Source organism: Vanellus vanellus (assembly GCF_965231255.1).
Source record: "Vanellus vanellus genome assembly, chromosome: 4".
Taxonomy (NCBI): domain Eukaryota; kingdom Metazoa; phylum Chordata; class Aves; order Charadriiformes; family Charadriidae; genus Vanellus; species Vanellus vanellus.
In genome coordinates, this window is record NC_138909.1 from 39,646,643 (window position 1) to 39,718,731 (window position 72,089).

The following is a 72,089-nucleotide window of genomic DNA, read 5'->3' on the forward strand; positions in this document are numbered from 1 at the left end:
AATAACTTTTCCTAATATAATTTATTTTTTTCCTTCAGCTTTTTAAATATAATTAACCTGTAAGAACATTTGTTTTCTTAAAAGCAGCACAGCCCAAATAGTGCTCCTAATAGCGATATTAGCAAAGATGCTTTTATTACGTGTTCACGTATTTTTATTATTTATTTGTTAATTTTTAAAATATATTGACATACTGCATTTCCACTCAAGGCTGATTTTCCTTGCTACAAGACCACTTTGAACTCCTCTAGCCTATGTGGGGTGAAATCAACTTACCAGCCACTTCTTTTCTTTTTTTACAATATTATTTATTGTTGTTGAGTATTCTTTATCAGAAAAGAAGTATTTGTATATCATGACTGTTATTTGAAGCTTATATTTCTTTATGCTTATTTACAGGCTTTCAAGATATTTTCTGATATCAAGGCTGTATTTTGATTTAAAAAATGGCAATTTCAAATAATAGGCAAACTAGATTACTTGAGGTTATAACATATCACTTGAACTATTTAAATTATGGGTTCAGCTTGCAGGCATCCTTCTTTGTGCTTTGTGTTGTCAGATTCACTGTCTTACTTTCCAACACAACAATTTTGTTGTAAACAAACCTACACATTTGAAGATACTACTGTTTGAGTATTATCAGATTGAAGCAGGAGAAAAAAGGAGAGTAAGTATTTGTTTTCAGTGGAAACTGTGCATTTTCCCCAATTAATTGAAAAGTGAGCACATTACCCCCAGAAATTAGTTCTAAGTCTCAAACAAAACCAACCCAAAGACAAATTTTTCAAGTCAAAATTTCTCAGGTATCTGGCTCAAACACTGTGCTTGAGTTCTGCTGTTTATGGCTGATTTCAATGTTACACCTCAATGTTCTAACAAAACAAAGGACAAAACACGCGTGGATTACTGGTAGGAAGGTGTCTTTTAAATGCACTTGTTTGTAATTTAGTTAAGTTTACAGTAGTTGCTGCTTATTGACTATCGACCAGAACTGATGTCATCCTGTTTTATCACTGCAGGAACTTAATAAGTGTTAAACTAATATCGGGGCATTTGGTTGCCTGCCTTTAGAAAGAGTTGGCACCAAGCTGCCATCCACCACACCCCCCCAGTCTTTGAACCATAAATTTGAGGAGAAATTTAGAACTTCCTTGAATTCAACTGAGGACAGTTTGAGTGAATGTTTTGAGTTTTATATGAGTAAAGAATTTCACAGAATGGAAAAACTACATTATAGCTTTTGCAAATGAAAGATCAAGTAATAAAATAACGGAGTCTGGATTAAAGCAAAAGAGAAAGTAATTTATAAGAAAAGGACAGTGATATAAGGGATAATAGCAGTTAGGTGAGAAACTAGAAGACTAATCGAAAACGCAGAAATTGAAAACAGCAAGAGATAAGAGAACTGGAAATGCACAAGTAGGCGATCAAGGACTTCAGATGAAAAGGTAAGACTACCTTGGGGGAATGCTGACAAGTAACAAACTCACCTGCTGTACGCATCTCAAAACCTTTCCTGGAGGAAGGTATCCTGTTAATTATGCGATCTGTATTTATTAAGATAATTGAAATAGTGAAGCCTGAAGGGATGATGTGCGGGTTCCTTGTTGATACCTCACAGTTGCTCTTCCCGTTATGCAATGCTGGGGAACCGGCCCTGCAGAGTGTTCCTGATGTGGGAGTTCAGCAGAAATCCCTGTCTGCAGATATTAATGTTACCGAATACCCACTTCATTATTTCACTACTGAGCCAAGTGATAAAATTCCACCTTCCTACTGAAGGGACCGATGCTACAGATCAGCTCCTGAGAGAAAAGGCTGCATGGAAACAGAAGGAATCAGTCCCTGTGTCATCTGAAGCTTTTCCCCTTGTTCTCCAGTGCAATACTAAAGTTAGTCAGAGTGAGAACACTGAAGGCCCTAAGGACAGCGTGGAGATGCCAGGAGGGAACTCATAGTTCCTCTTCCCAGGACACAGAGCAGCCATCTGGACGGTAGCTGTGCTCGTCTGTACTCAGGGAAACTATATGCACCTCAGGCTCTGAAGAGCCATGAGGGTTGACTGATTACAGAGCATTTTCAGAGACTAAATACTGTACTTAAAGTGCCATGACGATTAATAAAAACACAACTGAGAATATGGACTCAGTTGGGCATGGGAAGCCATGGTTTTCAAAGCACTTGCTGATTTTGTAGTAGCTGGCTTGAAAGTCCAGCTGTGATACTCAACTATTATGCATTACAGTTATTTGAAAGGGAATACACTAAACATGAAAAGAAAATGCTAATGAGCTGTTTTGCTCATCCTTACGTTTTGCTGTACCATACTGGCAGCCTTCTCAAGGATTATGGTGGTATGTCTTTCAGAATACTAAATACTACTTTATTTGCTATGTGGGTCAGAGACAAAGTCCCCATGAATATAAAGAGTGTGCTTGATACAGAAGGGTCATTGTAGCTCTTTTGTATCAAGAAAGATAAAAAGATACAAATTTATTGGGGAATTAATTTAATTTGATAGAAAGTAAAGCAATTATCTCCAGTTTTAAAACTATTTACTCACCACTTTCTTAAACATTGCATGAACCAGAAAAGAAATTTGACCAATTTTCCTTACCTTTTAGATAACCATAGGAAGCAAAATCTAATGCTGCCTCTAATGATCAAGTGTAACTACATATCCACAGAAAAAAAAAGAAGGTTTTGAGGGGCTTTTAAAAATAGTTGTGGTTTGATTGGTTTGATTCAGGATGATAGTTTAAACAACCTTAAACAGCTGTCTGAACATACTAGCATAGTTACTGACTCCTGGAAATCCTGGCAGTTGAGTCAGAAAGAGAATAGCCACCTGTGATGAGGTTGTACTAGCAAAGAAAAACTATATCTTCTTTCCTCACTCTTCTTCCCGCTCTTCTGAGTACACTAGTTCCAGTGAATTATCTCTGCTCACACCACTGCAGTGAGGGGTGAATCCAGTTCGCGCAGTGAATAAAAGAAGACGTTGCATGCTCCCTAGCAAAGTGCTGGCTTTACTTTTTAAGTTCTGCTTTCCTTAATGGAGAATGATCAGCAGTGAGAATTGAGAAAAGCTTCATTTTAGCATTAGCTAAAGTAATGAAAAATCGCCATTCTTTACTCAGTGGTACAACATTCCTGTAAATTTCAAAGGAAATTGGAATGAAAGCATAGTAAGTGGTCATTGAGTGTATGAATGCATTTGAAATATCAGTGGCGAGTGTTTTATTTCTACAAAAAGCTGTTAAAATGTTATAGTAATGTATTTTTGAATATTTGAAAAAGATGAGAGTAGTTATTATTTGCCATTAGTTTGAATGTATTGTTCAGTACATACAGTTTTCATGTTATATCTGTGGAAATACAGTGAGATAGTATATAAACTGACTTCCACCATATTTTTGTTTGCTGATGGAGATATGCTGTCAGTTTTTGAAGCTAAATTGGGAAATCAAGCCAGCAGTTTCCTTCGTATATTAGCCTTATATTTATTTTCACTATTAATAATGTGCTTTTCATACATATATTCTATTTTCTTTTGAAATTATACCTTAAAATTGAGATACTATCATTTAGAAGAATATAGAAAAGAAATTAGCAAGAGTTTCATTGGAGCGGATAAAGTCAGCAATAACAATCGGATTTTTGTAAGGCATTGGTAATACAGAAATACCAATTCTCTTAATATAATCCTAAATTTTCCACAGCTTTCCTTTGAACTGTTGTGAACTTTCATTCTGAACTTTCAAACTTCAAGCCAGAGGTCACTCCACGCTTCCCAGCAATATAGGTAACATTGAATTTTGCAGATACTGGCATGGAGTTAATTTTCTTCATGGCAGCATGTATGGTGCTGTGTTTTAAATCTGTGACTAAAGTAGTGTTGATAACACACCAATGCTTTAGCTGTTACTGAGCAGTGCTTGCACAGCATAAAGGCCTTTTCTTTTTCCCACTCTACCTCCCTTGAAGGCAGTAGGCTGGGACTGGGAAAGAAGCTGGGAGTAGACATGGGCAGGAGAGCTGACCCAAGTTGGCCAAAGGGATGTGCCATAACATATGACATTGTGCTCAGCCATAAAAGCTCAAGGAAAGGAGGCAGAAGGGCGAATGTTTGTGGTTATGGCTTTCATCTTCCCAAGTAACTATTACACATGCTGAGGTCTTGCTTTCGAGGAACTGGCTGGACATCTGCCTGCCAAAGTCAAATAGTGAATAAATTCCTTAATTTGCTCTGTGCACACAGCTTTGCTTCACTTATTAAACCGTCTTTGTCCTGACCCATTATTTTTCCTCACTTTTGCCCTTCTGAGTCTCTCCCCATTCAGCTGTGGAGTGAGTGAGGTGGGTGGGGGCTTATCTGTTGACTGGGGTCAACGCCACGTATGCCATTAGTCTGACTGTAATGGGGGGAAGTAGAAAAGCAAGGTTGCCTATTTAGTCAGTAAGAATCTTTGAGCAGTTTTTTGTGACATCAGTTATGGGGCACTGGAAGAAGTTAGTAAGGCTTTATTTGGGCTGCAAGAGGGAAAAAAAGGGAGTTTGAAGGGTTTTACCAGTGAGTTTCTGATGTTAGTGATGGGTATTAAATAAGGACAGTGGAGGCTGAGAGAAACTAGGGTGGGGGGCTGGGATCTTAGGGGAGCCAGAGTTTGAAGATGAGACTGTGGAAGAAGACACAAGAGTTTGGCTCTGCCACTTACTGCAAGCTTTCTTTTGAGTCCATCAGTAACGTCAACAGCAACAGAGACCTCTGCAAGATAGAGGCAACAAGTGACAGTCTGGAGGACTTCACCTCCTGAAGGAACACCTCCTCTAGCATGGGCAAAACAGGTACTGTCAACCAAGGTAGTTATTTACTTTGCATATGGCTAATACTAACCCTACTCTAGATGATTTCAGTTCATCCCATTTGTGAAAATATTTTCTTCTTTAATATTAGGCTCTAAGAATTAGGTAAGCAGAAGAGAGAAATAAAACTTGGCTTTTGCCTCCTCCCCTCCCTGAATACTGAGAAATGATTTATCAGAAGTAAAGGTACGTAAACTTACTGGGGCTTCCAGGTAGATTTTGTGTTTGTTTTTCTTTTTTTTTTTTTTTTAATTACAGATATCCTGCTTTGCACAGATGCATATTGAAAACAGAGAGAAGGAAGTGTAGTGATGAAAAAAAGGCCACTACCCAAAGCTCAAACAAAGAAAACACTCTAAACCATGAAAAATTCAAGAATTTCTATAGGTTAGGCAAATTGAGACTTGAATGTAGATAACCCACAGATAAAAGGTCTGAAACAAGCTATGAGGTCTTTCACCATAATCATTTTCATTTTTAAAATGGGGGAAAAATCCTGAAAGCTTTGGTTTCATCTATATAAATTTTTGATAATACTATCTTTTTTCTAAAGTAATGTTATGTTATGAATTTATATAACTAACTACAGCATTTTTTAGCAGCAAGTACCATTTGCAACAAAAAAAAAGGTAATGATCCACATTTCTAGCAAGATGCTAATGGGGAACACTACCAAGGAAAGGAAGAAAAAGATTAAAGGATGTTAGAGGTAGGCAGGCAGCCTCTTGCAAGGGTAACATGCACTGAATTTACTAGTTCTCAGTTCAACTTTTGTGGATATTACTTCTGGTTTCGCCTTTTTGTCCTATTCCCTTGGTGATACCTTTTACGGTAGGCAGACATGCATACTCACAATGCATTGAAATCAGCTTGCAACCTGCCTTCCAAAATACATACTCTACTGTATGTTTCAGACAGTAGGCACCACATTTTTTTGTACAGCCTAGGGAAACTACCAGTAAATCCAAATGTGGCTTGACATAAAATAAATTTAAGTCTCATGAAAATTTAGGCCTGCACTACTCTGAATGTCATCGCTATACACAGAGCACATTCTTGGCCAGATACACAGCAATGATCCAGGTTGCCTAGTTTAGTTGCTTCATACATAAATCATGGGTGGTTGGCTCTGGCACAGTCATTAGAAGCATCCAATTTAAGGTCTCTCCACGCAGTTCAAGCTTGGATGGATCTAAAACTGTCCTGACCATATTGGCCAGACATGTGGTCTTTCTTGATAGTTACAGAGCTATTAGCAAAGAGCTCAACCTAACGACTTTGCCTTTTGTTGGAACTTCCTTAATCAGAAAGACCACTCGTCATAAATCACAGCAAGAGGATACATGGATTAATGCAAAGCAAGCAAATGGTTCTCTGGAAGGACCTACCGCTTTATTTTATGATTTAACTCTAATTCTGCACTGAAGTAGCTTTGTTTGGGAGAGATTTGATCCTACTTTCCTGCATGTAGTATTTTATACTTGTCTTTAGTCTGTATTGAATTTTATCTTATTGATTTCAGTCTGTTTCTCCGGTCTATCAAGAACATTGCGAATTCTGATCCTGTCCTCCAAAGTGCTCGCAAACATTCCCATTGGATTTTATAAGGAAACACTTTATTCCATAATGAAAAGCACTAATGGAGATATTGACCACTATCTTGTCCAGTACTGACCACTGCAAAACTCCCCTAATGCAGCCTGAGAGTAAGTAATGAATCAATACAGTCAGCATCAAAAAAGTAGTGGTTCCTAAGGTAGCTTTCCCCACTGTTGACCAAGTCAGTTCTCAGACTGTGAAAAGAAAAAAGAAAAACATTACACTTGCTTGACTTGATTTCTTCCTAACAAATTTACACTGGACATTTCTTAACACCTTGTTATTCTATCCAATCAAATTCTGCTCTTTTAAAATTGATTCAGCAATTAAGCTCACACTTTGTTTATAGCACCTCTTTAGTCCAAGTAACTTCACAGGAAATGACGATATGTTCAAGTCATTTTTCCATCAGGCATTTATTTCTGGAAATTGCAACTGGGTATGTTACGTTAATTATTCCACAATTTTTAAGACTTAGAAGCAACACAAGGTATTAGCACAACTACACATTTTTAGACTTGTGTATTAAGCATGTACTATATCCTTTGTTTGACTACATTAATTTTCATTGGTTAGAGCACAAATTTTTTTCTTCATTAAAAAAAAAAGGCAAGAGAGACACAGGGGGGAGTTTATTTCTAAGTACCTGAAACTGTAGCCTACTGAATTCCTCTCATAGAAACAGCCTTCACTGACACATCTCTAGCCTGTTACTTGGCAACCTTGACACATTAGGTATTAGCTGCCATCGATGACACTTTCTCACCTAAAAAAAAAGAAGAAAGAAAAAAGGCAGAAGCTTTAAAAAGGATAAACCAAAGCTGGGCTCTGTCTTTCCAAACTAGAGAAACGTTTTCTTTCTTGACAGCTCATTCTGTCAAAGTCTACACTATTAACAATTATTCAAAACAGGAATATACCTCTGACATCAAGTCTATAAATAGAGAACCAACTACCAGCAGACCCAATAGAGCTTTATACTTCATGCTGTTATTAATGTCCAGTACGTTCTTTTTGCTGTTGTCTTTTTCTATGCCTTCTATTTCTTTAGAAGGACAAAAGAAAAAAAGAAATCTCCAAAGGCTGTCTTTATCATATTGGTATGAAAAGTAGACCATATGTTCAAATTCAAATGAGTATCATAACATCTAAGAGACAGAGCTATATCTTTTATGCAATGAAGCTGAATTCTTAATGACAATAATGAGGATTTTCTGCGTACACAAGGGCCAGAAAGATACTGAAGTGTTTTATTCATTTAAATGAGCAAATATGCAGGTTATTGTATCTTTGATCTGTCCCAAGGACGGATCAAATACCAGTTGTCTTTTTAAGTGCAATATATGTCTCTGCAAAAGATGTGAGAGATTCAGTCTCTAAACCATAAGAGAGGGTAAAAACTTCACTATAAATCTAATCATCAGATGAGGCACACCTGATTGAAGAAGACATCTGAAGAGAGGCAAATCAGCAGCTTTAGTTTAACATAAAACATTTGTTTATTACACTCAGAAACAAAATACATTATGGAAACCTCTTGCTTTAATTTGCTAAGAACCCTTCACTTTTGTTATAGCTTTCAGTCTCATCACAAAATGTTTCACATATGCATTTGCTTGACGCTCACACAAACTATATATGCCACTTTCTTTTCCCTATCTCTCACTTTTGCTGACTTTTTCAGTAAAAGCAGATGAATTAAACTTCGCAGAATGTACACAAGACAGGACCTTTCGTTCAATCTCAGTTATGCTGTTTAAATAGCTGGTGTAGCTAGAACTGTTACTAACTTCTATGGTGATTCAAATAAATTATACTACCATTTGAAGGCACCTAAGGACTTCAACACGTGCTGAAGCTCTAATTTATGTCATCTGTTGCCAGTCAATTTACAACTTCTCTCCATCCTAAGGACCTCAAAGGTGGGCTTACCTCTGGTTTGGTTTGTTGTTTTTTTCCTGGCACTACAGAGATTTAGGCAACCTCTCATTCAACCTTCAGGAGCTGGACTACAGGAAGGTATTTAATAATTTAAATCTTCACGTTTGTTTTTCCTTATCCTATCAAGTCTCTAATGATGCCTCCACCGAATATATACTGTATGGGCCTAGAAGAAGATGAGGCTTTATTTCCAAATAGTTTAACGTGAAGATCCGGGATTGTCTTAAATTCTGGTTCATCTTCCTTTCAGGTTAAACTGCAGTGTGACTGTGAAGTGTGGGAGGTTGCATAGTGATAAAGAAACACAAGTACGGTCCGAGGGACTAAGGTGGTGTAGAGAGAGTCCATAATTACTGCCGCTTTCCTCACCCCCTCGCTGGTGTGGCTCTGTGACCTGCTGTAGCTTAGAGAATCCCACTGGCATTTCTGGTGGTGTTATGAATCTCCCTGAATCTTATAATTGAATTGTGAAATGGCAGCTGGTCTGGAGAGAAGAAGTATGAGTGCAAAAAGAAATATACTAAAAGGTATAGGAAGAGGGTATGATGCAAATTTTCAACTAATAGTGGTATTGTGTGCAGAAACAATTAGCAGTTGTGAGACTTAGAAGAAGTATAATGGCAGAAGAAAATGTAGAATACTGAAAAAAATCAAAATAGAAACTTTTATGCACTAAATCGATGCCCAATATGACCCAGAAAAGGAAACTGCTGTGGAGAGGGAGAACAAAGGTGTATAATTTGTGCATATTCAAACCCATATACATGGGAAATGATTAAACAGAAAGATCGAGAGCTAGCACAAGTACAAAACTTTTCACAGCAATATTTCAAGACCAGGAAGGGGTGTTGTGTTCAAATGATACAACATAATCATTTTTGCCTGTGGCAAAGTACTTCAATTTGCCAGGATCTGTCCCCTTACTTCATTATCTGCTGAGCCAGACAAGACAACTGGTTTACTTTGACCTGCCACCCATTGTAGCATTGAAAAATTACAGACAAAATCTACCACCGTGAAAGCTTTGATGGATGAAAAAATGCATGATACAGTAATGTTAGCAGTGCTAACAGATGGTACAATACTGCTACCATATGTGATACGGAAGCATAAAGCAATGCCGAAGGAATAGCTGCCTACTGGAATAATTGTGATGTGTCAAAACCAAGGATGGATGTCTACAGATTTAATGAAGGAATGGCTGAACATCATTTGGATCAGGAGACCAGGTGTGCTGTTAAGAAAAAGAAGAATGCTTGTCCTAGATGCATTCAAAGGTCACCTAACGCCTGCTGTGAAGAATATTGTCAAGAAAATGAATATTGATCTTGGGGTTATATCAAGAGGAATGACATCAAAACTCTCTCTGTAGTAGTGAACATGCCCTTTAAAGACCATTTGAAGTCTTCATACTCAGAATGACTATTGGCAGGGATCATGCTGTAGCTTCTACTGGAAAAATATAGAGTGAAAAACTGCTCTGTTGTTATATTAAGAGATCACCAGTTCAGATAAATCCAGAACTTGTAGCTAATGTTTTTAATAGATACTGTATTTTAGATTCCATGGGTGGAACAGAAGATGATATGAGTACAAAGAAAAACATGAAAACAGTGAAGATGCTAAAAGTGAAGAGAAGACTGAAGATGGTAAAAAGAATGACAGAAATGTCAGAGTGTAAAAACTGGAAAGCAATAGTAGTAAAGCATATGAGACGAATACAGGTTAACTTCAGGCAAACTGTTAGAGAGAATATTTTTTTATTGACTATAGGTATGAAAATAAGAATAATATAGGTATGCAATAAGAAAATTAATTTGATGGTAGCTTAAATTCAGTGATCGCCTCCTTTCTGGTTGTCACAGTACTCTTACTTTTTGTTGGTGAGACAAATTAAGATGCATATACTCTTTGTCTCTTGTACCACTCCTGTGCAGTTGCGGTACTGTGACTTGTGCTGATACAATACACTGAACTGAATCACTACAATGAACTGGGTTATAAAACCCACAGACAGAAACCCAAAATTTTTTTGATGTTGACTTTACAAGCGGTTATATCACAATAGTTGTGGCAGCCCTGGGACATGATGGAAAGAATGGGCAGCTTGAATCAAAGTAAAGCCCAAAAAAGTTGGTTAAAATTCAAGGACTACCTCCTCCAAGCTCAGAAGCGATGCATCCCTACAAAGAGGAAGGGAGGCAGAAAAGCCAGGAGGCATGCATGGATGAACAAGGAGCTCCTGGACATGACCAAAAGGAAAAAGGAGGCCTATAGGGAGTGGAAACAGGGGCGGGTAGCCTGGGAGGTATACAGAGGAACAGTTCGAGCAGCCAGGGATCGGGTTAGACAAGCTAAAGCCCAGATAGAACTAAATCTGGCCAGAGACATCAAGACAAACAAAAAATCCTTCTTTAAGTTTGTCAGCGAGAAAAGAAAGACTAGGGAAACTATGGGCCATCTCCGGAAGGAAATGCAAGAACTGGTTACCTGGACAGAGACAGAGCTGAGGTACTCAATGACTTTTTTTGCCTCAGTCTTCACTGGCGAGGACTGCAGCCACACTGCCGATGACGCAGAATGCAAAGATGAGGATTGGGAAAATGGAGAACCGCCCACTGTAGGTAAAGATCAAGTGCGAGACCACCTGAGGAACCTGAAGGTGCACAAGTCCATGGGACCTGATGAGATACATCCATGGGTCCTGAGGGAACTGGCAGATCAAGTCGCTAAGTCACTAGCCATCATATTTGAGAAGTCATGGCGGTCTGGCGAGGTTCCTGCTGACTGGAAAAGGAGAAACATAACCCCTATTTTCAAAAAGGGAAATAAGGAAGAGCCAGGGAACTGTAGGCCAGTCAGTCTCACCTCTGTGCCTGGCAAGATCATGGAGCAGATCCTCCTGGAAACTCTGCTGAAGCACGTAGAAAACAAGGAGGTGATAGGTGACAGCCAGCATGGCTTCACCAAGGGCAAGTCATGCCTGACAAATTTGGTGGCCTTCTACAAAGGGGTTACAGCAGCAGTGGACAAGGGAAGATCAACTGATGCCATCTACTTGGACTTGCGCAAAGTATTTGACACTGTCCCACACTATATCCTGGTCTCTAAATTGAAGAGACATGGATTTGACAAATGGACCACTCGGTGGATTAAGAACTGGCTGCACGGTTGCACTCAAAGAGTTGAGATCAACGGCTCGATGTCCAAGTGGAGAGCAGTGACAAGTGGCGTTCCTCAGGGGTCAGTACTGGGACCTGTACTGTTCAACGTCTTTGTCAGCAACATGGACAATGGCGTCGAGTGCACCCTCAGCAAGTTTGCTGATGACACCAAGCTATTTGGCGAGGTAGACGTGCTGGAGGGGAGGGATGCCATCCAGAGCGACCTGGACTGGCTGGAGAGGTGGGACCAAGCCAACCTCATGCAGTTCAACAAGGCCAAGTGCAAGGTCCTACATGTGGGACAGGGCAATCCCAAGCTCAAATACAGGCTCGGCGGGGAATGGCTGGAGAGCAGCCTTGAGGAGAAGGACCTGGGGGTGCTGATTGACGAGAAGCTCAACATGAGCCAGCAATGTGCAATCACAGCCCAGAAGGCCAACCGTATCCTGGGCTGCATCAGAAGAAGTGTGGCCAGCAGGTCAAAGGAGGTGATTCTGCCCCTCTACTCCACTCTTGTGAGACCCCCACCTGGAGTACTGCATCCAGCTCTGAAGTCCTCAACATAAGAAGGACATGGACCTGCTGGAGCGTGTCCAGAGGAGAGCCACGAGGATGATCCGAGGGCTGGAGCACCTCTCCTATGAGGAGAGGCTGAAAGAGTTGGGGCTGTTCAGCCTGGAGAAGAGAAGGCTCCAGGGAGATCTTACTGAGGCCTTCCAGTACCCAAAGGGGGCCTACAGGAGAGCTGGGGAAGGACTTTTTACTAGGGCATGTAGCGATAGGATGAGGGGGAACGGCTTTGAACTGGAAGAGGGCAGGTTCAGATTAAACATTAGGAAGAAGTTTTTCACTGGGAGGGTGGTAAGGCACTGGAACAGGTTGCCCAGAGAGGTTGTTGAGGCCCCATCCCTGGAGGTGTTCAAGGCCAGGCTGGACATGGCCTTGGGCAACCTGGTATAGCGGGAGGTGTCCCTGTCTATGGCAGGGGGGTTGGAACTCAATGATCTTCAAGGTCCTTTCCAACCTAAACCATTCTATGATTCTGTGATTCTAAAAGACCTGGTGACCCAGCTTTAACACTACAGAAATATTACATACCCATGTTCTTATTCATTACTGCTTTTTTATTTATTTATCATATTCTAATCATGGTTTCAAGTTACACATAAAACCCCATGTCTTTCACAGTCAATTGCAAAACACTTAATGAGAGATCATTCTCTCCAACTTTGAAATCATTGAAGGCATCATCATTCAACCTAGAATGCAAGAGTGACACTGATGCATGACTGGAGTTACTCTTCATGAGAACAGAACAGCAGAGATATCAGACTCAAAGTAAACGGTAGAAAGACTTAAGACAGGTGAAGTAGGGGAAGTAAGTCAAACAGAGTAAATGTGTTCTAAATACCTTGTTAAATACCTTATTTAGGATTTTAGTTTTCATTTCACTACATTCCAAATCTTTTTTTTTTTTTTTCCCCTAAGAAGCAGTGAGATTCATTCAGCCCAGGAGATCTCATCAGCCCAGAAATGCAGATCTGGCAGAATTCATCACTGAACCTCAATAAATGGAATCTGTCAGTTCCTGCAGTACTGAGCCATAGCAATAGTTCAGCCACATCATGATGCCCCATAGGCTATCTACTTGAGAAGCAGGATAAACCATTCCTTTACCAACCGCTAAGTTTAGGTTTGTGCTGGTAGGAGTGAGCAACTTTTGCTTCATTTTTCTGGTAGGTAAGAACCAATAGCCTGAAATACAAGCTCAATTAAGGGTTAAGTTAAAGAACAGTAGGAGCTAATAGGGTAGTTTTAGTCTCTATTCTTGAAAGGACCACAGTACTCCATCTGAACGCTGGTATTTATTTGGGCACAATACTTATACTAATTCTGTTGGGGGGGAATTAAAAAGATTCTACATAATTTTTAACAATTTTGTTTTGGGTTATTTTGTGACCTGACGTATCGTTTTAGAACTGGAAAATTAAAAAAAAAAAAAAATTACCCTTACAAATGTTGCTTCCTAGTAAGACTCTAACCAGTTTAAATATGAATCAAAATAATCATTCTTAAATCCCTAGTTTGACATGAAATTTGCCTTGACCAGACGGATGACAGCTATGATGTTCTTTGCACATTCCTTTTACTTTAACAAAAGTGTTCACAGGAAATAATCAAATTAATCTATGTTCTTCCAAAGCACACCATCTATCGAAGTTTTATACTGATATAATGGAAATAGTTCACTACAATATCTGTTTTTATGGGAAAGATTTATTCCCCCCCTAGGCAAAATGATTCATGAATGGACTAGAAATGCACTTTTGCTTTTTTGCAAAAATGGTCACAATGCTGGTTTGATCTGAAAAGCTTTGAATTTAGGCTCATAGGCTAGAACTCTGAGCATTTTACACTTACTCATCTTGCTTGAAATTCAAACTAGAGCAGTCGTCTTTCCATTTTGCAATAACTGTTGCTTGTATTTGGGTCCCTGAGACAGATGATCTTATATATGTTTTTGTTCTCATCTTTCTATTTTCAAACCAATTTTTTTAAGTCAGGAATATGACAAGAAAATGAAACATTTTTTTACGTTATGGGTCTGATCCAACTCTAAGGAAAATTTGTCATCTTATATTAAATGGATTAGTTGCTATACAGTGCAATTAATGCCAAAGTTCTAAGAAAGCAACTAGGTGAGGGAAGATGAGGGATTCAAGCTATTGGGACAGGTAGGATTTAATGTAAAACTTTGACATTATCAGTCACTAGAAATTAATTATCACCTACTAATTAGGACAAAGTATGGCAATTCAAATGAACCAGCTCTTTAGTAAACTAGTCAACTGAAATACTCACCCCAGAAAGCCTTATTCCGTCCTCCTTCAAAAAAGAAAGAGTGGATCGGGATGAGAACAGGGTGATCCAAAGCTATATGAACAGCCTGGAAAAAAGGAACATAGGGAAATTACGAAAGAGATCTTCGAGATAATGAGACTTTTGGTGTGAAGAGGGTGGATATAGATAAAATCTTCGCAACTCTGCCAAGATGACACTTATAAGATTCCTACTGCTAGTCAGTAGGAGCCAGGTTAAAAACAGGAAAAGATGTCTTTTTTTTGCAACACATTTTTGCTAAAGTATGTTTTCAATTTAAGAAGTTTAGAGGGGCTCGGGGAAACTGGAAAAGATTGAAAGGGTAAGCCACTGTGGGTTGCCAAATAGACGTACCATGCTTGGGCTGAGGAATCCTTCCAGACAAAAATAGTTTGAGGTTCAGAGGATATTGCAGGGGATGGTTACAAATGGTTGTCCTCTTCCTAGCCTTCCCTAGACATCTGCTTACATTCATTGTTGGAGAAATAATGTTGGGTTAGCTTGACTCTTGGTCTCAGCCAGTGAAACCATTCTCATATTCTTATGCCTGATCGAAGCCTACCAACGTCATTAACTGTGATGGACTATGGACCATGTGGATCAAATGGTGCACTGGCAAAAAGGTGCATCCATCTTTCAGTGGATGGACATTCTTAAGCTTGTGCTCAATTGTACACCTAAGTATTCTCATCAAACTGCTTATGGAACCATAGAACTACGCTTAACATACACCAAGTTGTCAGCAAGGTTTCCTTGCTATGTGATAAGGACTATGCAACTGCCATAGTTTTTCACTGAGATGTGAAATATGACTAGAGCCACAGGGAATCAGAACCATCATCACTTCTGGTATATTTGTCACCATGCAATCACTATTTTCTGTCTTATTCCCCAATTATTACAAGAAACACCTGGATTCACATCCTTTGTTGTTGTACCTGACAGCACTTATCAGATCACAGCTAGTAATAAAGGAGTGGCCTGCCAGGCTGGAAAGGTCCAGGCTTCCGCTAACCTGACAGTGGACTGCAGGCAGTACCTATCATTAGCAAACAGAAATTTTGTTTTCCAAAGCCCTTTCCTTCCTGCCCAGCCCCACTGATTTATGAAAGCACACAGGCAGCTGGGAAAACTGTCAGTTAAACCCTAAGATTAGTTTCATACTTAAAGATGCGCTGAAGTGCTTTTCTGGACCCGGGCCAGATGCTCAGCGTCTTCCAGGATCAAGTTCGTATTTATGCGTGCTTCATAAGTGAAGAAAATCATAAAATTGAATGGTTTTGTTCCCATAAAAAGGGAAATATAAAGCACTCAGTGCAAAGTAACCAGGCGTTAATTACTCATAGAACATTTTTTCCTTTGTTAATTAAGCAAAAATTTCATCTGGGTGGGGCATTTCTTGGCAGCTGATGTTCAGGCGAGAGTCGTGAGTTTTAATTGCCACTTAAATCTAGGGCATCTCATTGAACAAACAGGTGGAGCATATCCACTTTGAATGTATGCAAACAGCTTTATTTATCATAGATATGAGAATGAGTTTTCTGATTGATTGGTTCCTTTCATCCCAAGCAGGTTGTGGCCAATTGCTGCAACTGCAGATTTTCTACATTGAATGTAACAGTTTACACAGAAAACCAAATCAAAGAGAACACTTACAGTTTTAAAATCTGTACTAATGTGAAAGAAAACAACCAAGCAAGCATATTCCGTTTATAACTCCTGGAAATGGGAGTTATTAATTGAAATATGTGGCTGAACAGGAAAAGAATCTATTTAAGTCTGACGAGAATGACTAGCTCTAAACAAGCAGCCATTTCTAGGCTGACACTTTGTATGATATAAGGGTTAGCTAGGAACCAGCTATTAAAGTACACTAAATCAGTTACAAAGCTATATTCTGTGAGCTAGAAAACAACTCAGTGTTTTTTGTTTTTTGTTTTTTTTGTTTGTTTGTTTGTTTTGTTTTTTAAGATACAGAGAAAGGGAGAATGCATTTGTGAAATGCATTTAATTTTATTCTAATAATAAGTGGTTAGCAATGAAGAAAGCTTTCTTTCCTCTGAATCACCTGCCAATACAAAGAATATCTCGTGTATACAGCTCTCAGAGACAACATATTGGTTCATTGCATTTTCAGAGGTTTAGACAAGGTGGTAGGAGATAATATGTAATTTATTTCACCTATTTGGGTGTGTAATGGCAAGGCTGGAAAGCACTTTGGAGCTAAGTAAGTAGCTGTAAACTGGATGTAAGTTTTCATCCTTCTAGGATTAGCTTATACTTCTGATTCTCAGTTATTAAAGCCCTCGATTCCATTATCGGTGTGTTAAGATGTGAAAAGACGTAAGCTGACCCCTACCTGACTGTTATGGTGTTGTCATGCTTTGTGACATGTTACTTTAACTCATGTCACCTAAACCAGTGAAAAAATTTCAGATTAGCCTACAAAGGACTGTGTCTGATGTTCATTTATTTTTTTTTCTGACTAAAGTAAAACAAATCTGTAAAAAATTTTACTACTGTTTACATTTTTTTTTTCTTCTGCATAAAGATTTTTTTTTTTCCTATATGCAGTATTTCATCAAGAATAATCTTAGGGCTACAAATGGGAGGACACAATGGTTGCTCATATTACACAAGAATACTAAAGGGATGCTATTTTTTGAAAAGAAAGTGGTATTCAACCTATAACCTTCATGTCTTTTTGAGCAGCTAAATCTGCACCGGGTTTGTTTTGAAGACAATGTTGGCCATAAGAACCAATGTCTGAACTAACGTCTAAACCACAGAGAGAAGAAAAGGAATAACTTTAAGAGGAAGGACCGAGTTGTGGCTAAAAGCAGGCCAGAGTGTGGTAGAAAACTCAGGTACTACAACCCAGACGGCCAAGTCAAAAACATGGTTAGAGGTCAGATAGATGGTCAGGCAAATAGGGAGTCACAGCACTGAGGATGCCCTTGGAAGATCAAGTAAAAAGTAAGCAGGGGGATGTAAACTGATTTTGAGTATAAATAATCCCTAGAAGGGCATGAAGCATGGAGAACAAATGATACAGGAAGATCTGAACCAAAGGACTGTTCTCCAGGAAGTCTATAGCTTCCAAAGAGTCCTTGCCATCAACTTAGGAAATTTAGCTTGGAATGAGGTGGATTTCCATGTGTGAAAAGGAAAAGTCAATGATGGGTGCTTTGCAGACAATAAAAGTACTTTTATACATGTAATACGCACATACCAAAAAACAGATGCTGATCTGGTCTACTTATTTTAAGTAAAAACTGGCTATAAACTGTCACTGTGGTAGGCAGAACATAACTTAATACAGCCTGAAAAAAACATTCTAATTTACATCTGCTTAGAATATAATCACACTTTGTAAGCATAGACCAGGAAACACAATAATAGAAACACAATAATAGAACTGGAGCCATATTTTAGAAGGATGGTCAAAGTGGTCTTGACTTACCAGAAGAAAATGTATTCTTATTTACAGCATACTGTGTCTTTGAGATGAGCTTTAAAATTACCTTCCCTTCTTTCTTCAACCTCCCCAAAGAGTGAATCAAATTAGTTTTGTAGTATATTTTTAGTAGGATTTGTTTCTCAGTAAGGCCTTTTTCATCAGAGCCTATATTTGAAGGTGACTATGACAGTTTTCAATGAGGAGGGATAAAAACAGATCAAGAAGAGCTATTCTTAGGACACAGTGACAAATTTTTTTAAAAGGAAGAATGAGTTAAACAAATCTGGATATTAATTTTATACAAAAAGAAAGTTGAAATCTTAAAAGCCATTTAAACAGCTGCAAGCTTGAAAATCTGATTCACGTATTTCACTTTAAAGCACCTGCATCCATTAAGGTGATTGCTGATTTTTCATTAAAAAAAAAAAAAACTGTCGTGGTTTGGCCTCAGCCAGCATCAAAGAACCGCTCGCTCGGCTCCCACAGCCGTGGGAAAAAAAAAAAAAAATCGGCAGAAAAAGGCAAAACTCGTGGGCTGAAATAGCGCATTTTAACAGAACAGCCAAAGGGAAGAAGAAAGAAAAACAGTAACACCGACAAAGGAGTATAAGAACGCGCCTACAGTAGCGCAGCGCAGCGCAGCGCAGCGCAGCGCAGCGCAGCGCAGCGCAGCGCAGCGCAGCGCAGCGCAGCGCAGCGCAGCGCAGCGCAGCGCAGCGCACCCCCGAGTGGCGACTGCCCCCTCTCCCCGGCTAGCGCCTCTTATAGCCGGGCATGGGCCACGTGGCATGGAATACCTGCCTCCCTGCCGCTCCTTGGGGAAATTAACCCCATCCTTGCCGGAACCAGGACAAAACCCAACAACACTGAGCTCTTTAAAACTATTAGTACTCTTAGGGACATAAATCTCTCCTCCAGAAAACTGAATATTTATTTCATTATTTATCAAAAAATAAAGGAGTAGTAATAAGAATTAGTTGGGTCTTCAAGTCATTAATTTTAGCTTAAAAAAATTTTAAAACATTATATAGGCTACAATAATAAGTTAAGAGTCTCTGTTGGTGTTCTATGTGAATGCACAGCATGAGAAAAAATTCAAAATGAGTAAAAATATGGCATGATTAAAGCCAGCTATTACTGAAGGCCAAGAAATGGTATTTTAAACGATAGATAAGCTTAGAGATGGTTTTACTGATACCATCTTTGAAGAATGGTTTCCAAAGAACGAGATTCGGATAAAGATGGCCCCTTAGTGTTGCAAGGCCATTTGACAAAAATTACTTGCGGAGTCTAAAGCTAGGCTACTTAAAATAACATCACTTTCATAAAGGAGAGCTGAATTATCTTGTGTCTTCACACTAATGGACTAGGCCTGATATAAGACAAACCTTCCAAAGCTTAAAAGGAAGTGGCAAAAATTGCTGGGTAGAAAAGTTAGTGGTGGAAATACAGGACAGAAAAATTAAATTCTGCAAAAAGTATTTCACCTCACAGTAAGATTTTATACACCTTATTTCTTTTAGAGGACTTGGCCTAAGGTGTTAGCTTATGTTATCTGTCTAAAAATTGTCTCATCTAGGACCTTGTTCCCCTAGAACACAGGAGAAAAATGAGTTGGTGGGAAACATAACACCAGTATGAGCTAAAATTTACTTTAAGACAGGAAAGATGCCATCTTAGTCTTTCCTCATTCCTAACTTCTGAAGGTGCTACAAGTTGTTACAACTTCTGTCACGTTATAAAATGGAACCTAAAATTGCCATTGTTCAAATTCCTTTTGGTTACCTGTTTCAGATTAAATGCTCTGGCTGAGCAGTTGAGACGATTAGAAGTGGCTTTGTAAAATAACATTTAACACAATTTGATTTACAATCAACAACAACAGCTAATAAGATTTCAAATTTGATGACTTGATCAAATATTCACATGTGTTATTTCAAGTCAGTCTAACCACTGTTTTCACCCCTTGTACTTTAAAGTCTTGTTTTTATCACAGATTCTTTATAGAGAGTGTATGTGTCAGCTGTAATCATCTGTGACATGCAAAGTGAAGGTGGCAGAGCTGTACCCAGATAAAGCCACAGAACTCCCTTTTGGCTGGCTTGCATGGGTGGCTTCTTGCCTCTCTGCAGAGAAGTCTTTCACTCAAAGTCACCCCTGTGCCCACATGATATTACACTGCAACTTGCATCATCTGTATGTACGCATCACAGAATAAGACTATTTTTGAATTTGGCTCAGTGCTCAGTATTCAAGTTCTTTTCATCAAAAATAACTACTTTTTCCTGTTATGAACACTTCTGGTAATGGGCTTTTTGAGGATTTTTTAGCTTACTCTGTTTAATTGTGACAGCATAGCAGCCTTATAATGGGGAAAATTTAAGTTGGCGATGACTTTTTTTTAATGCTATAGCTTAATGTTCAAGTCTCTACTAGGTTTCAAGCATCTATTGTCTCTTTCTATTGCATTAGTATACTATCCTTCTCTCCAGAATTTATCCTTCTTTAAAGCTTGCCCTTATACTTCCCCTTACAAGAGCATTAGGTATTTGCAGGTCTACTTACCTTCTCGTATTTTAGCCACTTCTCAGGAGTTGTTTATCTCTATTGACTATCTAGGTAACTAGCTTAAGACAACGTGCCTAAATTTTAGACAGTTAACTTTTCTTAACCTCTTCTTCTCAAAAGCTCAAAGCTTTCCGTTTTCCTTTTTCTTTCTTTTTCCAACCATCTGTACTCTTTTTCCACTTCTTTTAAAGATTCATTTCTCTGCAAGCTCTTTTTGCTGCACTGTTCTTGATAATTGATTATCTCAAAAAGGGGCTTTATTTCCTGCTGTTTTCCTGCCACATATTTGGCATATGTTACCTTTTGCTTTTGCAGCACTGCATTTAACATCTGTCTAAAGGAATATAACCAAGAGCTACAAGACAAAGAGCACTAAGATTCGTGAGAATGTTTTTCCTTATAATAGTATTACAGTGGAGTTGGATGGATATTACTTTTAATGATAAATTATTTTGAGAGGAATTTTTATTACCTCATTTGTTTAGAACTTTCACCTGAATTTTATATATGAAGAACTCTTAGAATAACCTAGCTCTTTCTATAATAGAAACCCGCTAAAAGATTAAACTGATAGTATTTGTTGAGGAATGAGGTGAGGACACATTTGAACCATACCAATATTAACATACACATCTCTATATGTTGATTTAATTAAATGTTCAGGGGTTTGTTTAGTTATAGTACTAGGAATTTTTAGGCAAATAAAAGAATATTAAAACCTATTATTTTTATTATTTTTTATTATTACTGTTCCAAGAATCTGTTTCTGATTATGCTTATTCTTACTATTACTACAAATATATGCTTCATAAATCATGTTAAAAAAGACAAAATATGTACAATAAGACTAAAAATCTGTCAAAACAAGAACAAAAGTCACTAAACCTTTAGAAATGAAACCATTTCTAAGGCTCTGTAAAGCAATTTCCTTTTACTGCTTGATAATTGTCAGTTCCATGTTTCTTTTTATACTATAACAGAGGGGTTATGGAAATTACAATGCCTATAAATATAACAACAAAGATTAGTTATATTATCAGTAGTCTACAGCATCACCCATTTGTAACGTTGTTCAACTGTGATATATAAGAATGAAAATAAAATTTTAAAGCAATTAAAAAGTCATTATTTTCTGTGGAATTTCACCTAATATGTTTTTCCTTGAACTACATTTTTGGAAGTTTTCAGCAAAATTAATTCAGTCATTGTTAGCTAGAGAAAAGTAAGCTTTAATGGTGCTAAGAAATTCTAGGAATTTCTCTGATGAGATAAATCATTGTGCTATAAGAAAGATATCTGGTATCTGATAGGGTTTGGTCAGGAATACATTACTCATTATAGAGAAGAGGAAAGGGTAAGATAGAAATTAGAATAGCAACCGAGGTGGCTGGTACTAATTCGTCTGTGAGACAGATGGATCCATGAGGAGGGGAAGCATAAAGACGCACAGGTCCCACAGATGCTGACAGTGAATAAAAAACTGATACCAAATGAACAAGACGATGGACTAAGCAGCCAGGGGATGCCCTGGCACGGTTGGGGGGTTGGGGTGCTTTTGGCTTGCATAAACACAGGAAAGAGAAACTGATTTGACGAGGAACAGGAAGGAAGAAGAAATTATTCTGTCTGGGCAAGGAAGGAGGAGTCTGGCAGGGAAACACTAGTAAGGAGAGGTGATCAAGTCGGGAGTTTAAGGAGATCAGAGAATGAGTGGGGACTGGGCAAACTGGATCTGGAATGAGCAGCCTGAAGAAACAAACACTATGATATATATTCCTATTAGGTGAGATTATAAAAAAATAGTAGAATAACAAAGGGTCTTAGTGCAATTTTTGGCAGCGTCTGACAAGTGCTACTTATTTGGAAAAAAGGTCGGACTCTGTGCTCTGTAATGGAAGTTTCAACATTGGGTAACTGTAGAGTGGGACGAGGATGAGGGTGGGGTGAAATGCAGAATAGGATGTACTGCATGGTAGGAAGGGAGTGGCATGTTTGGTCAAAGCATTCATCAGAGCTTAGTGTTTTGAAACACTGCAACAAGATAATAATAGCCATCAGAGAAAATAAGTAGACAGAATATATCTTTTCCCTTTTTTAAGGCAGGCTTCAGTAATACATTGTAAATTAGGGGATGATCAACATGGAGGGGAAAAAAAAATAACCAGAAAACTATGGCTCTGTGTATATGCTTATTAAATGTCTGATTTTCTGTCAAGCAATGCATTTGCACAAGAGCCATTTCATAGTTCATCAGCAAATTCCAGAATTTCCCAACTTTGAGACAATGTTCTGAAAACTTTTCTAATAAAGTGTTACAGTATTTTTATATGAGCAGCATTTAAAGCAGATATATTTCTCTAATACTCTTGTTGCCCCAGATTGACTGGATTTTGTGCTGAAATCTAGGAAGATGTAATCTATCCAATGCAGAACTTGTAATTCAAAGCCTTAGTCCTGTAAACAGCTCTTCTGGGATTTTTCTAGTGTAAAGGCTGAGGGGTCCACTGCCTCCCGTAATCGTTAAATAGCATAAGATATATAGTTAGAGATCGCCTTCCGAACAGTCATACACCAGTCTAAGCCTCTAAGAGAGCTATTCAAGAAGCAACATATAGGAACTCCAGAAACAGTTGGGTCAGCGTGGTTCCTTGGGGAACCATACAGATTTCTGGATGCCCAAAGAAAAATTGCCACTGATACTAGCTGGCAGTGCTTCAGCAGAGCCAGTCTGAAACAACCCAGCCGTACTCAGCCGCAATAATAGCGTCCAATATCAGTGCTATCAAGTGCCACTGAAACCAACAAGGCTGACCGACTGTCAATTGTGCTAACTAGGCTAGTTTGAGCCTGAGAAACACCAATTTATTGAAACCAGAAATGAATTTTTATATTGCAAATAAAAAAGCCTTTCACTAAGTGTTAAGTTGTTTAACGTATATTCGATTTCTTTCTGAGGAAGCTGTAATCCATTTTAAAGGAAGAGAAATAAATTTCACCAATGCCATTTTCCCTCCTATGGCAACATTTCATTTTCTTAGAAGTATTTGTTAAAAAGAAGAAAAAAAGAACAACAAATCCCACCCTCATCCAAGAGCAACGTTGCAACATTAGCCAATGTTCCGAGCGCTTCCTCAAGCCCCACACGTGGTCTGTGGTCAGACAAAATTCATCCCGCGATGCTACTCAGTAGTTAAAATTGATCTAGCTCCCAGAGAAGATTTGCTCTATAGATCTTGAATCGTGATGAATTTTAGGAATCTCTAGCTCTATCCTGTGATTCTAAGCTCACATGCACAAGTTTTTTTTTGCTCGTAAATCCAGAGAAATTAGTTATTGCTTTGCCTTTTTCTGTGGGTGATTTAAACAGAAGAGTAAGCTAACTCTAAAATAATCTTTTCACCAAAAGGTGAGAAAATGAACAGAATCTATCTCTGTTTAACTTTTTAGCATGTAAAATACCAGAGATATCTTCAGGTTTGCTGCAACAGAGTCACGTGCTCCTGGTTTGGCCCTGCCAGCAGTCACTCCATGCCACAGTAACCTCAGCCTAGGCTTGATAATTGCCACGTGCCTGTGAGAGACCGTGAGCAGCCCACACCTGGAGAGTGGGCTGTCAGTCCAGGGTGAAACAAGTGGGGACCCACACGTGTGGTGCGCATGTGGGACCTTGGTGGGGGTAGGGGGGGCTTCCTCACCCACGTGCAGATCCATGGGCCGCAGGGAGCGGTGAGGGCACACGAAAAGCGGGAGCCCCCATATCTCCCCCTCCAGAGAGCTGAGCAAGTAGGGGAACCCAAAATCTTGGGAAAGAAGAAAGGTGACTGCAACCCACAGGGCCTGTGAGAGGGGACAGTATGTGTGTGCAGTGGTGGGAACCTGTGCACATACGTGTGTGTGATTAGAACACCTTGGGCTTAGTCGCAGAACAACATTTAGAAATTTCTTGGTGTTTCTCAACATTTTGTCAGTCTTGCGTTCTGGTTTATCTGTTACAATACTGTTACAAACTTTGAATGTGTAGTCCACTAGTTCATAAACTGCTTCAATCCTGATTTGGCTTAAGCTATATTAATTAAGCAGTTTTCCCCTGTGACAGTCACATTCCCTTCATAAAACTGAAAATTCAGTTTAAAATGCTTTAATATACTGTTTAAATTATTACTTTTCTTCTCATGGTAAAAGGAATGGAAGGTTGCAGCTGTAACAGGTAGCAGGTGAAGAAAAGTTGAGTCAAAGAAAATGGTCAAATAAGACTAACAATTTCTTTGTAGGGAGGCACAAGACAAGAAAAAAATGACATAAGAGTATGCGAAAAAGTATTCAATATTTCTTCTATATAAATGCAAAACAAATGACATAGCACATGCCTTTATGGAGTTCTATTATAATGCCGAAAACCTGTTCTCGTATTTGTATTATACTTTTCAATAATTACATATCTTTTGAAAAGGAACCTGGAAACAGTAAAGGCAATGTAAATGCTATTCACTCACAAAGTGAGAAATATAGGCAGTTAAGGTCGAGACCTCGCATGGTGCTGCATCTGTATGCTTCGGATCTCCACGTTCACAATTAAAGTCCATTAAAGTACAGGACATCCCCTCAACTCTCTTTAAAGTGAACACTACAATTTAGTTTCCATAAATTCTCTGTTCTTAACCTCTTCTTGACCAATCAAATTGCCTTTTTGGCTTGCTTGTTTAAAAATCCCCTAAGTTATTCTGAACCTGTAAAGTCCTTTAATACTCTTACTAATCTGTGGTTTAAGAGTGTCTAATACTTTACTAAAATGAGACACTACTGGATCATTGTTCTGGATCCAGTTTTTCTAATGAGGTAGATACGTGACTAGCCAAAAAAAAAAAAAAAAAAAAAGAAAAAAACAGACGTTTATTTTTCTATACGTCACATTCTTGCCTCTTATGCTTGTTAATTCTTCCTTATGTTGAAGACTCCTTTTGAAAGCTCCAGGACTAATTAATCACTAACCAAGAGCTAAACACACCATAGAAGTAAACTTTGCAATAAGCAAATTCTGCATTAACTACTGACATCATCAGGAACACGACTGGTTTCTACCACAAAGACACTGATCTGACATGATACCACTACTGTTCACAATGGCAGAGAATGACCTGATTCTTTTTTCTTAGAAGAGGTTTAGAACTGAAGCATGGGTGATGCATACTGGACTGAGATTAGTTTTTCAAGTTATATGGGAGAACACCGATCCTAGAAGCCTTCAAAGAAACTTCATAATTTTCAGCAAATCAGGAAGCTGCATCTATTTACAAATAAATTCTTGTTCTTATTATTATTACTATTACCCTAGGTATCAGAAGTACCAAAAGAAAACCATCTGTAACTTTTTGTTTAGGATCAGCCCTAACAGGGTTGCTAGGAGCCTTGTGCTGCTGCCATCAGCAAAGTCTTTGCTTGCCTTTTGCAGCCAACACAACTTAAGCTCGCATCAACTGACTTAACTGTTTGACAAATTCGTACAGAGGGCTGATGCAGTATGTGTGCAACCTCAAGAACAGTAAGTTTAGGAAGTCTGTGCTACTGAACTAGTTAAAACATTGATTTAGTGTTTTTGAACAGAAATTATGAGTAAGCTGAGGATTTTAATGTACCCACACTAATGAATAGGTTGTTAGGATTATAGTATTTTCCAAATAGATACTTAAGAAAGTCAATAAGAGGGCAGCCTTTTAAGTTTTCCGTTGGCTGAGAGACCACTTCCTAATTACATCCCTGACTTGAGGCATTCTGGCTTATATTCGCTAAAGTTCCCAAGTGCTGGGCAAAATCAAAATCTAAAGCTTTCATAATCTGCACAAGACAGAAAGGGAAATAAATATAGAAAGGCACCAAAATTATCAGACAGGAGAAATCCGTGCCATAATTCCTTCTCCCCTGGGTTGACTTGTGGCTGTTTTCTTTTATCTCCTTCCTGGGATTTTACTGAGAGAGGAAGGCATTCAGTTTCTTCATTCAAGATGTTACAAATATTTGAAATAGATGGCTTTAAAGCAAAACAGCTTAAAAATTATAAGCAGATTTAGGTGGGATGTTTCAGTAGAACACAGGAGGTTATGCAGTTCTGCATAAAGAAAAAACCCTAAACAATCGCAACAACAACAGCAATAACGACGACCACCAACCAACTATAAACTATGTGTCCATTTCCTCTGATCTGCAAAATAAAAGCCAAGCAGCGAGTATTAAATTGAAAAATGTTTGATAGATTTATCAGACTTCATATAGACTGATCAGATAATGAATATTCCTGGACTTTAACTAAAGTACTGCCTCTGTTCTACTTTTGTATTGGCCAAATAATTTCATTTTGCATAGTTAAAGCCTGCTGGAATGATCCCATAGATCAATACAGAACCTTAAGCTAAAGGAAAGTAAAAGCAAACTTCATCTTTTGGAAGGTTCGACGCTGACAACAGATGCACTGAGTACCTGAGGGTTAATAATTAAGAATACTTTTTAAAGCCAGCAGTTACAGGTACACGGTGTGCCATGGTTGACTTCAATGTGACTGCATTTCTACAGCTGAAACATTATAGTATGCATTTGCAGTTAACACTGACAGAGAGAAACTGAAGGTAATGTCAGATATGCCACGCCACAGCTCCTGTGTGCTTGGCTGCTTGATGTTACAGGAGAAGAACTTGCAAGTTTGTTGTTTTAATCAGTTCTTGCACAGTCATTGCATGAATTAGTTGTTTTCCTCCCTAGGAACACAGATTTGTCTGTTATGCTGATTTAAAGAGCACGCCTACAAGTAGAAGGACCTGATCTAGAGGCAAGTTATAAAATAATTTCAGTACACAACCTATCAAATTCTTCAGACATGCATGCTGTTTCAGCTCATGTCCCCTTTGTGTTGGTTTTCATTTAACCATCTAAACAGTTTCTTATGACAGGTAGAGACAAGACTGTGGAAAAAGGGTCTGAAATTCTTAGCTATGACAGCATGGAGGCTGCATGCCATTCCGTGCCCATTGTTTTTCATGCTTTTCACTATAATCTCATTTGTTTCTTATTCCCCTCCCTATGTCTGTTTTAGTCAATGATTCTCTTTCCATCCATCCTTAGATTATTGACTCTTTAGTACAGCCAGCATCCTTTGTACTTCCCCTTCTGCAGTGGTTAATCTATGAGCTGTTGCTGAGACCACTCAACTGCACTGTAGCAGAACTTGGCAGATGAGTTATTCAGACTGCATTACATAATGTACTAAATGCAATCTCTTGTGCAAGAAGGAAAGAAAAAGTATTCTTTCTTTAGGGAAGAATTTAGAATTTAATTTCAAGCTTTCTTATGCATTTTAAGGGTTAGAAAAAGAGAAAGAAGTATTTAGCTAATATTTTTATTGAGCATTTTTATACATATACCTGATTAAAATCTTGGTCATTATAGTACTTACAATTTTACAGCTAAGTAGGCTAACAAAATAGCTTACCTATTTCTTATCTCTTAGTAGTCTCATTTTATGTTCTGACATATGTCTTTGCAAAGTGTCAAAATCTCAGCTCACTGCTCACAGGCTGATGGTAGCTACTACATCTTCAGACATGTCAAATGTGGAGAAAAAAGAGAGGAAATAGTTTGAAAATGTCAGCCTAGTCACAGGAATAGAACTACGGCAAGAATTTGCAAGGACACAAAATTTTTAAACTTCAACCTGAATCACAAAAGCTATCACAATACCTCAGGAAAAACCACTATTACTTTGGGTTACCCACAAGTACACATTTTAAAGTGTCAGATGGGCATTTCTTTGTCAGGGTTGACATTACTACATTCAAACAGATTCTGTCTCCAGAAACATCGCTAAGGACACATCTAACAGACTATGCTTCAGTAATACATTGTAAAGACTTGGAACAAAGGAAAAGCACTGTGATGTGATCATTAATTTCTACTATTAAAATAAATTTTTTATACGTACGTATAATGGCCTAGATCAAGATTGCTGGCTGGGGTTTAGGTCACCTCTTCATTTTTATGACAGGAAGCCACCTAAAGCAAGCAGATAATCATAGAATCACAGGATGGTCAGGGTTGGAAGGGACCTCTGGAGACCATCTAGTCCGACCTCCCCGCCAGAGCAGGTTCATCTACAGCAGGTTGCACAGGACGGCATCCAGGCGGGTTTTGACTGTCTCCAGAGTGGGAGACTCCACAACTTCTCTGGGCAGCCTGTGCCAGTGCTCTGCCACCCTCAAAGTAAAGAAGTTCCTCCTCATGTTAAGATGGAACTTCCTATGTTCAAGTTTGTGCCCGTTATCTCTTGTCCTATCACTGGGCATCACTGAAAAAACCCTGTTCCTGCCCCCCTGGCACCCTCCCTTTAAGTATTTATAAGCATTAATAAGATCCCCCCTCAGTCTTCTTTTCTCTAGACTAAAAAGACCCAAGTCCCTCAGTCTTTCCTCGTAAGAGAGATGTTCTAATCCCCTAATCATCTTCGCAGCCCTTTGCTGGACCCTCTCCAGCAGTTCTCTGTCCTTCTTGAACTGGGGAGCCCAGAACTGGACACAGTACTCCAGATGCGGCCTCACCAGGGCAGAGTAGAGGGGGAGGATGACCTCCCTCGACCTGCTGGCCACACTCTTTTTGATGCACCCCAGGATACCATTTGCCTTCTTGGCCACCAGGGCACATTGCTGGCTCATGGTCATCCTGTTGTCCACCAGGACTCCCAGGTCCCTTTCCACAGAGCTGCTCTCCAGGAGGTCAGCCCCCAACCTGTACTGATGCCTGGGGTTATTCCTCCCCAGGTGCAGTACCCTACACTTGCCCTTGTTGAATTTTATAAGGTTTCTCTCTGCCCAACTCTCCAGCCTGTCCAGGTCACGCTGTAAGGCAACACAGCCTTCTGGCGTGTCAGCCACTCCTTCCAGTTTTGTGTCCTCAGCAAACCTGCTGATGGTACCCTCTATCCCTTCATCCAGGTCATTGATGAATATATTGAACAGGACTGGACCCAGTACTGACCCCTGAGGGACACCAGTCGTTACTGACCTCCAACCAGACTCTGCACCACTAACCACAACCCTCTGAGCTCTATCTGCCAGCCACTGTTCAATCCACCTCACTGTCCATTCATCTAACCCGCACTTCCTAAGCTCGCCTGTGAGGATGATGTGGGAGACAGTGTCGAAAGCCTTGCTGAAGTCAAGGTAGACCACATCCACTGCCCTCCCCTCATCCACCCATCTAGTCACGCCATCATAGAGGGCTATCAGATTAGTCAGACATGACTGCCCCTTGGTGAATCCGTGTTGACTACTTCTGGTAACCTTCTTTTCTTCCAGGTGCTTTGAGATGACACCCAGAACAAGCTGTTCCATCATCTTTACAGGGATGGAGGTGAGGCTGACTGGCCTAAGTGAGGTGGCACCCATTCATTTTAGTTAGACTCATTCCAACATCCTGATATGTCTTTTTGAGGACTTCAGAACAACAGTGGTTACAAGACTGCGAATGATGGGATCTGCCATTTACAGCAAATTTGTCCTGTTCACGTTTTACTTCTGCAGGTGCAGAAAATGTTGCTTTAGTCAGCATTATCTCCTATGATTTTCTATATCTTATTATTGTATAAATACTTCCATATGGATCTACTAAAGCTAATGACTGAGCAGACAAGTCTCCTGTTTGCCAAGTTAAAGAAGAGGACATACTATCCTTAAAACTACCAGATTTTCCTTGTAGACTGCTTCTCCTTTTCCCAATGTACCTTCAAGGCTTTATCAACATTAGAAACCTATAGCTATGTTATTTAAGCTTATAGTACACTTAGTTTTCCTCTTTCTTTCTCACCCTTATCCAGCTTCATCTGCCTAATTTTTAGTGCCCTTTCAAAGCACTGTTCTTTACTGCCCACTCCCCCTGTTATGCACAATATCAATTTAGTTTGATTGATAAATGTGTACATGAATCATGCCATCAGAGTGGCCAGCTTTGGAAACATGCGTTATGAGTCGATCTAAGGTCAGCAGGCAGTAAAGTTTTCTGAGCATTTTCCAACTCAGATGAGAATCAATTTCTTGACCAAATCAATACACAGCCAAACTGCAGCTGTCAGACAGAAGAAATAAAATATGAGAGCGAAGGTCACCACTCTGGAGAAAATCTTTTCTATGCTGATCATACAGACCTGATCAGGGAACAACCAACTAACCAACAGATAAGGTGTCCTTAGCAGACATATCGGCAGTGAGCGATCCCTATGTTTAAGCCTACGCCTGCCAAAAGGAGAAAATCAAAGTGGGGCCTCTGCATCATTTTTCTAATTGAAACAGGCATTCATAGGGGAGAGGCAAAAGCTTGTCCTTTTTGACAATTAAGGGGCAAACAATGAACATTCATTTGCTATATGACTTGTTTGGATATCTGAAATAAAATGTGCTACCATAACTTTGGCAATATTATGAAAGTATGCAAAAAATGGTCAAATTTGGAGACAGTAAAATGTGAAACTTGAAACAAACCTGGCAGTAATAATGTAATTTAAATTTTCTTCATAGACAACAACAATTAGCATATAGAGAGAATAGCTCAGTCCAAATAGTTTATCTAGTTTCAAACACATTTTCTTTCCACCTTAGAAAAATATTTTAGAATTAGAATTTTTATCTTAGAAAAACATTATAGGACACTGCCTTCAGGTAATACAGGAAGGCCTTCTGAGAGTTTTGCCAGACTACTACTTACTTTTTCCAACACATTGAGAATCAGGTAGCTCCTAGTTCTTGCTTCTGTGGGAACCAGAATAAAAATTTCATCACAGTGGAATATGATTTCTAAACAAATCAACCTGTGAAACCTAAAAAAAAATCCTTTCATAACTTTTTATGACCTCAGGCATTTCATTAAAATCTGCTTAGCTAGTCAGAACAATAAATACACATTTGTATTTTTAAGCAAAGTAGAGGAACAGACAGCGAAATTTCCAGCTACACCTTGTCAATCAAAACAGTATGTTTAAAAGAAGAGTCCATTCTCTTTCTATCTCTGCCTTCTCTCCCTAGTTAATTAAGATTCTTGCCATTATAAAAATTATGGGATAATGATTTAAAAATCACATATATGGATTACTTTTTTGTATATATCTCAACAGCAGGTTGTTAGACTCCTAAGGCTTTATTCTAATGTCACACAGTAAATCACATTCTACCATCCTTGGGTGCAGATGAAGACTGAATCTTTCCTTGTAAAAACCAAGTAGTATGAAGTTCATAATTTCTCATCTATATCTTGTAAATGCCACTACTGAAACTCTTCTTTCCATTCCTCTCTGGGCGTATTTTTCTTTTCTTTCAGATTTCACTTATAGGTAGGTGTTCACATTTCTTAAAATCCTTAATCTTTCTTTTTTTATATCACTTTAAAATTTACTTCTCTGTTTCTTGCATGACTATCTCTTACGGTTCTTCAAATTGCCAGTCCCTTCAAAGTTCCTGAAGTATATCAGGTTGCTTATTTGAGTTCTTATAAGTGCCTATTTAATGGTTTTGCCACTTCAAACCTTTCTTTTTAAAATTCATTGTTTTCACACAGAAGAACTTCAGCTTCCTTGCAAAGGATCTGTTTTAAAATACTAGAATTAGGTGGGAAACGATCCTCTGGAATTTAAGATTGTTTAAGCAAGCTTTAATACAAGCAATGTGCTAGAATTACAACCGTAGAAAAGATTCTACTTATTTGCTTTGGATCTCACGCAGGTGCACCTTACTTCATAAATCATAAGAATTTTTTCACTGTGTTTGTTTTTCAGTGCAGGACCCAGTTGGTCCAGAAGGGAAGACACGATCATTTAATCATTCTGTGACAGGGAAGACTAACCACATCCCTCTGGACGTAGCTTCAGTCTCTCCTTCAGAGATGCTATTTAGAGAGACAATATAGAGACTATTCAGACCGGAATGTTTTTTGCTAGTCAACGGTAATGTTTAGAACGAAACCAGAATTGCCTTTGGCTCTCCTTGGCTGTTCTTTCCCTGGAGATTTTGTCTAAAATTACACTCATCACAACGGAGTTTCTCAGAAGCTTTTTCCTTTTTTGCCCTGAAAGAATGCAAGGAGCTTTCTCTTGGAAAACCTAACATAAGATATTATGATGAAAAAAACAGTGTTCCTTTTAATCCAAAAGATGTTTCATTCCTTTGGCACAGTCTTTTTTGTTTATTCTTCCAACCCACCCTCAGCTTGTCCACAGTTTTGCCTGATTCCTGCAAACCATCCTAAGCTCTCTGCTATCCTGGCTCTTTGTAAACCACTTAGTTGGAGCAGTCTTTGTCCTGGCTAATCCTCCTAAGATCCTCATCCAAACTTATTAATCACAATAATCTGGCAGCTAGTCTTCCTCCTCTCTGTTTCTTTATTTACCAGGAAAAAAACCCCAAAAGAGCAGGACCTTTCACTTCCCAGAATCTATTGCTAGGAGCCATCTCTTCTGAACATGTCAGATCTTGAATTCTTTGTAGTTTCATGTTAGAAGTGGAACATGACCAGCCTGCATGCCTTTCTCTCATATTTTTCCCTAGGCCTTGTTTTTTAAGGCTATGTAGAGGCTGCTCTGTTTGACAATGCCAGGTCTAAATGGCTTAAAACATCCAAACTCCAAGTCAGATATAAAAATGGGACTTTGACGTTGTAATCCTTAACATTGTGAGCCCTAGAGACAGGCGGCTAGCTCTGAGACTGTCATTGGCAATGCTGGTACTCTCATTTGTGTTCCAGAAATGGTAAAGGGAGGAGAGGTAGGTAGCACCAGACAGCTATATCCTGCCTTTCTAATCAGCTCAGTCAAGCCAACACAACTTCTAGTTGAGTAAATAAAACTCTGCTGTTGTTCACAAGGCAGTTTCTTTTTTACTTTTTCCCCTTTATAAATGTAGACCTTCCGTAATATCTCTTGCCTCTGAAAGAGTTTAAGAGGTAGGATCTGAGTTTTCTTCCTTTCCTCTATGCCTACATTACTCTTTTGGTGAGCTTCGGCTCAGGAATAGCAAGATCTAGAACTACATTTGGAAAAATAAATCCATGAATAACTGACAGAAAGCTACAAAATAAAACAAAACAAGGTGCCCCAGCACTCCTCCCAAAATGTTATTGGAGTCAATTAGTCAGAAATTGTCTTGTGCTTACAGTCATTCCATGATCATAAGAAAGAAAAAATAAAAGAGGAAAAAATATAATGGGATTATGTTATCTGAATGAAATTATATGCTTAGCTGCATTAAACAGTTATGCAAATATTTAGGAAAACCTGCTCCTGAAGTATACTAAATGGATGCCCCGTATCATAATGCAGATTTGCTATTTTGCAGCATGATAGAATTGTTTAATAGACTTAGGCATGTATATATAACAGATGTTGCTATGCACTGCCCTTGAGTTATTTGATGGACAACCTCCCTAAGCGTGGCACATACGTGTCATGTCAGGTAGAGGGGAATATACCACCATAGCTTGCTCCAGATAAGGAAGAAAACAGATTCAAAATTAAACTTGCATTCTTGTTTCTTCATTTCAGATTTTTAATGTTATATACTTGCCGGAAACACTGATTTTATAAGGTCTTGATATTAATTAGAAAAGTGTACCTAAATATATATTTGAATCTTTTAAAGTTATTACATTATTCCACTGTATTTTTTATTATATTAAGCGCACCTAATCTTCACATAAACTATTTTCACATATACTCACTTTAGAAACTGACTTCTAGGTTTCCTCTTCCCTTCATTGCTTAGAGTTTTATTTATTAGGTAGTGGAATCAATAATGGTAATGACAATTTTAACCTTCCTAATAATTACATTGATATAAAAATATGACAGTGACAATAGATTATAGATGATTACTAAAAATACATTATTTGTAGTAGCTTTAGGTCGTTGTTCCAGTCCTGTTTTCAGATTTTCATTCTTTCTCCATTGAGGAGGTCAGAAAAAGAAACTTAGTATTTAATGTAATTTTGTGAGCTCATATATCCCGCAGTTGGGAATTAAAACACTATATATCATAATGATCAACATAAATTCAGCAGAGTAGGTCATATTAAGTAGCAGTGTGCAGAAGAAAAAGAAGCTGCATTACACATGAAAAATAAGCAATTATTCTGCATCACATTTCCCAGGTCCTCTTACCTTGATTAACCACCTGGCACAATGGAAAAGCAGTTTGCAACACACACTCAATTCCAGCAAAAAGATACAACATGCAACACAGTCATAAGTTTACATAGCCCTTTAGGTACTTTTTTACATCCCTTTATGATTTTCTACTATATTTTTAGAGGTCATACCTAAATATTTCAAAAACAATTCTTCCTCAAAATTGCTGCACTTGTTTTCAGTCATAACATCAAATATATTTTCTTTTACTCCTATATTGTAGAGATACCATACTTTTAAATGAAGTTTATTCTTAATCTTCTTTATGTGGATAAGATGAAGGGAAGCGGAAGGCTTCTTTTTAGACTGTTTTACTGAATCACACAGTTTTTTACACATACATTCTGTCTGACTTCTGGATCTCTAACAGATTTCTAGGTATCTACTATATATCTTTAATAGACCTCTGGAGAGCAAGCTGCAAGAGGTTATTAAAACAACAGCATTAAAATGAACACTTGGGAATACCTGGGAAAAAGGCTTTCCTCAACTTTATTTCCTTATGGTAGCACCATGCAGCTTAAATGATGCTCTAAACATCTTAAGAAGTCATAAAAGGAAAAAAAAAAAGGGAACAGTTCTAAAAAAACCCCAAGCTATGTTAAGCAATATTTTCAGTCCTTAAGTCCTTTTTGATGACAAAAAGTTGGGGCTTTTATAAGATAAATTAAGCTTAATTAGACTATAATTTGGGGGATTGCCGTATGGTACCAATAAATTATTTCTCAGTAAGCTACTGTTATCCCTTAAAATAGATAAACATATGTCAGGTACTCATACTTAAATCCATATCATTCCACTCTGAAGTATATTCATACCCATTAACCACTTAGAGATGACTGACAATGGCTTCATCACATGACTAACTGTAAGTATCTCAAGGATTTGCATGCCACGGGAAGCATAGGAATATTTTGCTAACATATTGGTGAAAATTTTCCCACTTGCACAACAATATCCCTCTTATGAGACTTCAAAAATATACCCCTGACTGAAACAGCTATAAAAAAACCCTCAAACCAAAACATTTTCACTCATTGCTACTGTCTTTATAGAAATCTGAAACCGGGAATGAATTTCAGGATGCTATAGCATGGCAGTCAGCATTGGGATAAAACAAAAAGACAGGAAGAATTTATTCCTTTAAATAGCATTTTCATTCTTCAAAACTTTTAGAATCCGGGGAAAGGGAGGATGTTTCTCTGGAAATGACAACAGAAAATTTTTGACGGAGTATCCTTTCACTTGGATATCTAATCCAGCCAGAGAAGACTTAACACAGTTTGAAGATAGTTAATTTTCATTCTGAGCCCTTGTAAGTCAACCTGGGGTGAGGAAACTTGGACAAGTGAGGTTAGAGCTTGCTCACAGAGCTGAATGGAAAACAAATGCACTTTTGCCTTCAGCTACCCCATCCATCCCATGAAGCAATCAGCAAGGCAAGAGGCTGAATTAGAATTCAAGTTCCCCTCCAGAGGCACTTTCCCTCAGCTTCAATCCCCAACTCTGATGTTATACATAAGCCTAAGCATAGGCTGGCAACAGTGAACCGTGCTTTGGTAGCTTGTGACAAATTGAATGGCTTGGATACAATTTCAGAATGGGAGCTTATATTTATAACTGTGCCTTCACTTCTCTTTTCACATCTTCACTGACAGCACAGAGTGAGTCTGTGTACAAAATCATATAATTTCACTAAACTTACAATTTTTTACACAATCTTTATACTCAATACTTTGGTTTTGGTAACAAACACTGTTGTTGTTATTGATTTCTAGGACTGGAAAACTACCAGGTTTGGGGTTTTTTTCCCCCACAGTCTCACTGGGAACACTGTATTTTATTTTATCATTTACATTCTGTTCCATGTACTAGTATAGCTGGCGACTTCTATAGAGAATTACTCTCTGTACTTGGGGGAATAGATAGGTCAGATGCACTTCAGCAAAACAAGAGTTTAGAAAAAGAGATTGTATAGGGTCAGAAATGAAAACATTGTAATCAGGAGACTGCTGCTGCTGTACCTCTGACCTGCATCGTGCCAGCATCTGAAACTTCTATATCCTAATTATTTTTTCTGCACCGCTTTTTTTTTTTTTTCAGTTTATCTATTGTAATTTAGGGGTGTTTTTTTATACTGGAAGTGTGAGAAAAGTAATATTTAATGCTTTAATATTTAATTTCTTTGAAAATGTAAAGCTAGCTAGACAAAAATACTCTTTATTTATGAGCTAGGCCCATATCAGCAATCTTGATTCAGAGTTCTCAAAACAGTGATGATTAAAGAGCATAATGTGGTGAGGAGATCAGGACTGGAATCATGCACAAAATACCTGAAATGCTAGTGTAATTTTTCACAGTGATAAGAAATTTAAAAGAGTCACTTTTAAATACATTGAAAATCCGGGATTCCTTCTGCAAAGCATTTGACACTGTCCCACACTATATCCTGGTCTCTAAATTGAAGAGACATGGATTCAACAAATGGACCACTCGGTGGATTAAGAACTGGCTGCACGGTCGCACTCAAAGAGTTGAGATCAACGGCTCGATGTCCAAGTGGAGAGCAGTGACAAGTGGCGTTCCTCAGGGGTCAGTACTGGGACCTGTACTGTTCAACGTCTTTGTCAGCAACATGGACAACGGGGTCGAGTGCACCCTCAGCAAGTTTGCCGATGACACCAAGCTTTTGGGCGAGGTAGACGTGCTGGAGGGGAGGGATGCCATCCAGAGGGACCTGGACTGGCTGGAGAGGTGGGACCAAGCCAACCTCATGCAGTTCAACAAGGCCAAGTGCAAGGTCCTACATGTGGGACAGGGCAATCCCAAGCTCAAATACAGGCTCGGCGGGGAATGGCTGGAGAGCAGCCCTGAGGAGAAGGACCTGGGGGTGCTGATTGCTGAGAAGCTCAACATGAGCCAGCAGTGTGCGATCGCAGCCCAGAAGGCCAACCGTATCCTGGGCTGCATCAGAAGTGTGGCCAGCAAATCAAAGGAGGTGATTCTGCCCCTCCACTCTCGTGAGACCCCCACCTGGAGTACTGCATCCAGCTCTGGAGTCCCCAACATAAGAAGGACATGGACCTGCTGGAGCGTGTCCAGAGGAGAGCCACGAGGATGATCCGAGGGCTGGAGCACCTCTCCTATGAGGAGAGGCTGAAAGAGTTGGGGCTGTTCAGCCTGGAGAAGAGAAGGCTCCAGGGAGATCTTACTGAGGCCTTCCAGTACCTAAAGGGGGCCTACAGGAGAGCTGGGGAAGGACTTTTTACTAGGGCATGTAGCGATAGGACGAGGGGGAATGGCTTTAAACTGGAAGAGGGCAGGTTCAGATTAAACATTAGGAAGAAGTTTTTCACTGGGAGGGTGATAAGGCACTGGAACAGGTTGCCCAGAGAGGTTGTTGAGGCCCCATCCCTGGAGGTATTCAAGGCCAGGCTGGACGTGGCCTTGGGCAACCTGGTCTAGTGGGAGGTGTCCCTGCCTATGGCAGGGGGGTTGGAACTCCATGATCTTCAAGGTCTAAACCATCCTATGGTTTTAAGCTATGTGCAGAAATACTCTGCTCTGCTGACTACTGGCTGCTCTACTACCAGTAGCTATGCTATTGCAAAAGGCACTTACAAATGCTGATTAAAGTATTGCTGTACCTTTCACTATGACTACAACACTTCTAAGCGTGACATGTGTCCCTGCAGCTGCTGTAATAAATTGTCTATTCCAATGAATGGACTATCAGGACGTTGTATTTGCGTTTATCATCATCAAAGACCTTTTCATTAAGTTGTGTTCATAGTACACGTGCTAAAATACATTTTTCATCTGCTATTATATAGATTTAGCTTGCATCAATATTTAAAATTCTTAAAAGCAGAAAAAGGCGTTTGAACTGTCAACATCATAAATAAATCTAACACCTGACAAAAAGCCTGCAGTAAAGGTGAAGGATGACATAATTCTTTCAAGAAAACTCTTCAAAAGAACCAAAATACATTCTTACCTGAAGGTTATTCCTGTCTTGAAAATAAACTTACCTGCTTGGATGAAACTTTGGAACCTTCCAGGACAAGATAAACCTTTAAGATGAGTTCATCTGAAACCTACCCTTTACTACACAAGCTTTCAGAAAGTTGTCAAAGTTTATAGCTCGCAGAAGTAGGACATAGCAGGACTTCCATTAGTATATCCAGCAGAGAGCAAATTGAGTGACCCAAATACCATCACAGGGGAAAAGACTGACAAACGTTTTCAGGTTCTCTGTATTTTGATAGGGGACAAAAAATAAAATGTTCTATGTCTTTCTTGGCCATCTTCACCTTCCTGAGGAAAAACATATCTACCCACGGCAAATAACTGCATTTATACTTCCTTGGAGGGACAGAAGAAGAAAGTTAGTGACACCACTGTCATTCCACGCTATCTCCAAGTTTACATTAATCAATCTTTTCTGTGGTATAGCAGTTGCCATGGTGAACCGTTATCTGAATTCCTGATGTTACCCCCTTCCCTTTCTGTTTCTCCTTCCTTGCTTTTCCCTACAAAAATATCACCAATCTCTAGTTTTTACTTAACCTTTGAAAACGGAAAAAAAGGTCATCGATGTAAAAAAATTCTGAGTTCTGTTCTAAGCTTTGGGTAAGTTGTCACATGCAAGATGCCACATACTGTAGCTTCTGAAGCTGCTCTTGCCTATTTGTGAGACACAAAACAATATCTCCTGTCACATATGTTGTTACTTACAGGTCATGTTTTTTGACAGGTTTATCTGCTTTCCACAAATAAGTGAAGACTTCTATAGTGACATTAAAACTGTCACACAGAATAGCTGACAGGGAGTCTTAGCACTGAAGTTAACAGTAATATGGGCAATATTCAGACTGATAGCAAAAGAATAATTTTTTTATTATTATTTCATTTAACTTAATCTGCTTCTACAACAGCAACTAGAGATGCTTTAGATAACTGAAGTTCTCCGTAAGCCATTCTCATCAGTGACTGGCCTCCCAAACTGTGAACAACTACTTTTCTCCAAGAGCCTTATTTCAAGCTGTAACCATGTTTAAAAGATTTAGAATGAAATCAAGATATACTCTAGAAGATTACTACCTATTAAATTGGCAAAAAATTGTAAATACGTTCTCTCCTTTCCAGCTTAATTCTACTTTGGTCAGTATATTTCACAAATGTGGACGAGAAAATTTACAGATTTATATGATGCTTGACTGTAGTCAGGTCTTTGGGCTGATGGCAATAGGTATGATTAGCTTTTTATTATCATTCAGAATGTCTTAACTGACTTATGTATTTATTTCTGTGTGCCTAAAAAGCTTTAAATAATCATAAAAGCCACTCTTAAATCTCACAAAAATCTGCAAACAGGTGAACTGTTACATTAAGTCCACCTGACATGAATGACATGTAATATGAATATAACAGGATTTCAAAGCTGAGGTTTAAGCATCATACACATAGGAGTATGAATTACATGATTATATACAAAATTTAACTATTTCCAGTGTCGTTATTATTTTTAGTGACCTGTTATGGTAATTGTAGCATCTCCCTAGGACTGAAAATATGTTAAGCAAGTAAATCACAAGTTAAGGAAAAAGCAATTGTAGACAGTAAAAATTAAACAGTGTGTGATAATTATGTTTTATTGGGTATTTTGAGGAAAGAATTAAATTTTCTGACAAATATATGATATAGAGATAAGGATTACATTTGTGTAAAGAAGACCAGTGTGAAATTAGGCTGAGTATAAGCTGAGAAAGCTGCAGTTTATAGAGCACTGCAGAAAATGATATAAACAAAAATAGTAGTTTATGCTCTGCTTAGGAATTTCTGACTTGCATATAACTATGTATTGTAGAAGATGAACAAATTTGATGAGGCAGGTGGTAAAAACAGCTGTGACATTTTAAAAGACTGTCTTCCACCATCCTATCTATAGCCTGCTGTTCTGTTATTGCCTAAGTTTAAGGTGAATGGAGTTAGTCTGAACAGACACTAAGTGTTTTGAAGCAACTTGGCCAACTTTGCAAGATAGCAGATAATGAATGTTCATAAACCTTCTTCCATGTGAGCGGTGGTGCCAATAATCTCCAAATGAGGGGCAAATCCGAACTATGTCTAGTTAACACATTTAATTAATAGAATCATAGAATGGTTAGAAGGTTAGAAGGACCTTAAAGATCACCTAGTTCCAACCCCTTTGCCATGGGCAGGGACACCTCCCACTAGACCAGGTTGCTCAAAGCCCCATCCAGCCTGGCCTTGAACGCTTCCAGGGATGGGGCAGCCACAGCTTCTCTGGGCAACCTGTTCCTGTGTCTCATCACCCCCAGAGTACATAATTTCTTCCTAATATGTAATCCAAATCTACAACTTTTCCAGAAGAACGAAGCCATGGGGACACTGATATACCAATATCCCTTGAGAATACAGTACAACTGTAAAATCAGTCAGCCTCACGCAGCCTGGACACAGGGCTTCCCAGCTGTCATTTTACTGCACACATATCAACCAAGAAGCTTGCAGGCTGGCAGGGTTAACACGTAGTCATTCTTCCTCCAAAGCTGGTAGTGCCTTCCACCCAAATATTATGAGACTGCTTTAGCTCTCACTGGCTGGGGCTTCTCTGCTCTCGCGTGCCTGTTTTATCACGCAGTAAGAAGCAGCACTATATCCCTACCCCACTGCGCATACCACCACATTACAAACCATTGCTAGTACACTGATAAACAAATATATCAGCATACAAAACAAACAACTGGCTCCAAGCATGTACTTACTGTTGGCAGACATCAAAGCAACTTTCCGAGGAGATCCACACCTTTACTCCTGTCTTACAGATGAGGACACTGAAGCCCAAAGGAATGATTTCTCTTGCCTGTGGTCAGCCAGCAGCAGAGGTGCAGCTATGAACAGGGTCCAAGCTCATATAAGCAATATGAGTTCTCAACACACTGTAGCTGTAGAGAAAAATTCTCAATAATATTGATTCTCAGAGTCCATCTAAATCTTATGATGACTATATGCTTATCAAGGCATCACCATCTTAAATGACAAATAAACGTGATTATGCTTCCAAAAGAAGACTATAGGCTGGGCTGTTGATTTATCTTTCTTTGTATCCAGTGATAATCTCTTGACGTATCAGTATAGAACTTGAAACAAAATAGCCCAAATAAAGAAAAGAAATTTCACTTGGCACAGGATGTTCTGTAGTGGGTCAAAACTTTCTGAGATTGCAAGAAATTTCCTGATAAATAAAGATGAAAAGGTGATTGTTTAAAATTTCAATCAAGTAACTTTGAAAAATGGCTTTTCCAGAGTATTTTTCTGGATGGTTTAAGTTAGTGTCAACCTTTCAAAGAAACTAAGAAGTGTACCCTTACTTTATTCACAGAACTCCTTCTGAAATGAAAGACAGTAAAAGGAAGAAAAGCACAATGTAAAAAATGTTTCATAGACAAATCAGTACAGAATAATTTTCATTGTCGATGATTTTTAATTAGAAAACAGTTTGTTCCTAGTTAAGTAATTTTTTTATTTTATGTTTTATTGATCTTCATCCTTTGTAAATCTTTATAATTTCCTCTATTGTCTTTGCATTCTACTTTAAACTTTTTTTTTTTTTTTGGTCATATTTTCCCTTGGCTTAGTCATGAAAGTTTGACACTGAAATTCATTTCAATCATTTAAAAGGTATGTTGTTCCAAGTATTGTAGCAGCATGGAAAGAAATATAGCATTTAAATTAGCATAAGGAGAAACTACTAAACTCAGCAAACTACTTATAATAATGCAATAAAATTTTTTCCAAACAGCAGTCTGGAGGAAAATGCTGTTTCATACTTGAATTTGTCATTTCAACCAGAAAATTTTAATTACTGATAGAAGGCTCTAATGCTGCAATGTAGGTGGTACAGGTTACACATAGATATGATGATTTTACAGCTAAGAAATATTTTTTTTAAAAAACATCATCTTTGAAACATTATCTATTATTCATTCTTTTATCTTATTTTTGCTTTCTCGTATGGTATGTTTCCAATACATGATTCTAATCTGCAAGGAAAGCGGAGTTATCCTCAAAACAGTAGGTAACATAGACTGGAAAATCAAGCAGATTGAGTAGTGGCATAAGAAAATTAAAGAACAAATTAAACATTCCAATGCGCAGATACTTGCCATCGCTTTAAATTAGTTCTGCAAAAGGGGATTAAATCTTTAGAGGAAGGACTACATGTTTCTTCCAGTCATATCAAAATGGCCATGAGTACAGCCAGTTGGAGTTTGTAACTTCCAAGCTCAGGTCCATACAAGAAATTAAGTGTGATAATCAAACAGATATTTAGTTGAACATTTTCGTAAATATTAATTTAATTTATATTTTTTCATCTAAATAATAAATATAGTATAAGGTAATATATATACACACTTTATATACAAATCAAATAATGTATTTATTACTATATATAAAGAAAGAGTTTGGTTTCAACTGAAGTTGAGTGCAGGTTCATCCATAGTGGTAGTACTACCATGAAATCTGCTTCAGTCTGTTACCCTGCTCTCTAGGGACAAATTTCTTTCTTTGTTATTCCACATACATATTGTTTTCAAGTAACAATCCTGTGAAGAAACCTTACAGCTTTTTGTGCATTTTCATCTTCGAGGTTAGAAGCATTTGTACAAGTCTGGAAAATTTCTATGGGAATTAGCATTATCTCCTGGATAATATATTGGTATAGTTTCTTTTTAGTTATAATATATAGTTACTAAATTAAAAACTCTTTTTTTTTTTTTTTTTTTTTTTTTTTTGCCTAGCCTTATGTCCTTTGATCCCTGCTCAGCTGGAGGAAACTATTTGATTACAGCCCATCTCCACTTCCATTTGATTGTTAGCATTGGAAAAATAACAGGATAATAGGAACTTTGTACACCACTAAATATGCACCCGAGGTATGGCTATGTTTTACTCACCCAAAATAACAGGAGGAACTGTAAGACTTTTGGCCAACTTAGATTTAGTTACAACTTCATTTCAAAAATGTACCGTGCTTATGTGCACGTGAGTAAATCAAGAACAGTTATTTCAAACACTATTCTGTACACATAGACAGTATATATTTGAATGACCAATTCAATCCCTTCCCAGTTCATGCCAAAACAGAAGCTATTCAAATTATTTATGTATGGCATAAAATAAACTTTTCTCCTGATCTGGTGTAGTCTTTGCATATAACCTCAAAACCAGAATTTTGTTATTTTTAGGAGAAAAAACCAAGAGCCTGCTGGATCAAAGGAGGAACAAGTAGCCAAGTAGAAGGTGAGGTAAGGATGTGGAAGGGAGATGGAGGATAAGGACTTCTGAATAACGAAAGGGAAGAGGAGGCTGGTGAAGGAGGGACAGCAGATGCTAGCAAACATGCGTGATCTCCAAGTGCTGGGGCAAGGAAGAAAATAAGAGAGCAGAGAATGAGAGTAATTTGTAGCGTGGAAGAAGAGAGTTAGCAAAATGCATAGGAAAAGATCTCTGTGTTACCTATACAAAAAATAGGGCCAAAAATAATGTCTGACCTTTCATCAAAATATCCTGACTACAACATATCAGCAAATTGTAAAAAAAAAAAGGAAATTACTAAGAAATTTTCAAACTGATGAGGAATTTGGTTTGTTTACAGAAAGTAAAATACTGCAATATTGAGTAAAGCCAAAGTTCTGTTGCCCATTAATCTATCTAATATTTTCCAAAGCATCTGCTGCTATACAAAAACGTAGGTTCTTGCCTTCCCTCCAGTACTGGTTATGAGTGGTTTGTAAGGCTCTCTAGAGCTGGAAGTTTCCTGAAAGCCATCATCTTTGATAGTCACTGACAGGATTTCATTCTTGTTTGTGGATTTGCCTAACCTCCTTTTTAGCCTCTATACATTCTGACCTTTACAGCACCCTAAGAAAACAAATCCTTTGTGTTATATGAAACTATATTTCTGATTGTTTTAACTTTACTGCTTATTTCATACATTTTACTGTGCAAAATTGCATTTCTACCTTTCTTACTCATTGCAGTGTTGGCATACTTTTGAGACTAAGTGGCGGAGAAATAGAGGCTCTAAAAGAGAAGCACGATTGCTTTTTTTCTGTTCCTCTCAAGTCCTACGTATAGCAAAAATTATCTTTAAAGTTCAGAGATATTGCTCAGGTTTGTTACCAAGCTTATATACAGTGGAACCTAGAGTTTTCACATAATCGTGCTCGGTAATAAGAACACTGATGTATGATAAATATTATTTGTGTCAGTAACTTCAGGAGCATAAAGTATGACTTCCTAGATGCTGTGAAAAATATTATCAATGTAGTATTATTTGGAAGCTCTTTCTATAATTTTCCTTTTCAACAATAATAAACATCATTAAAAAACCTCCTCCAAGTGTATTTATGTCACTGTAAAAGTATCAAATAAATATAATTTGTAAGCACTGACTAGAGTCTTTGTAGAACATACCCAAGTCAACACGTTGATAAATTAAAAGTATCAGGAAATAAGCATTTCGGCGCTACCACAATTCTTCAAAGTCTTTTTTTTCCAGAGGCAGTACCCTGTTAAAGTGATGTCTGAAAACATTTACAAGATACTAAAGAAATTGTCGTTCGTTAGAATGAAAATATTCATCTTCAGTCTGCGCTGATAAGTATCCTTGGGCTCAAACGTTCCCCAACCCTTAAAGACATTTGAGACAAAGTTTTGTTGACTGTGGCTCCAATGCAGCACATTGCACATGATTTTGGGCTAGCATACAATTATCAGTTAAAACAAACAAATAAATATTCAGTCTTCTGGATTACATATATACACGTATGTGTGTGTAGCAAACCCAAATATAAGTATTCATCTGAAATGGTTTTTGTTGATGGATGAATGAGTGTATTTGTTGACACACACACACACATATATTTGGCAGTTTCTGTGTAAAAATATGGGTGCCTGTGTATATCATATTATAATGAACTCATATTTTTTAAAGCATTCACACTTTATAACAAGAAATAGAAATTATTCATCCTAAGGCAGTTCACCACCACAAATATTCTTTTATTACCCTAGATGAAATATCGTTTGTCACGGGGAATAGTATATATTTGTAGTTGAAAATGACGTTTCCTTAAAAAGAATGTAACTTCACTTTTGCAAAGTATAAAACAGTCTGAATGCAGGTGAGAATACCCTCAACTCTCACCCCCCCAAAAAAAAAACCCAACCAACCAAGCAAAAAACAGAAGCCTGTCATAAAATAAGCACTCAGTAAAACAAAATAAAACAAAATAAAATGAAAGTGAAATGTCTGCCATGGGATGAAAGAGCCTGTGTAACGGTAGTTAAAGCGTAATATGTTTGAGCCTGGGGATATAGTGAAGTGCAGATGTGTCACTCCTTGAATAAAAACAAACTAATAGTTGTGCTATACAATCATAGCCGCAAGGTTTTTAGAAGCAGGTGAGATTACATCAGTTCTTATGTGCCATCCCAGGTCTCATATCATAGTATCTAGCTGATCTTTTCTTTGGAGTAAGACGTTCTCTTACTCACAAGTGCTGTTAAATATTCCAAATGTAGGCTTTACTTTTCTAATTAAGAATCATCATTTATGAAGTTTCTATGCGGCTTTTTTTGTTTGGTTGCTTGCTTGCTTGCTTTTTTAATTCACACAGGATCTGAAACCACACGCAGTGATACATCTTATCTTCCGTAGCTACTCAGCCTGCTTGAAAACATTCATCTTATTCTTGCATAACTGTCGGGCAACCAATATTTTGCTTTCTGTCAAACTGTATTATTACCGTTGCAGGGGCCATAAAGAAAGCTACTCTAGTGTTAAAGGTCTTTTGCATGAAAGCTTGGCTATATGACTATTCCACAGACTTCCTGAGCTGCGTGGAACAAGTTGATGGAGATAACGGTGTTTGTGAGGGGTACTTTGTTCTTTCATTCTCTCCAGGCATCCACCTTTTTATTTGCTTTCCTCTTTTCTAGATGAAGAGGTGCTTTTCATTTACATTAAGTTTACAATAATGATTCTCTTCTTTGTTATAGTTTTTAAGTTAGTTGTTAGTAAAACAGAGAAAAGTACTGCATGTGTAGCTGGGTAGAATACTTTTTGCTATGTGCTTGTACCATTTACATGATCTTACGCTGCTGTAATAGGCTGTGTAGAAGCCACGTCAAACGCATGAATTGGAATAAAGGGAGAAAGTCTGGGGACATGAAAGACAATGTTTAGTCATGAAGAATGCTTTCTATTTTCTGGACATGTTTTAATTTTATGTTACAGGGAGCAATATTACAATAGAGAACTGTTAGACATTGTATCTAGAGAGAGAGAACAGCATGTTCCATGAAGAACCTGACAAGCAAAATTTGCAAGAAGAATATAATATATTAAACCGAAATACTTTTTTTCTTTTCAAAATTATGCTTAGTTTAACTAATTTTATTTATGTAGTGACATTAGCTGTAGAAAGGAAAAAAATATGACTGCCTGTAAATCAGCGAGAGCTGGAAGCACAATGTTTATGCTTATAACAAATGATATTAGAGAAAACTGAAAATCTCTATGTTCCACCGATAATACTATGCAACATTCAAGTGTCATATACATACTTTAAAAAGGCAGAAACCTGTAATTTCTCAGCATACTTTCACTATTAAAATGCAAATTATGCATTGACAACGTATTTAACAGCTTTTATTGCTTCTGTTTAGGAGAGAACTGATTATGTTTATACTGTTGAGGGGTAGCTTTTCCAATGACTGTCTATGATTTTTCTTAAGAACTAAGTAAAATATTGTAGCAGTATATTATAAAATCTGATGATAGGCTTACATTGTACTTTATAAAACAAGTTTTTCTTCATTTTTCTCTACTTATTTCAAGCCCTACTTATTAGCATTATTGTTGTTATGATAAAAATCTTCCTTCTAAGTATCATGCAATAGTCTAAAATTGTGCAGAAGTGTAAGCTGTAGTCCTGTTTTTATGGTAAGGCTTCAATTGTCCCCTGAATTTTAAACTTCGTCTAATTGCAGAGGACAAAACCATGAGCAGGCTGAAAGCCAAGGTACAACGTTGAATCAGTTAGGTGAAAATATATTTACTGCAACTGTCTTTGGCTGAATCCAATTCACAGAAAGCACACACATTCTTTTTTGCTGATCAAGTCTAGTACCTCCAATTTAAATTTCAGTAACTCCTCCAAACATCCAGGAAGACTTGTTCCAGAAAGAAACAAAAAATGAAGAAGTAAAAGTGAGCTAGTCCAAGTTATTTCCATTTTATTCACTTGATTTTCTCCACATAAACAGTCCAACTCTTTAAACACTATTAATTAATGTTAGGATGTGATCTGCATTTCATATTTGAATTTGGAAACAACTACAAACTTTTACAGAAATTCCGTGAGGCTGTAGGCTAGACTGGAGCCTTTGGCTGTTTATCCACAGGTGACTAAGAAAAATAAACTTTGTGCAACATCATTGGAATTTTTCCATTGCTGTTATGAATAAGAGCAGAGAACCACCATACTCCAGAAAATTCTCCCCCCCCCCCCCCCCCCCGCCCCAAGAAAGAAAATAAATAAAATAATAAACCCCCAGACAAATTCAATAGAAAGTGTCTCGAAATTAACAAAAACATTGACTACACAATATTATGAATGTTATATGAAAGTGACACAACCACAGACAGAAGATGTCAAGAGCAAGATGTACCCCCTGCCTGCCCTTTTCCAAACCTGCTTGATGGTTTGCAAAACAATCACAAAGAGATTCTCCTGTTCACCCATCTCATGTGCAATTGCACTCACATCACCTGCTACTGGGGATTTACTCGCTTTTGCCTTAAGGGAACTAGAGCACCATGACTCCTAGACAGACACCAACCCTTACTCAGGGTTAGAAGGAAAAATGGTGAGTTTCTCTTATTTATTATTTTCTTTTCCTCCCTGACTCCTTATTTATAGCTTATTTAGTACCAAAGTCATCCAACTAAAGAGCATTTTCTGATCTACAAGATATGAAACATATTGCTTGGACAGATTTATAATTTTGACTAGTTTTAGGGAATGATTCATTCTACAAAAAATGGAGCTGTTAAAGCATGCTCTCCAGACCTTCTTGTTATCATTGGGCTGTATCTTTACATACAATGAAATAGAATCCTTTAAAGTTTTTATTTTTGCAATAAATGTTCTTTGCAACGGTTTTAACAGCAATGACAATTCAAGTCAGTTTCTTCTTCTATTACTTATCTTCTATAACTATACTCTGTCAGTCATTTTACATGGAGATTGTTCCATGCAGCATCTGAAATATTCTATCTTTCACCATTCAACTAAACCATTCTGTAGAACTGTGAAAAGGGGCAAATTTATGCCAAATCAGTGAATTTCTGTAAGGAACCATTTCTAGGAATACATCAAACAAAAAACAAAAAAGTGCAAAAGAGAAACCTAGAAGAATGTAGTTTATGGATTTATAGGAAAGTTACTGTTCTCAATCTAGGCAGCGTTAGTACTTTATCCATCTAGAATAGTATTGCTTTGTTGAGTTGGTTACTGTTTCTTTAGTTTGTTTTGCTTTGTGGGTTGGGGTTGCCGTGTTGTTTGGGGTTTGTTTTTTTCTTTCCAACAACAAAATTAAGTTCTTAACGGAGCCTTACCAAACGTGCTTTATTTGGAGTGCTCCCATGACCACCAGGTATTGTCATTGACTGCTTCTATGTAACTGGCTTAATCTGTAGGAACAGAAGCTGCAAGAGTACAAAACAAGCAAAGCACTCAAAGCTATGAAGGGTGTGTTGGGAGGGGATTACCACTACAGCATTCGATAAAAGACTTACAAAGTAGTATGAGAAAAGGATACAAGTGTAAGAGCAAGCCAAAGAAATAAAACTGTACAGTAGTAAGGCTTCATTAGAAAAATTGCTCAGACATCTCAATTTTAATTTTCTGATACAACTCCCAGAAATTATTTCCAGTAAGGAGAATTTCAATGCTAGTGTATGCAGAAATAGCACCACTGTAAAATCAGGCTTTCCTTAGCCAGAAAATAAAATCATCTTGTATCATTTAACTAACTACATTTTATTAATAACCCATAGCTTCCCAGTGACTCAAATCATGCCTTGTCCAATAAGGCAAAGGTATGTTAATGTAGTTTCAAGGCAATCAAATAATAAAATATAAATCAATAAAAACAAATCAAATATCTGTCAGGAAATATACAGTGTTTAATGCACAGTAGACACTGTACTTGCTCATTTGACCATATTTGTTCAAATCTGTACGTCTCTGTTCCCGAGTATATGTTTTAAGGAGAGTCTGGCTCCAGCAGAGCACAAAGGGAGGAGGCCACTTATGTCCCCAGGGAGCTGTTGAGTGTCATCAGGGCAGGAAAGGTTGCAGAGCTGGCAAGCGAGATCCAGCACGGAGGCTGGAGCTCACGCAGAGGCTGAGGCAGCAGAAAGGATGAGTCTGACAGCAAAGCCACAGACACAGTGGAAAGAGCTTCTCTGGGGCAGAGGGAAAATGAATGAATTTTGCTGTTGTTCAGAAAGTAACATGTTAATTGAACTGAAACACCAAAGTAAGTTCCAGTCTACATGGACACAATGGGCAGCAGCAGATTAACATACTAATCTCTCTATTTCTGTTCTGTTTGTTCAGTGCTTTGAGTTCTTTTGATTTTGAAAGTTAACACTTTTTACATTTTTATTTTTGAATAGAAGTTATTTTTGAACCTGAACCCTTTTGGTCCCTTGGGGCTGTTTCTCTAGGAGGAAGTTCAAGCACATCTGTTCTGCAGCAGTGGCCAAATCACTACCACGGTTTATATCTGCACAGATACAGAGCAAGGCTACAGCTGCAACGATGTGCTTCCAAAGGATAAAACCCTAAGATCATATCCCTTATGAGATGGCAACAACAAAGACAGAGACTAGCAGAATGTTCCTGTGGGTGAGGTGACGCTCAGGTAAAATGACAATTTCACCTTTACTGTCATGAAACAAGCAGATAGAGTAAAAACCAACTTATTCCTCACTCTCTTCAATTGTTTCCATATCATTCATGTTATTTCCAGGGTGGCTAAAATATACTTTATAATGTTTTCCCACTCTTCATACTGGAAATAACACTGTTAGCACTTTTATTGTCCTGCAAATATTTTTTTTGCAAATATCACTCTGACTTAAATCCTACAATAGTGGTCCCTTTAATACATTACTAATGGGTTTCAGCTTCTTGAACAGATATATTTCTTTAAGTTTTTTGTGCCTTTGATGTTATTTTCCAGCTTTTAGCCTCAGTTTTTTCAGCACTGTCTGATTTCCATTATTTGCCTTCTCATCCTCTTTTAATAAGGTCATTTCATGTCCAATGAAGTTGCTAAGCCCTGATCATGCCTGTTTTGTGTCTATTGTTTTGGTCCACATTAAAAGTCATTTTTATCCATCCATTTCCTGCTGTGTCTTTTCACCCTCTAATCTTCCTCAACAAACACGGTACCATTTTTAGCGGTGTTTCCTTTCTCTACACAAACAGAAATAATCCAGACTTTGGTTTAACATCAAAGATATAAACAAGAAAATCACTTGCTGCTGTGTACACACTTGTTCTTGTTTTCAGTTTGCTTTAATATCTTATCACTTCAAATTCCTTCTCTTTCTCTCTTTTAAAAAATTAAAATATGCGTATGTCAACTGAGCTCCCTGCCACTTCTTGTTAGAGAATTCAGGAAAATAGTGTCTACTTTTTCTTACTTTTTGAAGAAGAGCTTTTACTTTCAACTCTTAACCTCTGCAGAAAAATGTCTCCCTGTCTGCTGCTTTATTTCTTTTCAAATTTTCAGGAAAAGTCTACTGCCCACTCAAAACCGAGTCATCCCCAATTAAGTGGCATAGCTAGGTAATCTTTTGGTATTCAGCACCGCACATTCTCTATGGAAATAAAGAAACATTCCTAATCTCACTAAGTAAAACTTACCACGTTAGCAACCTAAAAAAATTACACTGACATAAATTTTCCAATTTTCTGGTTTACTGTTTTCCTGTAGCAAGAGTACTTTGACAATTTGTTCTTTTTTGTAAAGGTTGTATATTTAGATTAGGTTATTATTTCCTTACTGATGAGTTGTGGGAAGAATTATCAATTGCCACTGCAGCACCATTGTTTTGTTAGGTGCAGTACAGGGAAAGACTAGAAAGACAGCGTATTGCCCCACAGCTTTTCAAGATAAAGACATGGCACATACAGAAATGTCATCAGGTTGCAAAGGAGTAGGAAACTGCTGGCTTCAACTAAGCCAACAAATGGTTGTATGTATCCTCTTCATACTTCCAATAATTGCATGCCTTTCTCTCCCTGAGGCTTCTTCCTCTTTTATTTTAGTTTGTGTATTTAAAATGACATCTGGCAATCGAGACTTTAGTAAACTCCTGTTTCACATATGTTTGTATTCTTCTCCTGTATCCTTGTTCCTAGAATAAATTATCCACAATCAAATGGTTGTATGTTTGCTCAAATAAAGCTTTCTCCCTGGCTTTCTTCATTGGTATCCTTACTTCCATATTTCGAGTTGAGTGTGTGTATAACTAGATTTATCCAATCCAGTTAAACGTTTTCATTTCTTGATTGACCTCCAGGTTTATGCCTTAAATTACAACACCAAGTGCAGTTGTACAAAAGAGAAATTCCCCTGAGTTTTGGTAAAGACACTGATTTGACGTTGATGGTAGTTGGGATAAAAGTCTAATTCAGGAAGTAAATAATTTTATCATCACAACCAGAACTTAATGAATAGAGAGGTAAACAATCTTAACTAGACTACTAGAATAGTTTGCTGCAAAAGCAGAGAGGCTGAGAACCCGTAAGAGACAGTGATCAAACTTAGTGCAAGGGTAGTACAAATCAAAAACAGGAAGAAAAATAAATAATGTGTACCCAGATCTACCTTTTTTTTCCCTTTTGTTTGAGATAAATATTTTATGTACCCTCAAAGTAACATCTCAGGAAAACTACTGTAGTAAGACTTGACCTGAAACTAAATCAAATATAATTTGAGATTCCACAAACTTCCAAATTCTTCTAAAAGACTAACAGCAAACGACAGTCACAATTGTAAGTTACACAACCAAAAATGAGAGAGAGGGAAGGTGTATTTAACAACCTCACCAGTAAAGGCTATTAAGAGAGGCACTAACTACGGAGCAGGTAAGTGGCAGCATGTGCTGAGAAAGTGGAAGGTTCTAAACACAAAAATAAATCAAAGGTGGCAAAAGTAGAGCTAAGTTTCCATCACGGTTTTCCTAAGAGAACAAGAACTAAATGCTGTGCACAAAGTTATTGGTACAATGTCATATTTTGAACACACAGTAAAAATAGCTGCAGATAAATCAGAGTTGCAGAGATGCAAATTTAAATAGTTAATTTTAAAATGTTTTGTGAACTTTTATTATGCTACTCTGAGTAACAGATTTTCTAATGAAAATCTACTTTTTATTAAAAAAAGAAAGCAGGGATTTAATAGAAGAAATTAGTAGCACAGAGGCGAGTCTATTAACAGCAACTTGAACAAACTGAAAAAAAAGTCATCTGATATTAAAAAGAAATTTTAAAGTTATCTTAAATCTGTTCTAGAGAGGAACTGTTTCAGTGAAGTCTGGCAGCCTTTATCACTGTTGTTTCAATTCTAAGATTCTTCTTTTTCTGTGTGATCCTTCATATTAAAAACCAATTGCAATGCTGGGATGTTATAACACTATTAAATCCTAAGTATATGTAGTTTCCTCTGCAGTTTAAAGTTTACTAAAGCATAAAAATGCCTAACACTAACATATCACAAGGGAACAGGTACTTCATTGCACCCCTCCATGGAGGAGAGCTGCGGAGGGAGATGAGAATTAGCAGTATTGAGGCGTGCATTTTCTGCCTAGTACTCAGCGATCACATTTTTCTAAGGTTTGAATAGCTAGTGTTTGAGCTATGCAATCTAAGACAAAGATAACTTATATTCTGCAAGTAATAACTTATAATTATGCAAGTTGTAATTACTGCAACAAAAAGAAGCTACAGTATGGAAAATGGGCAAAATTTAAATATTTCTGTCCATTTCCCAACGTTTTTTTGTCTAAAGTACTTATTATTCAAAAGTGCTGATCTATGGATAGCTCTTGAAATGCTACTCCTTCCGTGCTGGCACCTGCAGCAATGGTCCAGTTTGCTTACGGGATGGCCTGCGCCTGCTTGCACCCCCGATCGGTTTGTAAAACGTCTGTGGATTCCCCTGCCTGCACGCTCTTTATCACCAAGACCCTCACATAAAGCATCTTAGCTAATTCCACATGCTCTGACTTCAGACCCTGCTTATCCTAAAATGCTGGACAAGATCCTGCCACAGGAGCCTCAGGATACTGTCAAACTCTTGCTTCAGTAAGATGGGCTGTGTTGGACTGGCCATGTGGTAGGAACAGGCTGCTCATAACTTTCCTGTGTCCAGTTAAGACGTGTTGAATGACTGAAGGGAGAACAAAAAAGCGTTACGACGACAAACTCAAGGCGAATTTCCAGTTGTGTTGCACTAGGCCCACCCTCTGACAGACTACCTGCTTGGTGTGCCCAGTAAAGTGGTGCCATCAAAACAAATGAACAGGGTTTGGCTGGCACAGAGCAGCATAACAGAAAGAGGGAAAAGAGAGGAGAGAGAAGGGAAAGAGGGAGGAAAGAGAGGGGAAAGAAGAGGAAAGAAGAAAAAAGAAGAAAGAGGAAAGCTTTGTCTGAGATACCTACAGCTCCTTTTGTGGCGCACGAGTCATGCATTTGCCTGGAAAGAAGCCTCCAAAGCTCCGTGTATGGCTTAATGTATGTTCTTTTCCCTACCTTTCCTTCTGAAGCAGCAGCATTACTGGCACCAGGCATTTGGAAGGAGCGCTGCAGTACAGGATCACTGTCTCAATGGATCGAGTGGCTTGCCTGAAAATCTTGCAGATTCTGAGTAGTTTAACAGATTCAGAGAAATTTAAGAAAAATCTCTTCTCCTACTCTAGAGGATTCATTAAGAGTAAGCACTCTCAGAATTTTCCAGAAATTAACATGGGGAAGAAAGGCAAGGGTGTCATTGAATAAATCCATTAAAAAAAAAAAAAAAAAAAAAAAAAAAAAAAAGAGGCATATAAAGAAGCTTTGAAACTTACCTGTCCCTTAAAGAATAGATCAGTAATTGCACAAATGCAAAAGTCAAGACAGATGAATGCACGGATGTGAAGTCTGCCTGTTTCTCACATTAAATCCAGTTCCTTGAATATTGATTGCTATCGTTTTTCTCCAGTTTTAGACTTTTGTAGTCATTTAAACACAGTGGAGTTATATACTAGTATAAAACTAAAATGATTCAGTGGTGAATGGGGTCCCAAGGTGTTTTCAGTGTCATAGACGACCCTTTGTACGCGTACGTATGAAGTAAGCAGACATATATCTTGTGAACGCTCACAGATATTCTGTCTTCCCAAGCCTTTTATATGGGATGTTGTGGTAATCAGTGCATAACATAAACATAAGGAGGTGCATTGTTTTACCAGTCTGAAGTGCCATGATCTAACGTGAATGTTTAATTCCTATCTATTACCACTAGGGAGGAAGTGATCCTAGTGAACTTCAAAATGCTACTGACATAGCTGAAAGCAACCAAGCCTTCGTTTCCAAGGTCACAGTAACACAAGTTGAAAGGAACATATTGACACCAACAGAGGGTCTGGTGGTTGGTTTAAGTGAGACAGAGGTATAGGTCTGTTACTATATTATCTGTCCCCAAAACTGCTTAAATGAAAATTTCTTAATATCAAGGCTTTACGTATTGCTCCATGTCATAATAACTATGTGAAAATCCTTGAATTCCACTTTAAAATAATTTTCAGGTTTATATAGAAGTATTTTTTTTGAAAAATGCTGACATATATGTCACTGTTAATTATTGCTTACTCAAAACACAACCATCCCAGCCAAAAATAATGCCTAGAACTCACAGAGAGGAAAACGAGATGTTATGAGATTCTCAAAAGTTAAAACAGACACAGGCATTTAGGTAATAAACAAAATAAACAATGAATGTAAAACTTACTTAAGTTGAGAAATGCCACTGTATAAATACAACCCTTTAGGTAAACTGGCTTTAAGATACGTAATGAAACTGTTTATCTTAACATAACTGATTGTGAGGTAAACTTTACAAATGCAAAGATAGTTCATGAACCAAAGACTTTCTATTTAGCCATCTAAGATGAGAACATCATTATCCTTTATAATTTTCCTTTAAAGTAATAAAAAGCTTTTAAAAACCAGAATAAACCTTTTTAAGGGTGTGTAAATACCATAACACTTTTGTATCCCTGAAGGTTTAGAGATATTTGGTTGCACCTCCGATCTCCACATTCCCAATTTGCCAGTGTTGTTGTGATTACCTTGTGATATCTTCCATAACAATCATGTCTGGAATTTAATTCCATGGAAGTGTTCAAAACATTACTTAAAAAAAAAAAAAAAAAAGTTTCTGCTTTCTATTAATTTTTTTTTCTTTAAACTGCAGAAACAACAGATAAATGTTGATAAGCTAAATAGCAAAGACATACAACACACCCCAGATATTTTTTACATGAGCATTCTGACAATACAGTTTTCCTTCATACTCCATTGATTTTAAAAATTTTGCCAGAGAGCATAAACATCCCTGTTATTCTTGTATTGATTTTTTTTAATCTCATCCAGTACAGCACCGAAATGATTTAAACTCAGATCTGCTGACTGCAAAATGTGTCCTGGTTTGTTTGGTTTGGGGTGTTTTGGGTTTTTTTGTTTGTTTGTTTGTTTGTTTTTAATGTAAGTCCCAGAGTATGAAAAATGGAAAGAGAAAGTTGAAATGATTGTTTAACACAATAATGCTTCCTACCTTAGATGACCGATTCTTTGCAGTCTCCAGGTCCACTTTGAGTTCCATTGGGGTTTTGGGCTGAGACTGCAGTGAATTTCCAAAGTTATGCTTGTTTTTTGTCTCATAGGTTGTTTTTTTTCTTAGTGATAAGGAATGTGATTGCTTCTAGAGACAAAAAAAAAAGCCCTGAAAGTCATAACTTTTTACAGTATTTGAGTACAACAGCCCATTACAGAGTGAAGAGAACAGTTTTTGCTTTGGTGGATAAGAAGTTACTACATTCTCACCTTTCACAGCAGATGTGGCAACTGGTGAACACTTCTGGTGAAGACTGAATGGATAAAGGTTGGGTATGCTGAGAGACGGTAAAATGCAGAAATAACGTTCTTCCCTCTCATATTACCAGGATCAGAGTTTTAAGAAAATAACAACTGATCCAAAGTCACGAGCAAGTGTCCATTCACTCCAGTGCTGCCCTGCAAACAGAACAGACACAGGATGCCATAAAGGAATTACAGTGTCTTGTATTAATCTTGCTGTAATCTTGTGCCACTAATTATAGAGGAGTGTCTGTCTTGCTTAGTTCAGACTGATTTCCACTGAGTCATATGTTATTTTACTTGTAACTATCATAGAATCATAGAATAGTTTGGGTTAGAAGGGTCCTTTAAAGGTCATGTAGTACAACCTCCCTGCAATGAGCAGGGACATCTTCAACTACATCATGTCGCTCAGAGTCCCATCCCACCTGACCTTGAACGTTTCCAGGGATGAACCATGCTCACCACAGTCAAAACTGACAAATAAAGAAAAGTCATTATCATAGTCACTGCTAATTTCCAGGAAATCTGAGGAGGCTTAAGATTGTAATACATAAATCTGGAAGCAAAGATCATCTAAAAGGCTGTTTGAACACACAGTGATATCAATAGAAAGATATACGTTAGATTAATGACACTGAATTATACTCTGTGTCTGACTTCAAGTCTTCAGAAAAAAAAAAAAGACATATGGTACTCTTTAGGGTGACATAAATTGACCTAAAAGAAATCAGGATTCAAAATCATCCTGTGTCAGACACTAATTTGAAATGCAAATTGATTGAGAAATAGTTGTATAAAAGAATTTGAGACAGAAAACTTACAAGATTAAGAAAAATATTCTACTATTTTTATGTGCAGATTTGGTGTACCAAGAACAAAGTTTATGAGACGGGGAAAAAAAGCAGAAAACCCTTTCAGCTGTGGATTAGTGGTTCAGAAATACACCTTTGAAAATCCTGAGGGATGATTAATCATTTTGTAGTTTGCCATGAAGTATTTTTAGCTTCTTTAACAAAGACAGAAAATTGCTGCCTTGCCTACTGAGCACTCCAAGAAGATTAAGATTATGAAAGGTTTCTGAAGTTCACATTTTCTAGAAATGCCTGAAGTAAGCAGTCATTGCTTTTACTTGGATTTCTGGAGCAAGATTAACCTTTTATATCCATTACTCCATGGGATTAGGTGTCTCCCTCCTTGCCGTTACAAACCTGAGAGAAGCTTATCTTTTGCTTGATTTAAATACCTGTGGTTTTCTGAAGAGGAACATAATCATTAGAAAGGAATTTGTAATCTTGGCTCACAGACTGCCATGGTGGTCTCTTTCACAAGTGAAAAAAATCTTTTTAGCTCTTCCCTAAATTCCACAAATGGACAAAGTCAAACCTTCTACACAGTTCAATCCAAATAATAGAGCTTGACCTCACAGTAAATCCAGAAATTATTGTTCAAAAAACTCTCATCCTGAAGGTTGGCCTAAGGACTTTATTCCTTCCTGTAAAATGGCCTTAAGAAAAAAGAAAAAATATTTTTCCAGGAACAAGTATGGAACCAGAAACAATTATTTCTATAAAGTACTGGAGAACCAGGGAACGTTTATTTATATATTTAGAATAGAAAAGTTGGGAAAGACCTACAACAATGATCTAGTCCAACTGCATTTATTTATTTATTTTTAAAAAGCAAGTGAGCCCACCATATAAAGAGTATAAATACTTGCCTAATATCAAGAACATGCAAGAAAATCAGTGGGACTGAATAGCGAAGTGAGGCAGGTGCTGAAGTCCACATCGCTTGGCTTGTATTAAAAAAAAAGGGAAAAACTACTGTAATGCTGGTAATTGTCATGTAATGCAAAACTTTCATTGAGTGATCTGATAAAAGTTTGAATACCTATGGAATGCCAGGTAAGGAATGGTAGCAACATTTATCAGTGTTTTGAATATTCTACAGAGTTATAATCAGGAAAATAAGGTCATAAGGTACACTGAAGTTTAAAATAAAGCACTTGATTCGAGCCTCTAACAATTATACTCAGGAAATTACAGTTCCCATGGCTTAAGTGAGGGACAAGACGTGTGATTATATCATCAGGGAAATCTCATGAGCCCTGAAAATATTCTGTGGTAATATCTTAATACTTATTGTTACTTTTATTTTAAAATATCTTATACACCAAGAGACACACTACATTCCCTGTAAAATCTAAATAAATGATCTTTTCACAAGGCAGACTCCATTAGCCACGAATTCTACCATGTTCCAAGAATTGATCCATGATACAAAACTAATATAAATAGCTATTTAACAGAAAGAAGATACTTAGAAAGACTTGTAAGAGAACTGGCAATGAACTTCTTATGTTGAATGGAAGCCAAATAAATCTCTTAGATTTTAATATAAGGTGCATATCATGACAGTAATTGCATATGTGGCATAGCAGAGATCCCATATATAGCCCTATTATTGCCGTGCCAATAAGCTGTTAGCAGTTCAAAGAGAATTCAAAAAATGACATTAAGCCAACATATGAAAGCTACTTTTGAAACTGAAAAAAGGAAGGCTTGGCTAAAATAAAAATTAGAAAGCAATGGCTTAGGACAATAACAAACTCTTACTGAAGGATGTAAATCCTTCACTAATTAAGTGAAGGGAAGAGAAGGATCCAGGGAAGTAGGAACACTGACAAGTTTAACAAATAAAAATAAAGGTCTTAAGAGAGAAGAAAAAAAAAAAGAAAGAACCCACACACACACATTATGATAGTGTAAATGATTTAACTTTGAAACAATCACTTAAGGAAACCAGAATAAGTAATATAATTTGCATAATTTAAGTAATATGCTTAAGTCAAATCACTAGAAAACATATTGTTCCTGTCCTCCCAGAATGCAACCAGAAGCAAGCTGAGAAACTGACCCACTTTTCTGTCTCCAGCAACTATTATTTTGCACTGATAAAATATGCCAAGCCCTGGTAAAAATATCAGAAACTACTAGACCGTAGTAATTAGCTGAAAAAATAGTATATTATATATATACTATAGTATATACACTATATATATAAACTATATATAGTTTAGTGTATATATAATATATTATTTTTATATATTTACTACAGTATATCTATAATATGCTATTTTTATATATATAGTACGCATATATGGACTATATATATGCACTATACTATTAGAAAGCATTGCTTTCTTATACCTGTTGCTATTATATCTTAGATAGCTATTATTTTCATCAAGTTTTCAGGCAAGATTAAACCCTTCCAATATTTCAGATGTATGCATTTCCTGTATAAAAGTTATTGTTAATTATCAGAAGGCAATAGAGGCACTGAAAAGAGACAGAAGTCCTCCAATATACTGTTATTTTTGAGTTCCTGAAGCATAGAGGGCTAAGCGCAATGAATACATGCTGATTACTTAACTACATTTTTCCTCCTTTTGTAAGTAAAATCTCTACTGACATATTGTAATCTACAAAATGTAATGAGACAAAGCTGATTTTTCTCACAAACTCGAAAGGACCAAAAAAATACACATGAAGCAGAAGTTAGCCTCTAAAGCATCTCAAAATTTATCTGTAATCAGTGTACCACCATGAAAACTAACTTACAGCAGTAGTAACAGATGTGTTTAGCAGTGACATAGATTATCTGTTAAATAAAAAACTTCTCATGGATGCTCCCAACTCTGTTGTCATCACTAGCAATTATAGCAGTTGTTTACATAGAAAAGTGATCGTGGGAAAGTATTTTTAGCTGCCTTAGATGATCCAGCAATCAGAAACAGCAGAACTCACGCTATATGGTGTGTGTATCATCTTGCCTCTTGTCAAATGCTGCCACACTATTGTTTGAGAACCATTGCCATGGAAAAATATATTTTTACTCTAGTCAAAATTACTTCTTACCTTTTGTCTTTTATCACTGATTTTCAACTACATTTACAGCTAGTATTTCAGTAACATCTTTGTTGTAGTTGAACCAAAATCAGTCACAGCATCCTTTCAGTATGATATGACTGCCAATTTCGGACCCCTTACAGTTCTTTAGTTCATGTTCAAAAATTTCCTTCATTGATGAAAAATGATACTTCACATAGTTTTATTTCTCCTAAAAATTCTGATGTTTTCTTTTCCGCTTCCTTCCCCCAATATTCTGGCAGTGTTACCTGTTCTTGCAGAGATGATCTCTCTTTACTAAACTGTGGGGTGACGAGTCCTTCCTGATTTGAAAGGCTGGACTATGCAAAAAATTTGTGACCCTCTATTCCATGATATTACGTTCCAGGTAATGATAATGAAGGCAGTCAGAAGAGAACGGAGCAATCTAGGGTAAACATACACTCAAACTTAGATGTTTTTACATTATTTGTTTTGTCACTTGGGTTGTTCATCTATGAAATTTAATTGTAATGGTAGAATTATTCCTATACAGGTCGCCTTCTATGTTCTGTTCAATTGGCCTCACCAGAATTCAATTTCTGTTTTGTGAACATTTTTATTTAATAGCTACTTCAATATTAAAAAAAAAACAAAACCAAACAACAAAAAACCCCATACCAGTTGAAGAAGTACTTACAAAGTAAGTATGTAAGAGTAAGGAATTTTCCCTGAGAAAGACCATTATTGACAGGAGACAAACTAAATTAATTTAAAAATCACACACAATTGAGTCCTTAGTCTTTTAAATAAGACAGTCCTTTTGCAATCAAAGGAATATCAGCAAAAGTATGTGGTCGTCCCTACTGCACTGTAGGTTAGATCAACACAAGACATAGCGTGAGGCATTCAATTAAAAAAATATTCTATCAGCTGTGAAATTTTATCTTTTCTTGAATAAAAGAACAAACAATCTCTGAAATTTATAACTATTTTCCATGCCTCAAACCATACGTTCACATCTGCATAGAGCCGAGAACGAAGAAGGTAATGCATGACCATGAGAAAGGGTTGTTTAGGACTATATGTTTTCATAGGCAACAATGACATTTGAACACGCTGAAGTTGGAGAATGAGGAATTTCTGGACTTCTGAGGGGTATTGCATACAAACACATCAAGATTTTCTAGAAGTATCATTGGTTAACAGTGAAGTGTGTTGTTGCAACAAGACATGAAAGGGAGGGAAAATATTAAGTTTGCCAGATCAGACGGCAGTAGATCCTGTTAGGTCAACATTTTATGCTTTAGTGCTGCCTGGTGCATTCCTACATTTGAGGATTAGTAGCGAAATGAAATTGGTATCCTTTCTATTTGTTTCATAAAATGGCATGCAACAGTAATCTTATCCAAAATTTCTTCCTAGGAAGACACCTCCGATTATGGGGTACCACCTCTCACTATGCCCCTCTGGGTAAAACATAAACTTGGAGAGTAGGTTTTCTAAACTCTCACTGTGGCAGTAACTGGTTAAATAAATGTATTGATAACAGGTAAAAACAGCAAATAAAAATATCAGTGTAAAAAAAATATTTTCCATGTCTTAAAATTTTTTGTGGTAACATTTTTTTCAAAAAATTGATACGAAATGTTTTCAAGTCTTATGCTTCCCTTTATATCTAAACCAATATTATTTTTTTTTCTGTGTCTTTATTGTTTTGCCCCAGTAAGGTTCTATGATAACCTCAATAGACCCAAAAAAGAACGTGCTCTCCTTCAGGTGAAACAACTTATTAGTCCCTTTTCTTCACAAAAGATTTTTTTCCTACACAAAGTAAAACCCCAAAGCTATCTCTAACCTCATTTAATCCTTTCAATACCTTGATAACCTGCCCTGCAGTATTTTATCTTTATCGCACTCATGAAAGAAAGTGCTTTGGTCTGCAACTTTTCATGGCAACAAAATTGCACCTCAGACTTGTGCTATAAGACATGACACTGTAATGCATGAAACATGAATTATTGAAAAAGTAAAGGAATCCTGAAACAGAATCTCTTTTCCAAAGGCAAAACTGCAGTCCAGGTTTGCAGGCTGGGTACCCCAAACATCAAAGTCAGCCAAAACATGACCTGCAGGGGGATGAGTCAGGCTATCTCAGGTCACTTCCTGACAATCAAGATTTGTACAGAGTCCAGCTGCAACATGAATTTTTCACTGAGAAAGACAACAAAACAGATAGTTGCACATCCATTTTTAATGCCTTCTAATAACTCTTAGTTTCTTACCCCTACTCCAACTATGTCCCAAGCTAACGATACAGTAAGTCAAAAAAAACCCCAAAACAACAATGCCCCACAAAACTCCACAAAACCTACACCCCAACGCTGCTTCAAAAAGAAAAAAAAAAAAAAAAAAAAAAAAGCAAGCACTGGGAATTCTCACAGACCTTTCAGTTTTGAAGCATTGAGATTAGTAGATAGAGTATTTAATTCACATATGATATATAGTCAAATCCAGTGGAGTGAATGATGCAGGTGGCTCATCCCCTCTGGTGCTGGCAGAGAGGAGCTGCTCCCATCCCCGTTTCCAGGTCCCACCAGGAGTGAGGCTGGGTACTAACCCCGCATGGGCACATACAACATCTGTAGAAGCACAGCTGCCTGCAAACAGATTAACACAGGCAGGAGAAGAGTACCTTCACAAGCACCCACTTAAAACAGAGACAGCATGAATAACCTGGTCCTGTTTCTCAGGACTCTCAGGGTAAAACCCCTTCCCAGGTTTCACCACTGTCTGTCTCTCAGGTGCTCCATCTGTCTGGTGTCCAGCTTTCAGATCCCAAGTCTCCCTCTAATCACCTCCCAGACCGTTGGTCTCCCCACTAACCATCACCCAGACTTCTCCTGCTTGCCAGCCAGTCTGCCTTGAAGTTTGCTACTGGGTCACACACAGAATAGAGAGCACATTCACACAGAAACTGGTTAAAAATGGAGTTTAACTTGAAGATTGAGAAGTGATGATCAGCTACAGGGTTGGTGAGACAAGAGCACTGACCAAGAGTCTGCCTTACACATCCCTGGCCTTTTTGATGTCCCTTTCTCTCCATTCCTCTGCATTTGTTCCATCCCAGTTCACCCCCATCCCTCCACTTCCAAGCTTTTTCTTCTCTGCTTAAACATTTCTGTGCAATCCCCGACTTCTTCTTCAAAGCCAGGATGTCCTTCTCCGCCCCTCTCCAGGTATACCCTAATATGTCCTGTCCACCTTTATGCAGTCATCCTTCTTTGTGTAGCATCCCTCTGTGGAGCCACCACAGTAGGTTTTGCAGCAGAGGCAGAGGCTCAGCTGTTTGTGATAAAGGCTGAGCTATATCGGAGCTGCTGGTTTTAGTAGCTGATTCAGAGGGACTGGGATTCCCACCTCGTTATTGCTTCTCTGATCGCTTGTCAGGTATTCTTTTTGACAGTATTTCTGCAGAACAGTGAATGGCGATGTACAGGCAGTCTATATTTTCATGTTTGTTTTTTTTTTTTTTACTAAATTCCTTTGCATTTTATAGGGTGATGTTTAAAGACAAACTCCCTCAAATTGCATGATTCATTATCTATAAGACACTGAGAGGTCACAAAAGATGACATTAGTTACAAACAGTAGCAAATTAGCAACAAGGAGTTATATACTTCACTATAGTATGTAAATAGAAGTATTAGGGACTTCAAAGACTTTAAAATCTACCCATTTAAATAGAAATAAGCTGACATGTCCAATGGGAAAACTTAACAAAATAACGGTTATTTAATGAACTCAAAGACAGCAAAACTTTCTTGAGATGGTTGCAATTTTAAATTTGCTATGGTAACTAACAGAAAGTTTGATACCAATACTATATCACAGATAGCACAATGTGCAAGCAATAAATGGCAAGGGATTTCTCCTCCTCTATACAAATTTGAATATTTTTTTCACTAGATGTCATACTTCTGAACAAGAGACTGTGAACTTCCTTCAGATATATTATCACAGAAACTTGTCTATCGGTATTATTTGGAACTAACCTAACAAAGCACCCTGAAAAGTAACAGATAAAAAAAGAAAAAGGAAAACTAGAGAAGTGCTTAAGTGCTAATTCACATGAAAGGTATTAAAAGGATTAATACATTTGATCTAAAGGCCAAAGTACAGAGCAAGAAAGAAAAAGAAAATAGTACTAAAGTTAAATCAAAGATGGGCTTTTAAGCCTCTTTCCTCTAGCTTTTTTCTTTTTCCTTGAGATGGATTTTTTTATACATTCCTTCCCCTAACCATAAGGAAGCCGCTAACTGTTCTTCAGGATTTTCAAGAACAAAGCGAGCCATCTATGCTTTCATATAAATATTTAAATTCTAGTTTCCACATTTGTTTTTCCTAAAATGAGAATCTTAAGCATTTGCTACATTTTTTGGAAGAGAAAAAAGATCTTCTTTTTAACACATATTGTAACAGTGGGACATTGTCTTATTGGTTTTTGTTTTTTTGTTTTTTTGTTTTTTTTTTTTTACAATTACAGTACTTTTATCTGACTTCAATAGTGATTCTTGAATATCGGGCTCAAATCCTGCAAGTGCTTTGGTTCACCTGAGTAAGTGTCTACCCTCAACTTGACTAGAAGACTTGTAACTGTTGAGACTGGCTTCCACCTCTGAAATGATGGGAAATTTGGGGAGTTTAGGTCATGTCCTAAAAATTGTAGTCACAATCTAGATCATCCTTCTCAAGTAACAATTGTGAGATGGGAGCAGATCAGAAAATACATACCAATTGAAGATATATATATATATATATGCAAGATTCACATTAACTCTTTTGTTCCTGCGGGGCTTCTATGGAACTCTGACCATGTGGTTATGGAAACAAAATGGATTTAAAGTTGTGTGGTGCTATTTCTATTGTCTGCAGAACTGTGGTTTTTTAATTATAAGCTTGTGCTTTTTGAAACAAGTATTTCTGACATATTTGGGCTTTCTTTACACTTCTAGTTTGCAGAGGGTCATTTTCAGTTCATTTATGCCAGAGTACCCTTAATCCACAGGCAAACCATTTCTGTGAGTCGTTTAGGCTTTGCAAATGATTCTCTGTCCCTAAAGTGAAAACAGATTCACAGAGATGTGCGATGAGTTTTCCCGCATTGAACTCAATACGGACACATACCTGTAGCAAACTCTGTTTCTGCCAAGACTCTTCTGCCAGAACCCCATGTAGTTTTGGACTTCTGTGTTCCAGTATGGTTGTTCTTTGCTTCTTTTAGGCTATGCTTGACACAAGCGCACTCCAAACGACGCGCCAGGAAGTCAACCACTAACAGAGAACACTAGCTTGTTCCTGCAACCACGAACACCTTCTAGAGCATAAAGTAGGCATATTTTATACTAATCTGCTGCTCCCTTCCACATTCCCTGTCACCTTTGCGTCCTTCTCCATTTATCTATCTAAACTATCTCTACATTAATCCAAGAAATTGAAAGCTATGCAGGAGTGGAATTTGTAAGTCAGCAACAAAAAGTGTAACACTTTGTATGGAGACTGCAGTGATATCAAACCAGTTTGTCCTCTTCTCTTGCTCTCCGTCTTTCTAAACCTCAACTGCTGAGACTAGCACAAAGGTGTCGTCATTCAGTGAATGCAAGGGCATCCATGGAAGAAGGAAAGGACAATATAATTTAAAAAAATCCTGCATGTATCTAGAAGAGACAAAAATATGAAAATAAGAGAAAAGGACAGAAAACTCACAAACATCCACATTTTTGAAGGAGATATTCCTAGTGAGCACGGTGAATGCTTTTAGTATGATATTGCCTGCCACTATCTCCAAATAAAAATATTTCAAGATTTTTTTTTTATGATTTCCATCAAAAGTTGTGGAAGGGAAAGAAGATATTCTCTCTAATTAAGGTATGTGCTTTCCTCCAGTAAATACTTTCCAAATGTATGAAAATTTAGAATGCCTATCCACAACATCCATCTTTAAATTTGGGTTTGGGTTTATATCTTTTTCTTAAATTGGTCTAAAGATTTTCTTTTTAGCTGGTAATGACTACCTACCTAAAAGAAGCACACATTCTGCCACGCTGAAGAGATCTCTCATGTAGATGCCACATTGTGGTTTTGTGAACGCAGCATGGATTTCTAGGACAATGCCTTCAGATGCTGTGAAACTCTGCCAGCATTTGTTGGTCCGAGTCTTCAGGACTATTTTCACCCTTGAAGCACAGTTTGCTACCTTGGCTTCACTGGTCCTGCCTACAGAAGTTACTTCAAAGAGGATATACGAGAAAGGTCGGCTCAAAGCAAGCCTGCCTTCCCCCCTCCACTGCCGTGGACCTATTTTGACAGAATTAAAAGAGGTCAGGTATGTCTGTAGTACCATACTACCATTGTTCAGTCCCTCAGAAATGTTTTGCTTTGAAGGCAATCCCAGCTTATATAATGAAGAGGGATGAGGAAGCAGGAAAATTATCCAATATGATGAAAAGCTTCGTTAAAGAGCAGCCAAAAAATATTTTAGGGATACATGCGCAGTGCTGAGTCGTTATCGCAAACTGTCAAGCATTTCCAAAATGATACACCATAACATTAACAGATAATATGCTGTGTACAAATTGCATTATTGTAGGTGTACAAAGTATACACCAAATTTAAATACTAAAAGTGAACTTTGGGAGAAGACCTAAGTTCAAATAAACATTTGAAAAAAAGACTTCAAAAAATGCTTTAAACTATTTATATGTTGCCACACATTTTCTCAGGTCAAAATTGTGTTGAACCCTCACAATAACCTTCATATCAATTATTAGTAGTGATTATGGATTTTGGTGTGTAGTGTTCTATGCCATGCTTTTAAAAATCAGATCTCAAGGTTAAGTCAGTCAGGTAACAGCTTGCTCATGTATGGTGACAAGAAGGACACAGAGGTGGTGTTATTGCTAATGCACAAAACAGATAGTAGGGAATTCAGAACTTTCACAAAACTTTTGTGTGACATTAAGTAATATCCATATGTCAACACCTATAAGATTTGATGATTACATGCATCCTCTTCATGCATTTTAAGAAAACTTTGTCCTCAAACTCTAAAAAACAAAATAAATTGTAGAAATATTTTAAAGACAGTTACTAATAAACACATGAAAAAGAGATATGTTGTATTTGCACTAGTTTTCTTCTGCAGTGCATTATATTGGCTATGTTTTACATGTACAAATGCAGTCCATGGCTGATTTTTTCTAGTTTGTGGTTTCTTTTCGTTCCTATGATCCTCATCTAAATCTGATATACATTTTCATTGACAACAAGAAAAGCATAGAAGCAACCCTCTAGTTCTGAAGTAATAAACAAATGCTAAGTTCTTAAAGAATCTTTTCACTATCTGCACTTTTATTGTTATGCCTCAATTCTCAGGGCACATTTGTGAAACAAAACATCCTTTTTCCTTAAGTTTTATTTTAACTGCAAGAAATCTAGTGTACTACTAATAATGCTAACAAGAGGTCTGTTTCCAGACTTCTCCACTTGCATTAGCACTTTGCAGGTCTTCTAGCATTGATCCACTCCAATAAGAAGAATTAATTTAATTCAAATCATGATTATAACATAATTTGCCATACCTTAATGTAGCCTTGACCTGCATGCCATCGAAATTTACCAAATACAGTTGTGGTGGTGACATTTCAGGGCTTCAAACTTTCCCATCTGTTTCCTTTCCTAAAAGTAAATAGACAGTTCTAGTAAATGCTTAGTTGAACTCATAAATGAAGCTTTTATGGTCCATATAACCATTTAAAGAACTAAATAATTTTATTTAAGAGAGAAAAGTCACAGTAAAAACAAATGAGGGTGTTCATTTTAGTGTGACTTTATGTCTTATATCTAACTGCAGCATCGAACTCACCTGAAATAGTCGGAGAGGACAGCAAGAGCTTGTTACTGATTATTGCTGTTGCAGAAACATCTATGGTATGCGTATGTGACAGTGTCAAACGCTTTTGTGCAAAGTGTTTGACACTGTCCCACACGATATCCTGGTCTCTAAATTAAAGAGACATGGATTCAACAAATGGACCACTCAGTGGATACAAAACTGGCTGGACGGTCGCACTAAAGAGTTGCTGTCAATGGCTCAACGTCCAAGTGGAGAGCAGTGACAAGTGGCGTTCCTCAGGGGTCAGTACTGGGACCTGTATTGTTCAACGTCTTTGTCAGCAACATGGACAGCGGGGTCGAGTGCACCCTCAGCAAGTTTGCCGATGATACCAAGCTCTTTGGCGAGGTAGACGTGCTGGAGGGGAGGGATGCCATCCAGAGGGACCTGGACAGGCTGGAGAGGTGGGACCAAGCCAACCTCATGCAGTTCAACAAGGTCAAGTGCAAGGTCCTAAATGTGGGACAGGGCAATCCCAAGCACAAATACGGGCTTGGTGGGGAATGGCTGGAGAGCAGCCCTGAGGAGAAGGACCTGGGGGTGCTGATTGCCGAGAAGCTCAACATGAACCAGCAGTGTGCGACTGCAGCCCAGAAGGCCAACCGTATCCTGGGCTGCATCAGAAGAAGTGTGGCCAGCAGGTCAAAGGAGGTGATTCTGCCCCTCTACTCCACTCTCGTGAGACCCCACCTGGAGTACTGCATCCAGCTCTGGAGTACTCAACATAAGAAGGACATGGACTTGCTGGAGCGTGTCCAGAGGAGAGCCAAGAGGATGATCCAAGGGCTGGAGCACCTCTCCTATGAGGAGAGGCTGAAAGAGTTGGGGCTGTTCAGCCTGGAGAAGAGAAGGCTCCGGGGAGATCTTACTGGGGCCTTCCAGTACCTAACGGGGGCCTACAGGAGAGCTGGGCAAGGACTTTTTACTAGGGCATGTAGTGATAGGACGAGGGGGAATGGCTTTGAACTGGAAGAGGGCAGGTTCAGATTAAACATTAGGAGGAAGTTTTTCACTGGGAGGGTGGTAAGGCACTGGAACAGGTTGCCCAGAGAGGTTGTTGAGGCCCCATCCCTGGAGGTGTTCAAGGCCAGGCTGGACGTGGCCTTGGGCAACCTGGTCTAGTGGGAGGTGTCCCTGCCTATGGCAGGGGGGTTGGAACTCGATGATCTTCAAGGTCCTTTCCAACTCTAAACCATCCTATGATTCTACGATATGAAATCAATGACCAGGATTCCACAGCACTAAGCTAACTGTACCAGTGGTAACAGCTGTATTTCTTTGTCACCATGCTTATCAGGAGTTGAGAATGTTGTATCCTATTATTCAACTTAATGTTTAACTCAGAGAATACTATCATATTCCCTTTTATTAGAGGCTAGGTAAGTAAACTTAATGGGAAGTTAGCCCACTCATGGGTTTAGCCACTTTTAATTTTTACCTGTCTGCAACTCTCAGATTGTTTCTGTTTCTTTCCTCAGGAAGGTATCCAGTTTGTTTTTTTGGCAGTAGGGTAAACCATACTGTTGTGTACTATAGGTGTAATACTATCTGAACGCTTTAACAGAACCTTTATAATTTATCACATCATGCTTTTATGTGCCTCATAAAAAGCCACCATTTTCTTCTTCAAGTCTCTTCTACTCTGTCACAAAAATAACTTCCAAGAGATGCTGCTGAGCTCCCGAGAAACTTGGACAGGTGAAAGCATTCTGACATTTCTTTTTCTTGCTGTATTTCAACAGAAGACCATTCCCCTGTTCTGCAGTAAGTATTTAATAATACTGTCCTGATTCTTCTGCCCCACAAATTGATAGGGATTAACCCTGACATGCACTCAGCCCTTTTTGATTGCTGAATAGTTCATCGACAAAACAGTTCCCTTATACTTCCTAGCCCTTGAAAAAGTCAAGATGGACTGAAAAGCTGAGACTACAATAATTTTGTGGCCTCATTGCTAAGCCAGTCTTATATCTCTGAAGTGTTGAAATAGAAATTCACAAAGCCCACAACCCAGTAGATATCTGGAGAAAAAATTGTAAACAATTGGACAGATTATAGGAAAATCTGCGGATCTCGATGTGACATCTCTGTAGTTAGACAAAGGAGTTCTATAGTGTAAATAAAAGTTTCTAACCACATTGAATTTTGGCATAATTTTTTATTTCCGTAGTTGGAAGAAGTGACTATTCTTTGCTCCTGTGCTCAGCTGAGAGTTCTGATAACTTGATGACAATTTACACCATGCATAAGAAGGGAATCTGCACCATATTTAACATTCTTTAAATCAGAAATGATTTCTTAATTATTATTTTCTTTTTATTCATAATAAAGATGTTATTTTTTAGATTTATCCTACAATATGATACAACTTTATGGTCACACATAACCATATGAAATGGGCTAGTGAATGCCTATGTGATGCACTGGAGATCAAAGATGTAAGCCACAAAACTGACAGAAAATCTGTATATATTTTCTTGGCTTTTCTTTTCAGTAATTATTAATATTCTGACAACTTCTACTGCTGATCGTACGTTAACAGACAGCAATTTTTACTTTCAATGCAGGCAAACTTGAAGACACAATTACAGCCCCATGTAGCCTTTTAAAAAAAGTTTAAAGTACATGCCAAAGTTTGTAGATTTCATCCAAATTTTTGCTGTTGAGTTCAGTGTTTTCTCATATGTTCAAATAGCTCTCTTCAACTACACCAAGCTGGTGATCTCTAGACTTCTAATTTCACATTTTTCTGCTGTGAACATATTTTGACCCTTTCCCACTGTCATTTCCCTCCTACATTTCTCATCCCTTTTCCCTATTTAGTGAGCTATAAGACATATATGCCTAGTTAGCTATCTACACAAACTTTCTATCATTCTATTATCTATGCACTAGGTTTAGCAGTTTCTGTGACTTCTTATGCTCTAAAACCAAAAGATTTAGACTGGTTAGCACTGCAAGTGAATAAAATACTGAAAAAAATACCAAACAAGCAAACAAACAAAAAATTGAAAGTAGCTTAAACCTACAGCATCTGAGCAGAGTTTAAATAAAAAAGGACCTGCCAGGGAAATGAGAACCAGCATCAGACCGTACTGCAAATTTAAAAGACAAATTAATACCCCCTCTAAATACTCCCTCATCTTTCATTAAATTCTAAAATAAAGATATTGTCTGGTGCAATAGTGTCTGAAAAGAACTGATTGGATGAAGAATATTGGTTACAATTAAGCCTACAATCCAACAAGACTTGTCATTCTACT